Consider the following 72089-nt stretch of genomic DNA (forward strand, 5'->3'; position numbering starts at 1 on the left):
AGTCGCTGGAGCCCCGAACAACCCGAACGGAAGAGTAACAAATTGGTGTAATCCGAACGGCGTTGTGAAAGCTGTTTTTTCTTTGGTCATGGGAGACAAGGGGATCTGCCAATAACCCTTGGTTAAGTCCAGTGTCGAATAAAAACGAGCAGTACCTAGCCGATCAAGCAATTCGTCAACTCGGGGCATTGGATATGCGTCGAATTTCGACACAGCATTCACCTTCCTGTAATCCACACAGAACCGTACTGAGCCGTCCGTTTTAGGAACTAAAACTATCGGGCTCGCCCAGTCACTGTTGGATTCTTCTATTACTCCCATCTCTAGCATTGCTTCTAATTCGCTCTGAACCACTTTTTTCTTATGTTCAGGCAAGCGATACGGCCGACTGCGAATTACCACACCCGGCTCGGTCTCAACATGGTGCTGAATGAGATTCGTTCGACCAGGCAGGGGCGAGAACACATCAGCAAATTCTGCTTGTATTGTTTTTACATCAGTGAGCTGGGAGGGTGAGAGGTGGTCTCCCCCAGGGGCCAGAGCGAGAGATTGTGACTTTGAACTCACTTCTGGACCGAGATCCTCCTCTCCGCTCACTACCATCGCCAGCATCACTGATTCTGCCTCGGACCATTTTTTTAGTAGGTTGAGGTGATAAATTTGATGTGCTCCGCCCCTATCTGTTCGAGCTACCTCATAGTTGAGATCCCCAACTCGCCGTGTGACCTCAAAGGGTCCTTGCCACTTCGCTAGTAATTTTGAACTTGACGTAGGGAGTAATACAAGCACTTTATCTCCCGGTGCAAATTGACGCAGTCTAGCCCCCCTGTTGTACAGCCGACTCTGTTTATCCTGTGCCTGTAACAAATTCTCCATAGATAGCCGCCCCAACGTGTGGAGTTTTGTTCTCAGATCCAGGACATACTGAATTTCGTTTTTACTATTAGAAGGTCCGTCCTCCCAAGTCTCTCTAAGGACATCCAACACCCCACGGGGCTGACGTCCGTAGAGAAGCTCGAAGGGGGAAAACCCCGTGGAGGCTTGCGGGACCTCCCGTACAGCGAACAAGAGGGGTTCTAACCACTTATCCCAATTTTTGGCGTCTTCGTGTACGAACTTCCGAATCATGGTTTTTAACGTGCGGTTAAACCGTTCCACCAGCCCGTCCGTTTGTGGGTGATAGACACTGGTTCGGATCGATTTAATGCCCAATAATTCGTAAAGTTCGCGAATAGTACGTGACATAAACGCTGTGCCTTGATCGGTGAGAATTTCTTTCGGAATTCCCACCCGGGAGATTAGTTGAAACAGTGCGCCCGCCACGCTTTTCGCGGAAATACTGCGGAGCGGCACTGCTTCAGGATACCGTGTTGCATAATCCACCAGGACTAAAGCAAAGCGGTGTCCCCGCGCTGACCGTTCTAATGGCCCGATGAGGTCCATACCAATTCGTTCGAAGGGGACCTGCATTAATGGTAGTGGGCACAATGGTGCTTTTGGATTGGCCGGTGGATTCACCAACTGACATTCACGACAAGACGCGCACCACCTGCGCACGTTCTCGTGAATGCCCGGCCAGAAAAATCGGGCCATGAGACGGTTAAGTGTAGCCGTTTGTCCTAAATGCCCGGCCATTGGATTACAATGAGCCGCCTGGAAAAGCATTTCCCGACGGCTTTTAGGAATCAATAATTGAGTTGTATCTTGTTTTGTTTGGGCGTCTTGGGTCACCCGATACAACTTATCTTTCAAAATAGCAAAATATGGATAGGAGAGCGGTTGTTCAGGGTGAAGGCGCTGACCGTCGATAGAGCAAACCTGATCAAATGCATTTTTCAGCGTTTCATCCTGGGACTGTTCCAGGGGAAAGTCATCATGCTCTGTGAGGATTGTTTGCTCTGGAGCACTCTGTTCCCCCGAAACAGACCCCAGAGGTTCCGGATCAGCCTCCCCCAACTGGGCAACCGCTATTCCACTCTCATCTCTTTTCCCCCAAGAGGCATCCGCACATAAATACCCCAATAATTGATTAAACGCGGGCCAATTGGTACCCAAAATTATGGGATGCCTGAGGTGCGGATTAACTGCCACCTCCACACTATGCTTTTCTCCCCTAAATTGAATTTCCACAGGCAAAATAGGATAACTCACCACTTCCCCGTGCACACACCGCACCTTAACCACGCGGCTATTATCCAATGCCCTAGGTTGAATCAGGCTTTGATGTATGGAGGATTGGTTACATCCTGAATCCACCAAAGCCTGATAGATACCCCCCTTGATACTCACTGGTATTTGGTACAAGCCAGCCTGATCGAGGGCAGCCTGTGGCGCGTCGGGGAACCGGATCAGTGTCCCCACCTCCATCACTGGACACCGGTCGATGAAATGCCCCGGATCCCCGCAACGCCAACAGGCCGGCCCAGACTTTACCGCCACCCTGGCGGCAGGAAGCGGATCAAGTGATTGGCGTGGAGAGAGCGGTGGAGCACTTTGGGTGGAGAATGGCCCAGGGGTCGAGCTCCCTCCCCTGGGAGGTGCCCTGGGTGACACCGTAGGTTCCGTCGGGAAGCCCGTTCTCCACCTTGGCGCTGGTTTCGGCTGGAACCCTCCACGCGTCCGGGGAAGTGGCACCGGCCTAGAGGAGAGAGAAGGAGAGGGGGGAGAGAGAGAGAGAGAGAGAGAAGCAGATGGGAGGGGCTCGCTGACCCCTGGGCACGCCACCATCTGGTCCTCCGCCAGCTGGATGGCCTGGTTCAGCGACGTCGGGCGGTGGCACTGGACCCACTGAGCAGTTCTCCTCGGTAGCCTCGCTATGAACTGCTCCAGTACCACACGATCGATGAGACCCTCGACGTCGCTTTGGTCGGCCATCAGCCATTTGCGGCAGGAGTCCCGGAGCTGTTGTGCCATGACAAAGGGCCGGCCGGACTCTTCCAGGGTCAGCGATCTGAACCTTTGTCGATGTTGTTCTGGAGTCCGACCGACCCGCTGCAGGATGGCACGCTTGAGGTCTTGGTAGACCAGGAGGTTCTGGACTGGCAATTGGTGTGCGGCTAATTGTGCTTCTCCAGACAGCAACGGGATCAGCCGCATTGGCCAGTCCACTTTGGGCCATCCCCGATCCTCCGCTGACCTCTCGAACAGGTCCAGAAAAGCCTCTGGGTCATCTTGTGCACCCATTTTGTTGAGAGGCAGTTGCGATGATGCTTCTCTTGCTGGGGGGATGGCCCGAACCTCCCGGTCCACCCAGCTCCGGAACAGCTCGCGGTCTTCATGCTGGGACCGGAGGAGCGCTTCAAATCTCTTGTCTTGCTCCTCCTTGATCGCCAGCAGGTGTTGGTGTTGTTCCTGGTGAAGACCGGCGAGCGACTGGATGATATCCGCAAATGGCGTTGCTGGCGGGGTCTGCATGGCGGCGGCGTTCTCCTTCCCTCCCGGGTTCCGGCACCAGTGTGATGAGGTTCAGTTCTCGTGATGAGGGAAGGAAGAAGACAAGGGGTCGGCGATGACTGGGACACTCGTTTATTTACTCAAGTTGAAAACACAAACAGAAAGGTGCGCTCGTAGCGCGTTCACCGTGTAATAAACACAGCACAAAACTCAGTCCATAAATCAGCACATAAACAACGGCTTCTCTCAGTCCACGGCAGCACACGAGGTCCCAGTCCCTCTCTCTCTCTCACACTCTCTCCCGGTCGTGCTTATATCCGGTCTCTCCACGCCAATTACTGAAATCAGACACAGGTGTTCATCATCTGCACTTGACCCACTTACTCACCGCTCGCTTCCTTCCTCTCTCTCCCGCTACAGACTCCGCAGAACCACGCCCCCCTCGCCACAGCGCACGTGGGGGAACTTTGAGTGGAACGTAATTACAAGACCAGGTTGAATTAATCAAGTAAAAAGAATTGAGAAGTTTCTGGGTGATTGTGCTCTACTCGAAGTTTTACCACATTGAATTGAGTCAAGCGAATAAGCGCACGTGGGGGAACTTTGAGTGGAACGTAATTACAAGACCAGGTTGAATTAATCAAGTAAAAAGAATTGAGAAGTTTCTGGGTGATTGTGCTCTACTCGAAGTTTTACCACATTGAATTGTAGGGGTGTGAACCGACAGTGGTCTCACGGTTCGGTTCGATTACGATTATCATGTCATCGATTCAGTTCAATTCGATATCACGATGCATCGGGATGCACCGCATCCTCAATTTAAAATTTTACTTCAAAAGTGATGTGTGCGCGCATGTGTGTGCGTGTGCTCGCCTGTTCGGGAAGTCGCAGTGACAGAAACAGTGACATTCCAGTTCAAGTTTCAAGGGAGTAAAGCTTTTTTTACAGTCTATGGAGTAAAGCTTGTTTATGCCATTAAGAAAAGGAAATCTGTCAAATAAATATTGTTTTAAAGAAATGTTCATTTAAAAGCAGCGCTCATTAATCAGTGTATGTTACCATTAAAGATGCGCGCATCAACCGTCGCCGAATCCGCTGTTGAAGGTGACGATCATCCATTTATAATCACGCGTAACACAGAATAATTTTAATTTGACCATCGGGTGCGTATAGGCTACTTAAATAAGAGAAAATTATTGGGCGGGTGGATGATTTGTTTTTGGCTGCGGATTCGGGTGACGTTGGAGCTCATCCGCTTACTCTAAAGCAGTCAGACTCTGCCAGGCGTTAACAGCTCGGGGTGAAAACGGCTAACGTGGTTTATCAAGTTAGTGGTATTACCTCCTGCATATTCTATTTGTGCGTGACATGAGTGCACACAGCGCGTGTCTTCTGCAGGTCGTGCTTACCAGGTTGTTCATAAAAGCCGAAATGTGCCCAGATGTCGGCTTTAAAGTAGTTGGAGCATTTTTTATTTTCTCGCACTCGCGTCTCGCCTCCCTCTGCCATTGTATGCTACCGCGACAAAGCACGTACGCAACAAATGACGTCAGAAAAGCGTCAGTACATTATAATCGGTTATGGTCTATTACTGAACCGAAACCGAATCGTCCTCGTCTGCATCGCGATGCATCGTAGAAACGATTAATTTTGACACCCCTATTGAATTGAGTCAAGCGAATAAGCGCACGTGGAGGAACTTTGAGTGGAACGTAATTACAAGACCAGGTTGAATTAATCAAGTAAAAAGAATTGAGCAAGCGAATAAGCGCACGTGAGAAAACTTTGAGTGGAACGTAAACAAGCAGAGGTCCGTCCGATCTCGGAGTAAAAGATCGGGTCTGTCGAAGACGTTTGACAGATTCTGTAAGACACGTGTCGAATTGTGAAATCCAGAAAAGAGGAACTCAGCCAAAAATGGGGTCATCTAACAGTAAACCAGATAATTTTTTATACACCGGTTTACAGTCAAATGAATTATGCAAAAGTTGATTAAGTACCATGATTTTCCCTGGGAGGGAATGTTAAGTGTCACTTGGCTGACAGCAGTGAGAGACTCGAGGGAAGTGAAAAACAAAAGGTTGTTGTGTGAGAGACGTGTGGATTGTAAGCAAACAATCGTGTACTGGTTAGATGAGGTAGAGCGAAAAGAAGGGAAAATGATGCAGAAGGAACTGGCATGTAGGGAAAGATAAGGAATGTTTTATTAAGCAGAATGGGGAACAATTATATTTTACTGGTAAAATAGTGATGTCTAGAGAATTTTCATAACAAGAGTATTGAAGAATAGATTGACATATTTTGGTAACAAGAGTTGAAGGTGCAAGCATCTAGGATAGCTGCGTAATTTAGAGACTGAGAAGATTTAGGGAATCTTGTGTTTTCTGTGAAACAGTAGAGATAAGTAGGACTGAATAATTATAATACAATCTTGTGATTTATGTTGAATCTGCAAACTAACCATTTGATAGAAGAATAAGCTTTTAAAACCAGTGTTGATAAAATTAATGACACGTTAAAGTTTTAATACTGTATGAAGAGTAACTGAACAGTCCTGATAAATAGTGAGATAATAGAGAGCAAATGCTATAAGCAGTTCTGCTCATGCTCTGAAGAGATTTGCAGATGATGTTTTGTAAAAGTTTGATTGTGATTGGAAAGATAAACAATAACTTAATTGGCTCCAAACAAAGAAAGTGCCAAAATGACACAAATTTAGAGAAAAGTCTGTGTTAATATGGGTTAGAAAGTAGATCAATGTTAATATGATGAAGATTGTTTCAGCTATTGAAATTGAAATTTGCAACTGTAAAAGAAAAGACAGAGAACTGCTTATCAATGGCTCTGTTGCATTTCCTGAATACAACACAATGTTTCAGAAGTGCAAAATAGGGTGAAGCTGTTAGAAAGATAAAAGGCAGAATAACAGAGAGTGTTTTATTGCAGTCAGCTGGGTCATTCAGTGACTGTATGCGCACTGTATGACTGTAAAAGTAAATGAGGGAGAAATAAAGTTGATAGTTGGAACTTTTGAAAGTTGTAAGAAGATTGAAAGATTTAAGTGTAAGGAATTCCTTTTGAAAGGAAAGAACTATAAAAAGTACCGGTTGACATAAAATTACAGATAAGACTAAATGAGTTGCAAAATATTTTAAAAGTACCGGTCACTAAAAGGATGATTGTGTTTTGAATGAAATGCTTTGATAAGGTTTTAGATGATATGGAGAGACAAATCTAATGAATGATTTATAATGATAATCAAAAAAATGTATCACAAGCAGGGAGCGCAGCCTCAAAAGTTAGTATGAATCATAGAAGCAGATTGATAAAACTCCTAGAGAAAACATTGAAGTCAGGTATTAAATTATGGTAATTAAAAACCTGGCAACTAAAATTGAAATGAAATTTGAAAATGTTATCATTTCTTTAAGATAAAATAAGCAGAAGCAGTTACAGGATTAACAGTTGCTAAATGTAAAATACATGAGAAAGGCATTTGATTAAACAAAAGCTTGTTAATGTTGATTTCAAAAGATAAGAATGTGATTTGGCTGAAACAAGTTGCTTATCTAAATCTGGCATGTGCTGTGATTGAAACTGCCACAGCTTCAGTGCAACAGAGACTCATTCTGAGTGGAAATTTGTAATGTCTGAATTACAAATACATGTAATTTATGGAAAAGATGCCTTAAGATGGGCTAGAGTTAAAGTCTGAAGTTAAAAGTTTATGAGAAATGCAGTGTACCAGTCCTGAATGCTTCAAGAGTCTCTCTCTCATTCAATGTCAGCTGAAAGCTGTTGTCTGAGGCTGTGTAAAGCACAGTGTTTCAGTTGAACAGATTCATAGATGCGGAAAAGCTAAAACAAATCATGCTACAGGCAGTTCAGATTTGACAAATTTAGAGGACAATTTGTAAATGTTTTAGAAGTAAACCTGAATGACTTTAGAAGTCTTTACAATAACACTGTTTAGGACTTGCTTATTTTAGGACCAGAGACTTTTAGCTCTCATTTTAGCTTCCACCATAAAACAGGGTCGATGGCTCCGGCTACAGAAGTAACAGTACACTGAATGTACGATTGTGATCTAAATTCACTGACTATAATCTAAGCAGGTTGCTACCTTTAAGATGATTAATGAATTTAAGTGATTAAATACTGTTGTTATTAACCTGTCTCCCTGTGAACACTATTAGGTCCGAATGGCTCTGATGACTCTTGAATGCGCCTTTTCCTAAGCTCCAGAAAACAACAGATTATGTTGAAGAAAACGGTCACAGATTCTGTGATGGGAAAGAGCGGTTAACCAAGTGTGTACGAAGTGTTTACCCCAGAGACGGGTAAGATCTTTTTGGCCAAAAGGGCAACCTAAGACAGGGGAATTCACGCCACAAACACTGGCTATCTCCTGATGGAGGTGTTTTTATGTGAGAAAGGTATTAGAGTTGAGCGGTGACTGTGAGGCCAGCAGCATCAGCAAATCATTGAGAGGCGAGATGAGCTGTAAGAAGTTACGGCCGTCTGACCCAGAAAATGTGAGTTCCTCTATATACCACTCACCAGAAACCGCGTTGATTGATGGCTTGTTTTTCTGACAAGTGTCTGCAACTATGCCAGGGGACAACACCCTGAAGAAAAGACAATTATAGGTTAAGAGCTGATCTGAATGGGCATTCAGGAGCCAGCAGAGACCATTGAACTAGTGGTTATCTATTGTGGAGACAGTTTAAAAAAAAAAAAAAATAAATAAAATAATAATGTTAGTTGCCTGATGGGCAAGGAAAACACAGAGATTTGTGTTGATGCTGAACTAATGTGTCAGTTCTGACTCCTGTAGACATGACAAAGGACCACTATAAGACATGGTGGTGGCTAAAGATGACTCAAGAGAATTTTCTGGAAAAACAAAGGTTAGGTAAATTGAGTATTTAAACTAAAGATAACCTTAGAAAAGATCATAGAACGATTGAATATGACTATGATTATTTTAGTTACAGTCCTAGGAGGCTGTTGAAAAGATGATTTGCTTATAGTGAGAGAGAAAGAGACTGCTTGGGATGGTACTCTGTCTGTTCTTCTGTTATCGGTCAGCCAAAGAAAAGCTGAAGCAAAATAATGATAATGCACCAAACCAATCCAGCTGACTTTTCTAAAATCAGATGGATAATGAACAGACATGCTTTGAAACTGGTTAAGAGGCCATAAAAACATTAGATAAAAGATACAGGAAAATGTAAGGTTAAAATGTCATTTAAAATTTAAATCTTTTTAGAGAAAAGATATGAATAAGAAATATGAGCAGTTCATAGTCAGGGATGAGTGTGAGTGTTAATTCATGTTTTGTACAGTATGTGTTAGTTTAGGACAACTATTCTGTCTGAATAGTGTGTATAAATTTGTCATTAACCTCTGGAAAGAGTGTTTTAGCATTATAGATGGGTTAAGGCAAATGACAAATTTGAAAGTAAGCTGAGGATTGTGAGTCAATCTGATGAGAAAGCAACACAGAACATAGGACGAGCTTTAAGTTGATTGATCATCGAGCTCTGTCTGTTAATTATTATTTTGGTCATTCATGATGTGCAGTAGATTTGAATTACTTTCTGGACAGGTTTAAGTATTGATAAATTAGAATTGTGAAGTCGTAGATAGCCATCAGTCATGTGTTGAGAAAAAGTTATAAATTTGACAGCAACAAACACGTACAGTAGGCTAAGTAAATATCAGATTATCCAGAGAGCCCTTAACAGTTATGTATTGTAAAAAGGGGAAGATTGTTATTCGACTGACGTTGACGAAGTGTACTGACGTTGACAAAGTGTACACGACCTGACCTGACCAATTGATGACCTGGAGAATGTTCGTAGATGACAGTTGATTAAGAGACCAAACAATAGGCCTGAAAATCAAGAAACGCTGTGAGACTAGGGGCCGTTGCCTTAAAAAACAATTTGATAAGAAGATGAAATTGTGGCTTTAAGTAATATTTTTATTTCAGAGGCAGAGAAAGATGGGAAATTTGGCTGAAGGACAACGTTTGGGTTAGCAAACTTTATCCAAACAAATGTTACCAAATAAATATGAACAAATATTGCAGTTTTCTATAGCTCAAACAGTATAGCGTTAGCGCTTGTAACGCCAAAGTCATGGGTTCAATTTCCGAGGGAAAGCAAGAATTGATAAGAATGTAAATGTGTACCTTGAAATGTAAGTCGCTTTGGATAAAAGCGTCTGATAAAAGTAAGAGAATTTTATTATGTTAAATTTATGCACGAGATGGGTGTCGTGCATCAAGAGGAGGATGAATATGCTCATGGCGGGAACAAGAGAACGCACAGTAAAACAAGTGGTCAGATGAGTCTTTGAACTTTTTAGTATGAATAATTTGTATTCAGGCCACAAAGACATTTCGGCCTCACGGGTGGGAAAACAGTAAATCCAGGGGGGGAGGGCTAAACCCATTGTCTTCACAGCAGGCTGAGAGGTTATCTAGCTTTGACCTCATTGGTATATGAGGACAGTAAAAGTCCAGGAGGGGTTTATTAGAAGAACTTTATTTGTCTTAACCAGCTAGATCTGGTTTACTAAGGGGTTCACATTTGCTGAAAGCCATCGCACAGGTGGGAAGATAAATGTTGGGAGGACATTGGGTTTAATTGTGTGCATTGTTTGTATTTTAAGTGTGCTAATAACAAGAATTGTTTCGACAGGAAACGCCGGAGCAGATGTGGCAGCACAGCAGACAAAAAAAAAAAAAAATTGTGACAATAACCTCAACATTTGTTTTTCTTTACAGAAGATGCAGACTTTTGCGCATGGCATGAGCAAAGTGAAGAAACGTCTCAGGTTACGACTGTAACCCTAGTTGCCTGAGAAGGGAACGAGACGATGCGTCAATGACGCTTTGGGAACGCTCCTGCGTGATTGCGTCTGAAGCACCTATGTCAACTAGTCCAATGGCGAGAGTGGGCGTCACGGGCGGGTGACGTGACGACCAGGAAAGGATAAAGGACATCCGGTTTAGAACCGCGCTAGCTTCGAAAAGGGCCGAAGCAAGTCGATCACAGGGATGTAGTAAGTATGGCAAAGTGACGCATCGTCTCGTTCCCTTCTCAGGGAACTAGGGTTACAGTCGTAACCTGAGACGTTCCCTTTCGAGGGAACTCGCGATGCGTCAATGACGCTTTGGGAACGAGAATGCCCAACACGCCATACGAACCAGAACCTGTCTGTGTGAATACTGCACAACTAAGACAAGAGAACTGGAGAACCTGGGGAAGCACCCAGGTCGAAGTTGCAAAACCTTACGAATGTGAGCGGAGAGGACCAGCCTGCCGCATACCACACCCTACAGGGATATCTACATATATATATGTCCTGGTCCATACTCCTGTCCTGGTCTAAAATCACCACAGAGGAAACAACCAAAGGTCCCCCCCTTTCTCCCCCTCCTCAGGGAAATACCACCAAAAGGGACATGTAGGCACTAAGGCTGCCACGTACACCTTCAGTGTGGAAGGGGATAACCCTGCGGAAAAACAAGCAAGCAGTAACTCCAGCACTGTACCAATCGGGCAGTAACTGGGCCCGAGACCCGCAATATGAAGTGAAAACCCATCACTAAATACATAAAGTTTCCTCGTGGAGAGAGCTCTGGAGTGAAGTATGGTCTCCACAACCTCAGTTGAGAGACCAAGTCAATGAGTTTGGCCCCCTCAGAGGCCAAACCCACAGGTTCCATATATCTGGGCTGGGGTGAAGGGTCACCCCTCCCACTTAAAACCAAAGGTCCCTCCTGACTGGAATCTCCAAGGGAGAGCCATCGAGTAGAGACACCGGGTCTGAGAACCAATCAGACCGGCCAGTACGGTTCTACAAATAGTAGACTTATTCCGTCCCGGCGGACCTTCTCCAGAACTCCTTGGAGCAGAATAATCGGGGAGAGATGTACAGACGTAGCCTCGGCCATGTCCATACCACAACGTCCAGCCCCAAGGGAGCTGGGTGTGTGAGGGAGAACCAAAGTGGACCATGCGTCGTATCCTGAGACGTGAACAGATCCACTTGTGCCTGGCCATAAACCCCCCAAAATGTGCTCCACCACCTCGGTGTGGAGCCTCCATTCCCCGGGCCTCAGCCCCTGCCTCAACAGGATGTCTGCTCCTACATATTTATGTAAGAGACCACTGACGTGTTGTCTGTAAGGACAAGCACATGATGGTCCCTCAGGTCTGGGAGGAATGTCTCAACGCATTGAAGACTGCCATCATCTCCAGGTAATTTATGTGCCAAAAAGATGATGACTCCTCCACAGGCCCTGAGATGAGTGGCCTCCCAATACCGCTCCCCAGCCGGTGAGGGAAGCATCTGTCGAGATAGCAACTCGATGGCAAAGAGCTCCCAACACCGGAACCTGGGAAAGGAACCAGTATTTCCTCCATATAACCAAGGCGCGGAGACACTGCCACGTGATCTTGATCGTACGAAGTGGGTTTCCCCTCGGGGAGAACCCTCTGGTTCTGAGCCACCACTGCGAGAGTCTCATATACAGTAGGCCAAAGGGTAACACATTGGACGCTGCTGCCATGAGGCCCAACAGTTTCTTAAACTGTTTCACAATACGTGACTGCTCACGTGAGACAGGAACCAATAATTCCTCCATATAACAAAGGCGCGGAGAAACCGCCGCGTGATCTTGATCGTACGAAGTGGGTTTCCCCTCGGGGAGAACCCCCTGGTTCTGAGCCACCACTGCGAGAGTCTCATATACAGTAGGCCAAAGGGTATCACATTGGACGCTGCTGCTTGAGGCTCAACAGCTTCTCGAACTGTTTCACAATGCGTGACTGCTCATGTGAGATAGGAACCAGTATTCCTCCATATAACCAAGGCGCGGAGACACTGCCGCGTGATCTTGATCATACAAAGTGGGTTTGCCCTCGGGGAGAACCCTCTGGTTCTGAGCCACCACTGCGAGAGTCTCATGTACAGTAGGCCAAAGGGTATCACATTGGACGCTGCTGCCATGAGGCCCAACAGTTTCTCGAACTGTTTCACAGTGCGTGGCTGGCCTAGCTTCAACTCTTTTGTGGTTGCAAGGATAACAGCTACACGAACGGGCAAAGTATGGCTCGCATCGTGACTGAATCCCATACCACACCAAGGAAAGTGGTTCTCTGTAGTGGAGAAAGCACACTCTTCTTGGCATTGAGTCTCACCCCAATTTCTTCATCTGAGCGAGGACGACATCTCGATGCCGAACTGCTAACTGCTCCGATTCCGCCAGAATCAGTCAGTCATCGATGTAGTTCAGAATGCGTAGCCCTGCAGCCTGGCGGGGCCAGAGCTGCATCTACGCACTTCGTGAACGTGCAGGGTGATAGAGTTAGACCGAATGGAAGCACCCGATAATGGTATTCTTTGCCCCCAAAAGAAAACCTCAGGAATTTCCTTTGTTGAGGGAAGATGGAAGTAAGCGCCTTTTAAATCTATTGTGACTATCCAGTCCTCAGATCTGAAAAAAGTCACAATCTGTTTGAGTGTGAGCATAATGAACTTGAGTTTCATGACTGCACGATACAACAGACGAAGATCTAAAAATGGGAACGCAGCACCCCATCCTTTTATGGAACAATAAAGTAGCAGCTGTAAAACCCCGATTCTCTGTCGGGAGAGTACACCTGCTCTATAGCTCCCTTCGCTAATAGAGACTCTACTTCTTGCTCCATTACCAGAGCCTGCTCGGGATGTACTAACGCGAGTAGCACCCCGTTGTAACGAGGTGGAGAAAAAACTAAACTGTATTCTGTAACCTCTCTCTATTATCTGCAGGACCCATGGAGATATATTCGGCAGATTCTTCCACTCTGTCAGAAAATCTACTAAGGGTAACAGTCTCTCGAGACTGGCCTCTGGTGTTATTGTAACAGCCACTTCGGTGACCTGAAGCATTCTGGCAGGAAACAACCGAACTGACTCTTTTTGAACCCCCTCAGAGGGTGCGAGTTTGACACAGTGTCGTGGTGACACTGAGCCATGTGCTCGCTGGAAACCGCTGCGCCCCGAGACCAAGGGTGCGGGGTTGGCAGAACGGCCTCCTGAGGGCACCGAGGTGGGGCGGGCACCGTATAATGAGGTGTACACCGCTCCACCCTCAGAGGTCTGACACCAGTGGCATCAGGACCTTGGCTGAAAACCTTTTTCACAGAAAAACAGTCCTCAGATCCATCTTCTGCTTTAAAGGCTTCTGTTGAGAATGCCATTCTGGTCCCCAATCTTTCTGAGGGGGAGCACAGGAAATGACACTCTGTCTGTACAATGAGTTTGTTAATGGCTAGAGCTGCTCCGCCCAGCAGCCCCAATTGCAAAGTTATAAACTCTAAACTCATTGTCCACAGAAGATTGAGATGTAGAATCTTCAATTCCCTTAACTCGATGCTCAGCACATCCATCTCCTCGGAGGTGGACAACTGTAGCACCAAACTATACCATTTAATTCCTCAAAATTAAATATAGAAAAAGATCAACCAGACAAGTTAACACGGTCTGGATGAATTACTGAACATATACATGAATCTAACTAATGAAAGTCAGATAAGCACATTTTAAATGCAGCCCACTTATTTAATTCCTCAGAATTAAACAGCAAAAAAAAAAAAAATCAACCAGACAATTTAATATAGTCTAGATGAAAGGCTGAATATATATTTATATATAGGCTTATATATATAAAATAGTTTCAACATGCAATAAAAGAATCATAAATTCATAGCTTGCAATACACAATTTTATTTATTTATTTTTTAATAAATGCATTGCATTTGCATAACCACTGGACTCTTATTGCAGTCTTTTTTTAAATAAACAGTAGCATGGTGTCACATGCCTGTCCTGTCTTGTGCTGCACATGGGTGTTTTGTTATTTTGGGCCATGTGCTCGTGTCTATTGTCTAGCCCCTCCCATCTTGTTATCTGATCATTGGTTAATTTGTTCCACCTGTTCCCTCTTGATTTGTTCCCTTTATAAGTCCCCTCTTGTTTGCAGTCTGTGTTGGTTCGTTGTCTTATGTTTCCTGTTCCCTTTGATTCCCTAGTAAGTTCATGTTCTGTTTTCGGTTGTTATATTTGTTAGTTGTGTTTTCCCCCTCGTGGGTTTTGTTTTGTGTTTAGCCTTTCTGTTATTAATAAATTCATATTCTCTGCACTTGAGTCCTCGCACCTTTTGTATTTCCCCATTCCGTGACAGAACGAACCAACCAATTGAGGACTCAGCAGAGGAGCTCACTCATCCAGCAGCATGTCCGACAGTGTCTCTTCCCCAGCCACCGAGCGGGAGAGAGGACAGTCTTTTTTGGGAACCCGGTTGGTCATATTTCGCGGGACCCGTGGAGGCCGCAGTAGAGGAGGTGGTCGAGAGGAGTCCCGACACCACTCTCCACTCTGGCCCCTCTTCGACCCTGGGTTGGTGATGTCCAGCCCAGGGTCCCATTCGCCACTGGTTCCGTTCAGCCCAGAGCCCCATTCGCCGCTGATTCCGCCTAGCTCAGAACCTGCACATTGCCATCGGAGACAGAGGAGGAGAAGGAAGACCTCCTCCGTGTCTGTTCCGGTGGTCCCAGTGCCGGTGGTCCCAGTGCCGGTGGTCCCAGTGCCGGTGATCCAGAGTCCGGTAGCTCCAAAACACAGGAGGAGGAGAAAGGCTCCCTCCGTAACTGTTCACGTCACGTCTGCCCAGCCAGAGACTGTTCATGTCACGTCTGCACAGCCAGAGACTGTTCACGTCCAGCCAGAGACTGTTCACGTCACGTCTGCCCAGCCAGAGACTGTTCACGTCACATCTGCCCAGCCAGAGCCTGTTCACGTCACGTTTGCCGAGCCTGTGTCACCGGACAAGATGGCCGCCGCAGAGCCTGTGTTTTCGGACAGAATGGCCGCCGCCGAGCCTGTTCACGTCACGCCTGCCGAGCCTGTGTCTTCGGACAAGATGGCCGTCGCCGAGCCTGTTCACGTCACACCTGCCGAGCCTGTGTCTTCGGACAAGATGGCCACCACCGAGCCTGTTCACGTCACGCCTGCTGAGCCTGTGTCTTCGGACAAGAGGGCCGCCGCCGAGAGTGTTCAGGTCACGTTTGCCGAGCCTGTGTCCCCTGACAAGATGGCCGCTGTCGAGCCTGTGTCTGTTCCTGAGCCGGTGGTGTCTGTTCCTGAGCCGGTGGTGTCTGTTCCTGTTCCTGAGCCGGTGGGGTCGGTTCCTGTTCCTGAGCCGGTGGTGTCTGTTCCTGTTCCTGAGCCGGAGCCAGTGGTGTCTGTTCCTGTTTCTGAGCCGGAGCCAGTGGTGTCTGTTCCTGTTTCTGAGCCGGAGCCAGTGGTGTCTGTTCCTGTTTCTGAGCCGGAGCCAGTGGTGTCTGTTCCTGAGCCGGAGCCAGTGGTGTCTGTTCCTGAGCCGGAGCCAGTGTCTGTTCCTGAGCCGGAGCCAGTGTCTGTTCCTGAGCCGGAGCCAGTGTCTGTTCCTGAGCCGGAGCCAGTGTCTGTTCCTGAGCCGGAGCCAGTGTCTGTTCCTGAGCCGGAGCCAGTGTCTGTTCCTGAGCCGGAGCCAGTGTCTGTTCCTGAGCCGGAGCCAGTGTCTGTTCCTGAGCCGGAGCCAGTGTCTGTTCCTGAGCCGGAGCCAGTGTCTGTTCCTGAGCCGGAGCCAGTGTCTGTTCCTGAGCCGGAGCCAGTGTCTGTTCTTGAGCCGGAGCCAGTGTCTGTTCCTGAGCCTGTTCCTGAGCCGGAGCCTGTTCCTGAGCCGGAGCCAGTGATTGTTCCTGTGTCTGTTCCTGAGCCTGTGTCTGTTCCTGAGCCTGTGTCTGTTCCTGAGCCTGTGTCTGTTCCTGAGCCGGAGCTGGTGTCTGTTCCTGAGCCGGAGCCTGTTCCTGAGCCGGAGCCAGTGATTGTTCCTGTGTCTGTTCCTGAGCCTGTGTCTGTTCCTGAGCCTGTGTCTGTTCCTGAGCCGGAGCTGGTGTCTGTTCCTGAGCCGGAGCCAGTGTCTGTTCCTGAGCCTGTTCCTGAGCCGGAGCCTGTTCCTGAGCCGGAGCCAGTGATTGTTCCTGTGTCTGTTCCTGAGCCTGTGTCTGTTCCTGAGCCTGTGTCTGTTCCTGAGCCTGTGTCTGTTCCTGAGCCGGAGCTGGTGTCTGTTCCTGAGCCGGAGCCTGTTCCTGAGCCGGAGCCAGTGATTGTTCCTGTGTCTGTTCCTGAGCCTGTGTCTGTTCCTGAGCCTGTGTCTGTTCCTGAGCCGGAGCTGGTGTCTGTTCCTGAGCCGGAGCCAGTGTCTGTTCCTGAGCCGGAGCCAGTGTCTGTTCCTGAACCTGAGCCAGTGTCTGTTCCTGAACCTGAGCCGGTGGTGTCTGTTCCTGAGCCCGTGGTGTCTGTTCCTGAACCTGAGCCGGTGGTGTCTGTTCCTGAACCTGAGCCCGTGGTGTCTGTTCCTGAACCTGAGCCGGTGGTGTCTGTTCCTGTTCCTGAGCCGGTGGTGTCTGTTCCTGAGCTGGTGGGGTCTGTTCCAGTTCCTGAGCCGGTAGTGTCGGTTCCAGTTCCTGAGCTGGGGTCTGTTCCAGTTCCTGAGCCGGTGTCTGTTCCAGTGCCATGGCCGCCCGAGGGGTCGTCTCCACCGTGGCCGCCCGAGGGGTCGTCTCCGCCGTGGCCGCCCGAGGGAAAGTCTCCACCCTGGCCGCCCGATGAACTGCCCGCTCCGTCCTGGCCGCCTGAGGGAGAGTCTCTGCCCTGGCCGCCCGATAAACTGTCATCTCCGTTCTGGCCGCCAGATAGACTGTCTGCTCCGCCCTGGCCGCCCGTTGGACTGTCAGCTCCGCCCTGGCCGCCCGGTGGACTGTCTCCACCCTGGTCTGTCCCTCCCGTCCCTCCCTGGTCTGTCCCTCCCGTCCCGCCCTGGTCTGTCCCTCCCGTCCCGCCCTGGTCTGTCCCTCCCGTCCCGCCCTGGTCTGTCCCTCCCTTCCCGCCCTGGTCTGTCCCTCCCGTCCCGCCCTGGTCTGATGGAGCGTCTGGTAGCCGCTCCGTAGGGAGGGGGTAATGTCACATGCCTGTCCTGTCTTGTGCTGCACATGGGTGTTTTGTTATTTTGGGCCATGTGCTCGTGTCTATTGTCTAGCCCCTCCCATCTTGTTATCTGATCATTGGTTAATTTGTTCCACCTGTTCCCTCTTGATTTGTTCCCTTTTATAAGTCCCCTCTTGTTTGCAGTCTGTGTTGGTTCGTTGTCTTATGTTTCCTGTTCCCTTTGATTCCCTAGTAAGTTCATGTTCTGTTTTCGGTTGTTATATTTGTTAGTTGTGTTTTCCCCCTCGTGGGTTTTGTTTTGTGTTTAGCCTTTCTGTTATTAATAAATTCATATTCTCTGCACTTGAGTCCTCGCACCTTTTGTATTTCCCCATTCCGTGACACATGGGGAAACTCTTGATAGTGAACACACGTCGGAAATGTTCATGAATGAACGTAGCCAGTCCACTATTATTGTTATAGCAGACCCCGTAATCTACGCGCTGCCTCAGCACCCGCGAGATCCGAGCCAAAAAATCTTTATTGACTTTCTTCCCTCGAGAAAAAAGCCATCGGGAGCAGAGCTAAACTCTCGATAGTGCAAAAATTACACGTCGGGAATTTATGAATGAACACTGTCAGCCTCCTTATTTTACTAGAGCTGACCGTGCACGCTCCACTCCCAAACAAACAACACATGAATCGCGTGTGTCCCCACTCGTAATGAAGCGAGGGCGGGGAGGAACACACAATCCAAAGCTGTTTGCTCCCCATACTCCTGTCTAGATATATATATATAATATGCTTGTGGTTGTGGACATGTATCGATGCTCAGCACTCTACCTCCTCAGAGATAGACTGCTGAAACACCGGGCTCTCTGACCAGGACGGAAGAAGCCGCGGCGCGTGCTTCCGATCGCAGAGAGAGAGCGCTGGATCCCCCGGATAAAGCCAGAGAAAAGGCGGAGCCCGTCTCTAACCTCTCCGCGAGATCTATTTGCGAACCCACAATACCAACTTCCGTGCTGCCTCGGCAACACGGTGTCGGCATTGCGAGGAACGCGAGCCTGAACACCCTCCTCAAAGAGTGACAAGCGGGAACGGAGCGAGTACGATAGTAACTCGCAATGCTCGTAGTCAGCACCCTCGAGCGCTGACAGAACATGCTCCGTTTCAAACAAACAACACATACACCGTGTGTATCCCCACCCGTAAAGACAGAGGGCAAGGAGGAACACACGATCTAAGGTTGTTTTGTTCGCCATAATATTTATGCTTGTGACAGACAACAATAAATAAGACAGACAGTATAACACAGAGCGCTTGCTGAGGCACAGAAGCTAGCGCGGTTCTAAACCGGATGTCCTTTATCCTTTCCTGGTCGTCACGTCACCCGCCCGTGACGCCCACTCTCGCCATTGGACTAGTTGACATAGGTGCTTCAGACGCAATCACGCAGGAGCGTTCCCAAAGCGTCATTGACGCATCGCGAGTTCCCTCGAAAGGGAACAGTGCCTAACCCTGTGTAATGCCTAACTTAAAAATTTTCATTTTGCAGGATGTCAGGATGGATTGAACCAAACAGAACTGATTCTGTATTGTTTTGTTAACATGAGCAACATGGGTTGAATGTTTTTTTCAGGGGAACAAGGACCCTGAGTGCTATTCAATGAGCAAGAAATTATCCGGTGATATGTTTCAGGTTGAAAATTTCACAGGTCACACCAAAGGGACGACAAGACACTCGCTCACTAACAAAATCACTTAAGGCCTCCATTCGCAGGTGACAGTAGACAGTAAATGACTCATTCCAGTGGGGGTGCGATCGTGATCTAAGGGAAAATCTTGTAAGGATTTGAAAATGATTGAAGGGTGTTAGACCTGGGTCCAAGCATCTGACCTTAAACTATACCAACCAACATCAACAACCTCACACGCCAGCGCAAAGAATAAAGTAGGGGATCAATGATATGTGCTAGAAACATATCTCCCCTGCCAACGTTGGAAAAAAAATCCTCTCTACGGCATGCAAAGTGTCATATTGGTGAAGATGGAACGTCCATGAAGCAACGAGATGATCAACATATCTGGAGAAAATGTTGACCAATTAATGGTTGAAGAAAAGTTTTGCGATTTTATTTGATTGAATCAAATTAGGGCTTAGTATTGATATACATGAAGGGTATAACTGTTCTTGAATTAAGACTTGAATTAATTCTATTCTTAAAGATTTAATAGTATAATGGGTTTGATTAGAAAACAAGAGTGAATTTTTCTATGTTGTTTATCAGAGAATGATAAAGAGGAGGAATATTGTTGTGGAAAAATTCATCTTTTCTTTGTATTTTATTTTCAACGATTTAACAAACGAATGCCATGCGTTCTTTGGCTGTATTTTGAGTTTCTTTTATGATATTGATACAGCTGCAGGGTGTGTGTGTGTGAGATTTCAGAGGTAAGGAGATTCCCGTGCTGGGGAGGGGTCAAGGGGGGTCCCTTTTGTTCCTTGTGCTGTGAAGGGTGACAAGAGATAACACTATAAAAATGCTGGCCAACCTCTGCTCTGGGTCTCACTCCGCCTGCAGCTGGACTGTGGATGGACTGGGAACATTCTTGCAAGAATAAATATCTTTTAAGGACAATTTGAATCCTGATGTCTCTTATGCCTGAGACTATTTTGTTAGTTACTTGTTTTTGCCTCAACACAAGCGCGGATTGTCGATCTCGCAGCTCGGCCTGCCTCTCTAGTAGGTCGCGGATCTGTCTCTCCACCGACTCTAGCTCTAACTGCACAGCATGTAGCTCGAGGGTGTCCTCACCTGCACTCAAAGGTAACGTTAGACACACATCCGTTATATTCGCCATTATAGCAGATGTGCTACAATGGTGAATTATAGCTTTCAGTGATACGGGTGTAGATAGGCGCGACCACGCGTGCAATGCTAGCGGGCTAAGGCTAGTAGCGGAAGTTCGGAAGGTTGGATATAAGTAGTGATATCAAAGCGATCCGATTGTTTTTTAAAGAGAATAGTATTCCAGATATGTTCACACGCTATAAAAATGAAAAATGTTTGTTTGTAAAAGAGTGTAAAGAAGAAAATCAAGGTTTATGAATTAATTCGACGGAGCTCCAAACACAACAACGCACTCAGTCGCGACACATGATTTGCGATAGTTTGCACGTTGGCTTGATGAATATGCTCAGTTGCGGTGATGCGTGTTCCAGTAGCGTCGTCATATCATATCTGCAGAGCTATAACATATAGCCTATAACCAGTCCTATGAACTTATGTCCAGTTTCGTCTGGAATGCGGCACAGACCTCCTCCTGAAGTGGTTTGAGCGATCGGATTCAAATCCGTCTTGAATGCGTTCTGGAGGGCATTTACACCTGGTCTTTTCACGATCGGATAGCTATCCGATCTGAGAAAACGCATGAAGTGGCCAGGTATAAACAGCCCCCATGACAAAAACATACGCATGAAAGAAAAAAAACGCTGGTTGGCCTCTCACGTCCAAATTTGAGGAAGTGGTGGGGGAAGTGACGCATGCCGTAAAACAGTCGAATTTTGTAGTTCTTTTTGTGCTCGGGCTACTACCCAAACCCCGAAGTTACATAGTGCCAGTAAAAGCGATGCAGACCCCGTCAGGCTATGGCAGACGTGTCATTCAACCTATTGTAAGTGGGTCACAAGGGTCTTGGAAATATATTATGAAGGTTGAAAAGCTACACAGTGTGCCTTTAAATTTATTTACAAATTACTGTAATAAAATCTACTAAGTTTTGTTGTTCAGGACTTAGCTATTCTTTTTGATTAATTCCAAATAGAGAGAATATTGAAATCATCCAACGTGATGCAAATAAGCTGTTTTCAATTTACAAGCATTTCCTGTTCAAACAGGCGCTTGAAGCAGCTCACGGGCACACACATCATGCACCGGAGTTTCCTTGCTGCAGACAAGTCATATTTTGCTCAAGTTTTTTGATATTTGCTCGTAATATCAATAAAGGACACAGATTAACGTAAAAAGGGCAGCTGTAAAACTATTGTTGTGCTTTCTCATGTTGGTTTCTCAGTGTCCGTGGAGGCGTGAAGAGAAGCACACAACAAAGAGAGTACGTTCAGGAACTTTACTTTTCATATTAAGACACAACTTTACATCAATGGGGGTTTTATGCTCTTGCCCAGCGATGATGGGTTTATATACAACCATCCGCACTGGAGCCTACGAGCATTCTGATGCTAAACGTAAACAAGCAGTGAAGTAATCCCTACGTAATGACGTAGCCACATCTGATTGGCTAATAAGAACACATTATGTATACAAGTAAATAATAATATAACTGTAACAAACATATTGGAATGATTTCAGAAGGATTATGTTACACTATTCACCTCTGAAGTTGAATAGTTAATGCTCACGAGGCCTGTCTTGGAGTTTCCCGCTGACAACCTGGAGGCAAAGCTATTCGACGCTCTTTTTTCAATTAATTCCTGACAAAGGTATATGAAAAAAAAAATAGTTTGTGTTGTCTACTTGATGTAACATGCAAGTCATTTAAAAATAACTAGAAAACTAGTGCTCTAGAAATATAAGGCAACTAAGTTAACTAGGCCTAATCTATTCATGTAGCCAGTATGTTTAAAGTTACTATTTTAACTGTAGGCTAATGGGAAACGAGCAACATTATATTTAATGATGTCCGTAGTGTCGCATTTTGAACTTGGGTGTTGCTCATACAAAATGGGAAATTGCGTTTTTCACCGATTAATGGCTGAAGTTGATAACTGTAAAGCTGTAAAAATATTTAGTGCTGCCGTTGAACCGTGTGCACGCCGTGTCCAGCAATCGCATGTAAAATTAGCTGAATATTAACTGGTTTTAAGCCCATCTGATCAAGCCAAAGGGTGACAGTAGCGAGGAACAAAACATTGAGGAGACAAAAAAATAAACCTTGGGAGAAACCAAGCTTAGTCATGTTGTTCACCTATTGCCATTCGTTCATTTTAGGATGAGCAGTTTTCAGTTGATATGACGATAGAGGTGGTCATCCGCTGCATGATAGAATTCCTAATGAGGGAACATGCAGGAGATCTCATCAAAGAATTCAATGTATGCAATCTTAATTTCAATATAATGAGTGAATTTAAATCAAAATTATTGTTTGCTACTTCTCCAAGAGGCCATAATATCATTGATTGGATTTATTTGTATCTTACAACACTGATCAAACAAATTTATCAAAAGTCTCACTGCTGTTTAATGTTGCAGGACAATGAAGAACAGACAGGACTTGAACGGCTTGTGATGGCAGTAATTGTGACCAGGACAGGAGCTTCAAGTGACAGTCCAAAGGACACTGGAATCGTTATCGAGGGCGTGAAAGTTCTTACAGGCCTTGAAGGTGTTCTCAGGGCTTGCTGTGTCCTCCTTGGTTTGACCTATGCACTGAATCTCCATTATTCCAGGCATCTGAAGTATACCTTTGAGGTTTTTCAGAAACTTCTCTTGGAGCTGGATGCTTCAATGCTTCAATTTAAACAATGTAGCCTACTTTGCAGTGGCGTGCGTAATTTTGTTTTAATCCGCACTCGTATAGGTTTTTTTCTCATCAAAACTGATTATGTTTATCAGTGGTTATATATCAGGCAGGGACACGTTTGTGTGCATTTTGTTCTGTAATTTCACCGGAAGGAATAGAGGATCTCCACAACGGATGGAAGCGCGCGTCCGAGTGAAGACTCGGGTTCTCACAAGAGAACACAGTATCCACGCCACTGATCGCAGCGGCAACAAGCACTATGATCACTTGATTTCAAAAACAACACATTTCAGCGCTAAATCGCCTCTTATTTAACAAACAAACAAAATTAATGCTCTGCTAGTTAACAGGATATGTTTTATTTATTTGTATTGGCACATTTGTGCCGTGAGATGCATCAATAGTGGTGGGGACAGGATATGTTTTATTTATTTGTATTGGCACATTTGTGCCATGAGATGCATCAATAGTGGTGGGGACAACATCGACCTTGGCAAAAAGTGGCAAAAACATGTCCCACCTGTCCCGCCCGGCGCCCGCAAATTACACCTACTTTGCATATTTACATATTCCGATATTCTCTATGGATCGTGGGAAAGGGGTGCGGCCAGACCTTGGGCGCGGGTTACTTTTGGTAAGGTTAATGTAGCTACAAATATTAAATTCGAAAACACATTGGCTACAGCTCCATATGTGTACACGATTTATCATTAAATAATGGCGATCTTGATTCAAGCACAATATTATTCCTAAATGACAACGACGACTCTGTCTATTAAACCTCTGTCTATTAAAATTATTATCAAAATAAGTAAATGCCCTTTAAACAAAAGTTTTGCTTCAAATAAAGATTGTAGATCTATTACACTGTTAAGCTATTCTAGTAGTGACTGTTAAAATGTTTTCAATGAGATTCGTTCAAAACCTCTGGACAAAAGTCTTCATTAATTAACTTCTAACTTGTATAATGGCAATTAATTAATTTAACCAAATTAGATGCAAGAGGCTGTAAGATATTCATTTTATTTTAAAATATAAAGGTACATTTCTTTCTAATTTTGTGTTTCAATACAATGTATTTTCAATGTAATGTATTTTTCGCAAAAATCTGAACAATAACAAGTGATGTTGCAAGTAAATGCAGATTTGCTGGGTTTTTTTTTTAAGGATACTCATGGGAACGAAGAGGAACACATTGAGGATTATCGTGAAAGGTGGCTCAACAGATGATCTTTTACAGACTGGGGTAATGCTGGAAGGCAAAGAGGTGATGACAGGGTTGGCAGGTGTTGCGAAGGCTTGTGTTTTTCTGGCTTAATTTATGCAATTAATCTGAGTTACCCCAAAGAGCTCAGATTCTCATTTGAATTTTTTTCAGAAGATTCTGCTGGAACTAGACAGTGGCAAAATTTCTCCAAAGGTTTACTCTCTGAAGAACAGACTTTTTTGTTGAAATAATAGATATTGATGGTGTTCTGACCCTTACGACTCAAAATATGTTTGAGTCACATGACCTGTTTAGCCAAATGCATCTGTTTTTAGTAGTGTTAGTTTGCAAAGGTTTGATTGTAGTCTTGTTTTATTCTCTGGTTGTTTGTTGCATGTTCCAAAGTAAATGTTGGAAAAATGTAAATCTTTTAAGAAGTGTTGCAAAGGGTGAAAAAGTGACCTGTTGGAAGTGAACTTCCATTTGTTGATTTGCCCCATTTTGTTGTACATTTCATGATGTGTGGTTTCAGGCTTTGCAGCCTGTGGCAAAAAATAAAGTGAAATGCTTTATTGTTTGTGATTTGCATGTTTAATTTATTTTAAGACATTGAAAGCAGTGCAGTAAGCAGATCAAAAGCTGAAGATCTAAAAATAAGTTAAAAATGTTAAGTAAAAATGTTAACTAATTTAATTGTCTTATTTCTATATGTAAATGAGCTTAAATGTTAAGTTAACACAAATAAGATTTATTTTGATCTCACATGGCCTACAAAATATATGTAACTTGATATAATCTACAAAGTAATGTTAAGTTAAAACAACTTGCAATTACTTAGTAGATTCTATCACGTTACATATATTTTTAAGTAAAGAATGTTGCGTGAACTCAAATATTTAAGTACATATAACAAAGGTTTTCTTGTTAATTTTAAGTAAAATTATTCCAAGTTGGGATTACTTAAAAAGTGTGATGCAAAAATGGTGCATATATATTTTAAGTAAATTCAACACATCATTTTTTAGATGAGAAATGATCCTTCGATGATCTTTTTCACCCATTCATCTTTGGGATTGAGGCAGGTCTGTCCTTGTGTCAGAGTGGCACTGTGTAAAACAAAGAAGTTTTAATGAACACTGATTAAAAAACAGATTAATGCATCCCATCTACCATGCATCCAGATTGCACTGATCTTTGGTGTATATCACACTCACATGATCTGCATGTTTTTGCATTTTGCTCCTGCAGGAATCGTCTCTATGTTCTGAATTAGTTTTGGATTAATTGGTATTCCTGAATACGTTTGAATACACGGGCAGCGCAGCTGTGGAGCCAACAGTCTAGCAGCGAAGACTTGATGAAAAGAGAGAAATAAGAGTGAGCAATAATTCAACATCTTTAGAGCTGATTTACAGCAGATCTGAATTCTGTTTGCATCACTGATTATTATTTGTAACAATCTGTATTGTATGAAGTGCTTTATAAATAAAGGTGACTTGACACATGACAATTTACAATCCTTTAAAAAAATAAAGACTTAATATTATCGAGTACAATTGATATTGCCAATGACATGCAGAAAATGCCTCTGCTTACCTTCTTTTGTGGACAGCAGTGCCATGCTGGTCAGAAAAAGAAAGGCTGCAACGGTGAACTTCATTGTTGTGAAATTTCCCACCGAGCAAACAACGTGTAAGTATAGGCTATATAAGCCGTAAAGCTGCTGTAATTCACTTTACCGTCTGTTGATAGTGTTTGTGGATTATCTGGCAGGACTTTCCCTTTTAAAGTACCGCACTACTGACATCATGCTTGTTTAAAGTGATTGTGCAACGGTCTTTCTTCAGTGAACCCAAATTCTGCAGAAGGCACCCAGGAGATTTAGCTTTAGACTCATTTAAGCCTTTGGCATTTTTCACAGATGACAAGCATTTTCAACAGAAGGAAGAAAAAGATCAAATGGGGATTGTGAATTGATGAAAAGCCAATGAAATCTATCATAATAATGTACTATACACCTAAAGTGTGGATTTCGACAGAAGATATTTGGAAATGTCTGCAAACATGGCATGACATTTATTCACAGCTAAGAGATGGACTGATGTTTTGTAAAGTCAAGCACAATTAGCACAATTTATTTGTATGTAAAAGTTTACATTATATAATATATTGAATTGCATATTATAATGCAATGTACACATCTTTTGAAATATGTAATAATGACAATGGATAATAATAATAATAATAATAATAATAATTCGTTACATTGACTATGCACTTTACATTTACAATTGCTATCAAATGTTTCTCAAGTGAACATGCAAATGTGTTGTTAAATTGTAATAATTTAAATCAAAGGGGTTCAGATGACAAAAAAAGTTTGGAAATCCCCTAAGTAAGGTGTAGTAGATTGAGTTCATTTTAGCAATTCCAGTTTTACCTGTTGCTGTGTTCGGTTCTGTGGGATATCCAGGTCGTGCTGATGTAATCCTGTAAAATAAGAGCAGTTATTAGTAAACCTACCCTCCTGCATTCCTCTCTCTTGTGTGGTCTTTTCATACCAAGTTACCACATAAGGAATGATGGAAAATCACAGGGACAATGTACACACTGCACATGGACACTTAGTACGTACATAAATAGACATGAAGTCTTGATTTGAGCTGAAAAGATGTGAGAGATGTGAAATGATAAAACACAAAAATACACATTTATCTAAAAAATCTCATTCTGATTCTTATTTAGCAGATGCTTCTTTCCAAAGCGACTTAGCATTTCTAAGTCGCTTTGGAAAGAAGCATCTGCTAAATAAGAATCAGAATGAGATTTTTTAGATAAATGTGTATTTTTGTGTTTTATCATTTCACATCTCTCACATCTTTTCAGCTCAAATCAAGACTTCATGTCTATTTATGTACGTACTAAGTGTCCATGTGCAGTGTGTACATTGTCCCTGTGATTTTCCATCATTCCTTATGTGGTAACTTGGTATGAAAAGACCACACAAGAGAGAGGAATGCAGGAGGCATTCTGTGTTTCCATGTTCAACCCTTTAAGAAAGCAACTTAGAATTTTATATAATTTAAATATTTAAAAAGCGCACTTTGGAGGTTGGCAAGATCGAGTCACTTTTCGTTTAAGGTGCTTAATAGCAAGCCGCCTAAACTGGATATTCATGAGATAAACTGTAGAGTATCAGTGAAAAATAAGTAGGCTAAATATTAGTTTTGGATGGACAGAAATTCTGATCACAATTTAAAAAATGTAATGTCGCTATAGGGCATGTAAAAAATCAAACTGGGATCAGGAGTGTGATCCTGAAAAATAATTATACTTTTACAGGCTACATCATTTCTCTCAGACTCTTTCAAATAAAGGTTCTTTATTGGAATCTGCGGTTCCATTAAGAACATTTATGACATATTTATGATGCTTTTGAAAGCTTGAAAGATTCAGTCTCTGTTTATTGTAACTGCATGCAACATTTTTCCAGATTGTAAGACTTGATTTTCCTGCTAAGACAAAAGCTGAGATAAAACGCACTCTGCAATGAAGCAATAAAACGCACCCTGGAGAGAAGATCTTAAAGAAAGAGAACAGTACATCACCATGTCCAAACTTTTCTCCCTCCTTATCTGTGCATCCCTCTCTCTCTCTCCCTCCTTCTTTCCCTTTCCCCTGGTTCAAGTCACTAAAAGTTCACTGAGAATGTCTATATATCACATATTATGCATCTCGTGAATTTATTGTTCCCTTTTGTTCAGTCACTACGAGCTACGTCAGTGAATGACGAAATGGGAGTTTCGCTTAGAAGCCTATCACCTTCGAGTTCTAGAAAACGAGCCAATGGCAATGGAAATGCCATGGGTCTGCGGAATTTGCATAGCATAAATCCGCCCGACCGCGTGGGTATAAAAGGAGGACGCCGGCAATCTCGCATCATGTTTTTGCTTCGGAGCCAAGAGTACCTCTTCACTCCCTACAAGCCTGTTCTGAGTTCTTCGTGGTTCTACGAGATGAGCAGCTCTCCAGTGTATTGGTGTAACGGCGCGTTCCAGCGAGATCACATTGCCTGCTGCTGATCTGTGCAGTGATCTGCCATCAGTGTGTGCGTTTCTCCCTGGGCGCTTCAACACTCTGCAGAGTATTTCCACTCATTTACAAAAGAGCTTGCACGTGGCACAAAGCCCCGACGATGCTTTCTCGGGCCACACCCCCCTCTTGCGCATCGCAACCCGCGAGCGTTCAGAGTGAGATTGCGGGTCCGTCTTCGGACGCTCCCCGCGTCTCATTCGGTGCTCCAGATGATGAGACCATGTCCATCACCATATCACAAGTCGGGCTGGAGTCTTCTGGAGATGAAGACTCGGCTGTGCTGCCTCCTTCGGGTGTGCCTGCACTGCTCGAGTCTGATCCAGAATTGACAGCCATGCTCTCCCGGGAAGCCGCGAGCATCGGGCTGGAGTGGAACCCTCCGCCCTGTCTCGAGCACTTGCGGCTGGATGATGCCCACAATACCTTTCTTCCCGGAGGTGCATGAGGAGGTCACGAGGTCCTGGAAGTCACCATTGTCTTCCCACGTTCGCTCTGCGGCCTCCTATGCCTTCTCTTCCCTTGATGGGGCCGCTACTAAAGGGTACACTGGGGTCCCCCCGGTGGAGCGCTCTGTTACGATGTAGCTGTGTCCTCAGAGCGCTTCAACCTGGCGTGGTGATCCTAAGCACCCCTCCAAAGCCAGTAGATTTTCGTCTACCCTGGTGGCAAAGTCTTACAGAGCTGCGGGGCAAGCAGCTTTTCTACGGGCCGGAGTCCCCTTAGAACGAGTTTCCAGGCATGTTGTTGTCTCAACAGATGCCTCCACCACGGGCTGGGGTGCCATGTGCAATGGACATACTGCCGGGGGCTCCTGGACAGGACCCCAGCGCCTTTGGCATGTCAATTGCCTCGAGTTGCTGGCAGTACGCTTGGCTGTGCACTGCTTCCGGGTGTTGCCCAAGGACCAACACGTATTAGTCTGTTCAGACAACACGGCCACAGTAGTGTACATCAACCGACAAGGTGGCCTACGTTCCCGCCGTATGTCGCAACTCGCCCGCCATCTCCTCCTATGGAGTCAGAAGCATCCGAGGTCGCTTCGAGCCATTCACATCCCGGGAGAGCTGAACCGTGCAGCCGACGAGCTCTCACGGTGTCAGCCACTTCCTGGGGAATGGGGACTTCATCCCCAGACGGTTCAGCTGATTTGGGAACAGTGCAGCGACGCACTGGTAGATTTGTTTGCCTCCCTAGACTCTTCCTACTGCCGCTTGTTTTGTTCCCTGACTGAGAGGACCCTCGGCATGGATGCACTAGCGCACAGCTGGCCGTGGGGCCCAAGAGCCTTCTTGCACAAGTCCTGTGCAAGATCAGAGAGGATGAGGAGCAGGTCCTTTTGATTGCGCCTCATTGGTCCAACTGGACTTGGTTCTCCGAACTGGTGCTCCTCGCGACAGCCTCTCCCTGACCAATTCCTCTGAAGAAGGACCTCCTTTCTCAGAGACGGGGCACCCTCTGGCACCCACATCCCGATCTATGGAACCTCCATGTATGGGTCCTGGACGGGATGCAGCAGGTTTGAGTACCCGACTACCTCAGGTGGTGGTTACCATCACTTTCGCTAGGGCCCTGTCTACTAGACACACCTATGCGTTAAAGTGGAACCTCTTCATTACCTGGTGTTCTTCTCGCTGAGAAGACCCCAGAAAATGCCCAATTGGGTCCATGCTCTCCTTCCTCCAAGAAGGGTTGGAACGAACGCTATCTCCTTCCACCCTGAAGGTTTACGTGGCTTCCATCTCTGCTCACCATGACCTTGTGGAGTCAAAAATGGTGGGACAGCATGACCTGGTCGTCAGGTTCCTGAGGGGGGCGAGGAGACTTAATCCTCCTAGCTCTCCTCTTATACCCCCTTGGGACCTCGCAGTGGTCCTATCTGCCCTGCTGAGAGCTCTCTTTGAGCCATTGCAATCAGTGGCGCTTAAGTTCCTGTCAATGAAGACAGCGCTCCTGGTCGCTTTGGCCTCCATCAAGATGGTAGGGAACCTGCAGGCATTTCCGGTTGACAAAGCGTGCTTGGAATTCGGGCCGGCTAACTCTCACGTGATCCTGAGACCCCGCCCTGGATATGTGCCCAAAGTTCCCACCACTCCTTTCAGGGATCAGGTGGTGAACCTTTAAGCGCTGCCCTTGGAGGAGGCAGACCCAGCCTTGGCACTGCTCTGTCCAGTACGCGCCCTCCGTGCTTAAGTAGACAGAACCCAGTGTTTCAGGACCTCAGATCAGCTCTTTGTCTATTATGGTGGGAAGCTGAAGGGAAAGGCTCTCTCCAAACAAAGGTTGTCTCAATGGATAGTGGATGCCATTGTCTTGGTTTACCAATTGCAAGGTCGACCATGCCCCCTAGGGGTGAAGGCACACTCCACTAGGAGTGTGGCTTCCTCCTTGGCTCTAGCGCATGGTGCCTCGCTAAAAGACATCTGCAGAGCAGCAGGCTGGGTGACACCCAACACTTTCGCGAGATTCTATAATCTCCGCGTTGAGCCAGTGTTCTCTCATGTACTCGCTTCCACTAGCCGGTAAGCAGGACCTGCTCGGTGTCATCGCTTGCTATTGTGCCATTCAACTCCACGGACTGGATACGTGCGCTAATTCACTCAGATGAGTTCCCCTTAGACCCTGAGTTCCTCCTACACTGTTGATGCCGTCACCAGAGTGCATGCCCGGTTGGTCAGCCCTCATGATTGGCTAGGTGTTCCATGTGCATGGTTCCCCCGTTGGGCGACCCCCACATGTGTATTTGCATGGTATGCCTCCTCCGAGCACGTGTTTTCCCTCGGCAAGTTCCCTCTTGCCATTCAGAGGACACCTCTGAGCTGGGACGCTGTAAAGGGGGGGTAAACGATGACGATTCTCGGAGCCCAGATTAAGAGGGGGCCCAGAGAAGCCCCCAATAAAACTGTGGTGCTAAAAAAAATATTTGATAGTAAAAATTATTAACTTTAAATTATTCTATTTGCTGTTTCCTGGTGTCAAAAAAATGTATTTGTTTAGGGAACACAAACGTCCGTGGGCCCCTCTCCCCCTCTCGATTATCATAAAATGGTTCAGTCCGCCCAAATTGTATCCAGGCAACACAAACAGCTTGACTTCACTTATAGCGCCGGCAGAATATCAACTTGACGGAAGAGGAGGTGAAAATGCCTCAAAAATCTGGAATTCAAAAATGGAAAGAGAAAAAAATAAGAGAAGTGAAAAGAGGCAAAGGGTCGACAGTATGTTACCCAATATTTCACAAGAAAAGGTGGGTTTGTAAGTAGGCCTAAATTGTTAGTGGACCGCCTGTGACAATGATCGCAGCCTACGGCACTTTTCTGTGCGTAGGCACGCTTTGTACATGAGGCCCCAGGTCTCTATGCTAGCATTTTTCGACAAGTTAGCATTTTTCGACAAGTTAGCACGTTTCGATAGAGCAGGGTGCAGCTGGTGCACGGCTTTGCCTCACATACATACAAATATAAATATATGTGAATACACTATATGACACGTATAGCTATGCACAGTATATACATTATACAGTACTGAAGTAGTGCAGTATTACAGAGGACAAATTACGGGTGTGGACATGGGATGGAGTTCAATTGTCTGATTGACTTAAATATATGAGAATGATAGTCAAAATACCATAAACCATGATTTTATGTAAATTAATATGAAAAAAGTCTCAGCTGTGTTGGGGGCCCTGTCAAGATTCTTTTCATGGGGCCCAAAATCCTTAGCAGCGCCCCTGCCTCTGAGTTTTCCATATGCATCCCATTCTCAGGTTATATGTGTATTCTAAGTCCTCCCCTCGGGTAGGCACTGTGCTACATATTCCACCTGGGATATGCCACCCAGTGTACCTCGGTATTCTTTCGTTAAGCCTAGCCCTTCATCCGTGCTAGTCTCACGACAGGGAGCTCAGTCTTGCGCAGGGCACTGGAAGACAGCCGCTGTGGCGTGAATGAATTGGGACCCCCATTTCGTCATTCACTGACGTAACTTGTAGTGACTGAACGAAAGGGAATGTCTTGTTTACGTATGTAACCCTTGTTCCCTGAGGAGGGAACGGAGACGTTATATCCCTCTGCCACAACCGCTGTACCGCTGGAACGGCCTGGAGCTCAGTCATAGCTTCTCAGCAGAAAACATGATGCAAGATTGCTGGCGTCCTCCTTTTTAGACCCACGCGGTCGAGCGTAGTTATGCTATGCAAATTCCGCAAACCAATGGCATTTCCATTGCCATTGGCTCATTTTCTAGAACTCGAAGGTGATAGGCTTTTAAGTGAAACCCCCATTTCGTCATTCACTGACGTGACGTCTTGGAACGAGTTGGAACAAACTTGTAACTCCTCAGGGAACGAGGGTTACATGTGTGACCAAGACTTTTTTTCCTTTTTATGTTTGGTATCATTTAAAATGGTCTTAATTTCATTGCAGTCATTGGTATTATGAGAAAGATTGAAAACGAGAATTCTGTTCTCATTTTTGGGGTGTGTCTCTTCAAGATATCTGATAATTCTCTCCTCTCCCCCGAAGCCAGGTGTACATGGGGTACATGAATAGACCCAAAACTACTCTAAAAAATATTTGTACAAGCCTTTTGTTCTGGTCTGCATACATAAGGGTCAGTGGCAGAGCAGTCTTTGGGAACCTGTAACCAGAAAACCCCCATGCAGTGCCGTGTCAGTGTCTTCTTAAGTCGTACACTGTCAGGTGCATTTCTTACTCTTAGAGTCATCTTTGAGCAATTGATGTCATGTATTTATTATTTCTGAATTGGCTTTTAATTGTTTACTTGTGTAATTGTCATGATAAACTTTTACCTGACAAATTTAGCGTTAAGCATTATTCTGAAATTGTTATTTCTAGTACAGATCAATGTGGAGTCTGGTGTTACCTTAAATCTCCATCCAGGATAGATCAAACTGAAGGCACTAATGAAAGGAGCATGGAGCAAATCATTAAGGAGACCTTCTGATTTCTGTCTATCACTGACTTACTGTAGCAAGTTGCAGCCCACGACTATTAAAAATGACACTTTTTGTTATGAGTCAGCAGAGAGCGACCACTTAAAGGTAAAATAGTTTACACTGCATCCTCTGACTATTTGAGAACTTGCTATTTTATGTCTGTGAGCTTGTGATATCTGGCCGATGTACAGTCTCAAAGCGATACTGGGTCCCTTAATGAACGAATAATTGAAAGTATGAGATACCCAGAATAATCAAAGATCTAAATGAAATCATAATCAATATTTTCTAATAAGAAACACAATCTAAATTTGATAATCATTTGAAATTGGAGTCAGATTAAGTGCAGAGCTAAAGTAAGATTCAAAAACTAAATTCTACAAATTGAGTGAACTTTACAGAAAACTGAAAAGACATGCGCATTATACCTTCGCCCACAATGTTGGATTCCGTCGTTGGGCCAATGGATGGCCTTTACAAGACTTCTCATTTTGTGTTCTGTAGAAGAACGTCATACGGGTTTGGAATGACATGATGGTGAATAGCTCAGAGAATAATACTGAATTCATGTTGTAATCTACAGTAACCTGGTAATGTTTTGCAAGATGACAAAATGGCACAATAAAAACCAATTGTTAGAATATTCTTCACACTAAGAGAAAATGTTTTCTTTTAAAGGGGTCATATAATGCTTAAGTTAATCATAAGATAATATGATTCTTTAGGGTCTAAATGAAAAGTTTGTAATATACTTTAATTAAAAATTCTCATTAGTATTGTAAGAAAACACTAATTTTACCTGGTCAAAAACAGCTCTGTTTTCAGCACGCCGTTTAAGTGCATGTGTCTTTAAATGATAATGAGCTTTGCTCACCCCGCCCCTCTGTTCTGTTGGCCGTTTTGACCGGTTTTGACACAACACAGGTGGAGTGTTGCCTTGACAACAGTTGAGGGTATATTTTGGAGAAAGAATGGCAGCCGGAGTCTCTGAGGACACATTTGTGCAACTGTATCAGTTTGAACCGGAGTCGGACCCGGAACAAGATGACGGCCCCGAAGAAGTTAAACAATTAAGGCTCGAACAGGACGTTTCTGAATGGTTGGTTAACGTAATGTCACTTTGATCTATCTTTCTATGTACTGGCAGGGTAGAGTAGTGAGATATGAACGCTATGTGTTTACTGATGTATACGTTAGTTCATTGACAGATTGATGTTACAGCTAATGGTCATGAAAAACTTTTTTTCGTTAAATGTAGGCTTGTCAGTGATGTATAACGTTATCTATGCAGTGTTAGGTACAACTGTCAGGGCTGAAGCACAAAAGTTTTACTGATCTGTTTAAAAAATAACCACTCTGTGAGACTATGACAGTCATTAGGCACATAAACAACACATACTCAGACAGGAGCTAATAATTTTTCAATGTACTCGTTTATAAAGCAGTCTGGTGAGAAATGATTTGCGCAAACATGAAAGCATTGACGTTGATCGTAGGGAATATTCCCTTCAAAACAAAACTCAGCCACTGAGTCTTCAGCAGTTCGGATGTAGGACCATCAAAATGACTGCTGTGTTCCTTATTACACCCAAGAACAGAACACCACAATCGCTTAGACGCCATTCTGCTCCAGCGTATCAACAATGGCGGACTATGATGACAGCTCACTCAGGGCGGGTCTGTGTTGAAACGCTGCTGTCAATTACCAATCGTGGGAGGGGCGTCTGACTGTGTGACGTCACATGGTCAGACAGCTCGAGTTGAGACGGGAAAACATATAAGAAGATTTAAAAAAAACACTGGATGGATTTTTATCATTATATGATGGTTGTGTACAGGCACTGCCAACACACATTTCAGTACAATCAACTTGTAAAAGTGCATGTACCATTATATGACCCCTTTAAGAACTGTTCACTGAAAGGTTCTTTGGGGAGCCAAAAACGGTTCTTCTATGGAATCGCTGTGAAAACCCTTTGGAACCTTTATTTTAAAGAGTGCATTAACATGTAAATGAGAGCAGATGTCATGAGATTCAATAACTTGAATGGCTTAAGATGTATGCATGTGTTACATGGTCCATTTTTATGACATATTTATGATGCTTTTGAAAGCTTTAAAGTGTCAGTCTCAGTTCATTGTAACTGCATGCAAACAATTTTCAGATTTTCTTATTTTGGGTTCTGCAGAAGAATGTCATACTGGTTTGGAATGACATGATGGGAATAATACTGAATACATGTTGTAATCTACAGTAACCTAGTAATATTATGAAAGATGACAAATAAACAATAAAAAACGTTAAAATAATTGTTAAAAAACAATGCAAAACTATGATCAACATATAAAACTATAATTCAGTGAGACAATAATAAATATGATTAAAAGGTCAGAAAAAGTTACATAAAAAAACCATCAATTCACAGTTTATTAAACAAAAGCATGTTTTCACATTTAATACTTCACTTATCACCAAGAGATGATACATTAAATAGAAAATTCTATATTACAGTAGTAATAGTTGAATTAATCATTTCCTTTAGTTGCTCTTTGTGACGTTCCTCTGGTTAATCCTGCAAACATGAAGAGACATACAGTACATTACACAATCTGAAGGATGAAAGGTGCTGCAATGTCCAAGTTTAAAAGTATGAATTAAAATGATTCATTAGCATGATTTGATTTCACTTATAAAAAGCAGATAATAAAAGCAAAACATCATCATGACAAACTTACTCTTTCTTGAGAGAAATCACCCAGTCTTCACTAGGATTGAGACACGTCGTTCCTTTCTTCAATGTAGCACTGTAAGAAACAAATGTATGATTATTAAAAATCTATTATTATTTTGAAAGACCACTGTAAGGAAAAAATACGTGACATTCTGGTAAATCATGATTTTATCGTTAAATTATGTTCAACCCCCAAAAAACTGACATTCTCTCATTATTTTCTATTTACTTTTCTAAATTTGTATGACTTTTTATAGCAGAATCTCCAAGCTGCTCTTTTCCATATAAAGCAAGACCTTTTATTTTATTTTACAGAAGAACAGCTCAGGCATTCTGCTAAACATCTGGTGAAAATAAAAGCCATACAGGTTTGAAACAACATGAAGGAGAGTAAATTAAGCCTCAGATTCATTCATTCAGACGAGACATCCATGTATTATCATCAGTTATGAATTTTCACACGCTACCAGCCACTCTAATGATCTTAAAGACCTTTTAATATGAAGGCTTAAATCATTCAAATTAGTTAAAAAAGCATCAACAAGTGTCCACCACACATGTGAACTCCTGAGATGATGAAGAGAAGAAGAAGAGGAGTGTGGAACCTTGACAGATGGAAACAAGAAGCAATAATGTGTCTGTATTTGAAGTGTTGTTTTAGTAAGTTTCACACTCACATGATCTCCTCATTTTTGCAGTGTGGTCCAGCAGGAATCACCTTCAACGAGAGTATTCTTCCAGTATGAATTGGTGGGTTTGAATGTGTTTGAATGCACTGGCAGCGCCTGCTGATGAGAGGTATTCCTGCAGTGACAGAGAGAGAGAGTTGGTGTAAATATCTGCAAATGAATTGATTTAAAACATCATTATGAATGTTATATTCTGCTTACCTTCTGTTGTGGACAGCAGTGCAGCGGTGGAGATCAGAAACACGAAGGCTGTTACGGTGAACTTCATCATTCTGAATCAGTGTTGTGCAGAGAAATGCCAGTAAACGTGTGTGAAGTGAGCGTCTGCTGTAGTCTAACACAGGCCGGCACTCTCCCTTTTATAGAGAGAGACTCCCACACACGAGAGTCTGTTGCGCAATTACGATTCCGACTAATCTTCTCTTCCAAGGAACTCTCACTTTCTCGCTCTCGCTCTCAGTGGCTATTATTCTATTGTAATTTAATTTACAAGCGAGTATAAAAATACTTCTTAACCCTATGAAACATACTGTGTCATATTTGATATGCTAATTTCTGAGGCCTCTAAATAATCAACATGATCAAAACTTCGCTGAAACTTGCAGTTGCACACAATCTACTACAGTCCTTCTATAGTTATACTTTTTTTGGCAAGTTAAATGCCTTTTAGTTTAATTGTAAAAATGTGCTTCAGCTTGTGGTTCTTTTTTTGCTGTGAAATGTTTACTGATTTTTATAAAGTAAACATAAGAATTACTTAACTTATATTTCAGGATGAACATTTAATAGACTGAAGCAACTTAGCTTTACTTGAACTACAAACATAGCTTTGATCACAAAACTAAGCATTTAAATATCATCATATTATAAGACATGTTGGGAGATATCAAGTGAAAACTGATATTTATATGCATTTTATGTAAGTCTGCGATACTGTTATAAATATATAATTCATTTACATTACAAGCTTTCAGAATTTTGAAATAATGTGAATGTTGCCCTCACATGCACTTTCCTAGTTGAAAATTGGACGTGAATAGGCTACCCTCTCAAGTAGTACTACTGGGAAACTGGGATCATTTTGATACCTGAGTCATAAACTCTCCTATTGCATTTGAGTCTTTTGACCCAGAAAAGGTACATACTTTTATTTTTAATCCATAGTTTTTAGTATGAAGATGAAATCTGTGATGAAAGTGTGTTAAGACTGTCAAAATAAACATCACTTATTTTTTTCCAGATTTATAAACAACCTTTTAAACTAAATTGTTCAGGTCCGGTTTGACCTGAAAGTGAACTGTGGCTTTACACATGAAATTATATTGATTATTTTTTTAATCTATTAGTTAGATTTGTCTGAAATTACTTCTGTAAAATACATCTAGCCTCTTTCCTAAGCTCATACACACATTTGTTCCTTCCCTCTGGCTCTGCGTTTTGTTTAGAAACATACTGTATTCGTGATTACACACAATAATTCTGAAATTAAAATAAAATGACAGAAACAAATGAATGTCTTAATGTGTTTCTAGAGCAAAAGTGCATAGACCAACATTTAAGAGTAATACTGATGTTGTTAGAAAAAAGAATATGTAGGTTTCATAAGATCTGGATCCAAACTTGGAAATGAACGATCAGACGGATACAGACTGGACAGGATTAGACTGACTCTGTTGAAAACCACGGACATTAGCAGCTCGGCCAGGAACGTGTTGCAGTGAGTCATTCACACTATTAGGGGGTTCAGTATACTGAGATGTTGACCGGCCTGAATGTAATTGGCTACCACTCAGTCCACCTAGTCTATTTAGATGATTAGTAAGATCTTCAATAAGATCTAGATGACCATCAAGACATGTGTGCAGGGGCTCATCCCTAGGGGGCACCGATGGCACTGGACATACTCAGATTGACCTGGATTACGATCATCCTGATGTGAGGCCAACATACTTATAGCCATCGGTGTAGAAGATACCCCAACTTCCGCACTAAGAGATTGCTGTGAAGGTGATTAAACATGTAGTGGAGCTAACACAGGAGAACTAGCGATTATATCCGAGATACGTTTCACATCTTGCCGCTGCTGCTTGCTCTCCTCTCATTTCACGAATACACACGAGAACATCAGCATTCATTACCGTATTAACCTGCTCATCTGCAAATGTGAGGTGCCTCTGAGGATGACTAACCTCATAGTCCTGAGGATACAACGGCTGTCGAGTAATTCTGTGTGGGCGAACCACCTCATCCTCTACCGTTCCCTCTCTGGGTCTGGATGATCTATGTGATGTTTTCTGTGGAAAATGTTTTCTGTGGAAAAATCCTTTCCAAATAATGGTCTAGTCCTCCTTTCTGCTTCACGCTGAGAGACTGAACAGAGCAGTGGTCATACAGAGGACATGAGAGAAGTTCATTTTCATCATTTTATCTGGAAGGATACTAAAAAAGGAACTAAAAAAACAAAACGGTCAGCATTAGTTTAGTGGCGTAATGCATGAAGAAAGATTTGTTAATAAATACAAATTCAAGACAAGTTTCAGCACATGAGTGTTTAATGGACGCCACTATGACTTTCATGCAGGAGGAAAGTAATTTGATAACAGTCAATGAATCTTCTGGTTTAGTATTACATTAATCATTTATGCACTTCAGAAAGAAGTTCAGTGGAAGATATGCAAGTAATAAAAGGATGATTCTTGCATGATTAATTATGTATTGTAAAATCACAATTTTCCCAGGCATCAAAATATAAATAATCTCAGCTCTTTCTTATGTTTTACTTACTTGCTGCTATAAATATCACAAATCACAGTGGTGGCTCAAACTGTATATATATATATATATATATATATATATATATATATATATATATATATATATATTCCAAACAGAGTTGTATTGACATTTTTTGCAACGGGAGACAACATATGTTTGCATTAAACATGCATTTTTCACAAGTCTCTAAGAATAGAATCTTTAATGTCCACCAGGGTGGAAATTTTTCTTTGGCTCACCAAACATACTGTAAGGATGGATTTCTACTAAGACTGAACTCAAGAATTCGAACCTGCAATAAAACAATAAAACTCACTAATCTGAAGAAGAGATCTATGGGACAGAGAGCACAACACAACTGGCCCAATCTCATCTCTTCCCCTTCATGTAGAGTTTCTGCCTCTGCACACCATCTTCTCCCCTACAGTTCTCATTCAGTCATGCAAATCTCACAAACCTACTGTCTCCAGCTGTTTTATGAGAGGTCAAAATAAATACTACTGGTGTGAATGGTAAAGGGGTTTCATTCACGCAGCAGCAGAACAGTCAGACAGTCTTTATCCCCAAAACTCAGGCGTGACCACTTGGGGCACGAGAAAGAGTCCAACGAAAGCTGAATAAATATTTGGGAGATAGATGTTCATTGTTCTTTTGTTCCACTTGGGTATTTAAAGGGAATTGGCAAACCACTCAAGGAAGCATCTGTGAACAGAACTTCCCACACTGTTGCTGTGTGTCTCTATTGCCAGATATGCTGACTCTTTTAAACTATTTTTGATACTGCATTTTGAATTATGTTTGTATTTTATGCTTATCAGTTATGTATTGTGTATTCTTTTTAATCATTTTAATTGATGTTTAACTCTGCCTGGCAAAATAAATGTTACATCTTGATTTATTCTGAAATCATTATTTTAGTAGATTATAAGGAGGCTGGTGCTACCGCAAATCTTAGTTAGGGTAGGTCAAACTAAAGGCGCATGTATGAATGGAGCAGGAGGCACGTCATCTGAAGACCTTTTGATTTCTGTCTATCACTGATTTAGCAAGTTGTATGGAAATGGCTAAAATAAACTACACTTTTTTGCACGAGTGAGCAGTAGGCAACCGACTTAAGAGGTATTAGCAAACCCTGCATCCACTGACTAAAGTCAGAACTGACAAGTTTGTGTCCGGGAAAAACACGATCCGGCCGACGTGATCTCTATGCGGTATTGGGTCCATAATGAAAGTATGAAATGCCCAGAATAATCAAAGATCTAGATTAAATCACAATTAATCTTTTGACCAGCTGTTAAGATAGTAAATCAGTAAAAATTAAAGAGTCATTTAAATTTGAAATCAGATTAAATTATTTATGGAGTCAGAATTAAAATTAGAAATCAACTGTTTAATAAATTAAAGTTATTTTTCCAGAAGCGGCCGAAAAGACATACACGCTGAATTCCCTTTGACCACAACACCAGATACAATAGTTTACAATACAAGACAGACAAACATACAGACAACATCTCAAACATAGTAAAGGAAATATATAAAAAGATAAAAGAATACAATGGAAAAAAATCATAATGAAAATAAATATATTTAAATACATTAAGACCACTCATTTGTTGTTGTCACTTGGTTTGGTTAAAGGGGCATTCCACCCATTTGAACAATGTTTTTTTATTTAAAGTGGGTCATATATGTAGTCAAAATGTAAAATAAATTTTGAATTTGGTGCCTTCGTGACCGAGGAAAGACAAAAAATTACTTCAGGACGCATTTGTATGAAAGACAACAACTCCCACAATGCACCACATTGCACAGCTCCGCAAGCCACTCCCACTAATCCAGAAAGCGCATATCTGCCTATAAGAGAAATCACTCTTCCGTCTACAAGGCTAGCTACCACCAGAGCTTGAAATTAATTTCCCACAAAATGTCTATTTAGTTGGTGAACTCATTAGTGCATTACTCCTCGTTTGTATTTCTTTCGAAAAGGTGAATTATTGCATGGTACCTGGATGTTCAGTCAGAACATATGCGGTGCGAAACTAGGATAGTTCACAACACAAACGTCCGTGTCCTCGTCTGATTCAGAGATTTCATCCAGGAGAAATTGTCATCGTTGAAATTCTTTGCCGCAGACGGACTCTATCTCTGTGTTCGTAGTTGCATCCTACAGTCTATGAGTTGCATAGTGAGATCACCGGTACCACCAGTCCGCCCTAACTCGAGCCAGTCCGGGCTCCTCGTCCGCGGCAGGCAGGTCTTCTGCCTCGGCTGCTCTTCGCTATAATGCGGCTTGTAAAGGTAGCCACAAACACCTGATTCAAGCATCAGACTTCCGAAATCCTCTTCTTCTATATCATATTGAGCACTCTCCTCCGCTATTGTCATAACTTTACATCTGTCTCCACAGCGCCTGTTAGCTTAGCTTCAAGCAAGATGGAGGATATTGCTTTCAGTTTCAGAGAGTAAAGTCCCACCCACTGATCTGTAATAGGTCTGTAGCGTGAGCGGGTCCCGCCCCCTGGGAAAGATGAGGAACTAGTGCTTGTAGTCTCAACAGAAATCCCCCCCTCTTACACTTCCTCCTACAATGACGCAAAATGACGATTTTTGCGTCATTGTAGGAGGAAGTGTAAGAGGTAAATAACGGATTTCTCCCGTCTCAGGGGAAAATGAGTGAGTGTTGCATGACCATTCAATAGTATGACTGGGTTTCTAACAATGCAAAGCTTAATGCAAATGGGTGGAGTGTCCCTTTAAGGATACTAATGGCATTTGGGATAAAAGATTTTTTAAAATACTTTTAGCCAGAGGCACTCTAATAAACACCATAAGCTTTTGCATATAAACATAGGTGAGAAATTATCCTTCGATGATCTTTTTCACCCATTCATCTTTGGGACTGAGGCAGGTCTGTCCTTGTTTCAGAGTGGCAATGTGTAAGACAAAGAAGGTTTAATGAAGGCAGATTGAAAAACAGATTAAATCATAAGAGACTATATTCATTTGAATCTATCATGCATCCAGATTGCACTGATCTTTGGTGTATATCACCCTCACATGATCTGCATGTTTGCTGAAAGTGATTGTGCAACAGGAGCTTCTTCAGTGAACCCGTACATACTGTATGTATGTACGGCATGTACATACCATACCGTACATACATCCACTTCGCGTCGGGGTCCCGATCAGCCTGTCGGAGTTGTATTCGCTATAACAACCGCCTCGATCTACATTATCCCTTACTTATTTGGGGATTAAAACCTGCCTTGCATTTTGAAAGCTGTATATTTTTGCTTAGCTGTATATTCAACTAACTATATATTTTATCATGTTTCTTCTGAATTTCCAATATCATTAATATGTAATATTTACGGCGAGTGAATAAAATGAATATCATATATATTATTAGGACGTTTTGTGTGAGTCATTTGTAGTATAGTTTGTTTTTCTTCTTTTTTTTTATGGGAAGTATCTCAACAATAAGAGGTAAATGTTGTTTGGTGTCATATTAAAGAGGGGTTTTTGTGCTCTTTATAACAAAGTAGCCTATACTCGCAATTGTAAACTGTAGTTTTTCTGCTGTCTGGTTCATTGAAAAAAAAAACATTACTTTTTTGAATTAGCAGTTCTACATCCACATTCTATTGGGTTCTAAAGGGTTAACTAGCTTTTATAACTGGGAGCAAATTTACCATCTAGAAATCCTCTTCAAGAATACAGGACTACAGTATATAACCAAAATGGATCATTACTAAGTGTACTTTTACTAACTCTTCCAAATAATTGTAATCATCTCTCTCTCTGTCCTTATGTATAGTCAAGCCAGGTTGAGTTAGCAGTGGAGGAGAGAGACAGGGAGGAACAGGCTGTAGACTACTTTGCCCGACCTGAGCCTGCTATGATGCAGGTGTTTTTAAATCATTACCCCAAACAGGATGCTAAAAACCCTGTGGTGAAGAGGGTGTTCAAAAAAGAGATGGCAAAAGCAGAAAGTGGCTGACATATTGTCATGAACGTCATGCTTTATTTTGGTTTTAAGTCTGGCCTTCAGCAAGCCAACTGACTCCAACATTTTCATAAATGGAATGTCAGACTGGAGACATGTGCACCAGAGAGCGGAAGAGCATGACAAAAGCATGGCACACAGAAATTGTGCCGAAGCTTATTTTTTAAACTGCTCAAAATCTGACATCAAAAACCTACTGGGGGGTAGACAGCTGACAGAGCACAGAAATCAGGTCAAGAAGAGGCGTCAGGTTGTGGAACGGGTAGTGGAGGTCGTAAAAGTGATAGGAAAGAGGGGCCTAAGCTACAGACATGTGGAGAATGAGGCTGCGTATACCCTGGACAACGATAGCATCGACCATGCGAAATTTTTGGAGCTGATCATTTTATCAGGAAAATATGATTTAATGAGCATCTAAGTAATGTGATTGAGAAGAGCAAAAAATTGCATGTGTCACCAGGATCAAGAGGCAGAGGTTCCCTCATGTCCCTACTGTCTAAAACGACCGTCAACTCTGTGATTGATACCATCCGGAACTTAATTCAGCAAAACATCTCCACTGAGATCCGGAAAGCTGGAATGTTTTCTGTCCGGCTGGATACAGCGCAGGACATAACAGCGCAAGACCAATGCTCAGTCGTTTTGAGGATGTTCAGAGGACCATGGAGCCATTTCCACTAAGTAAGTATAAAATATGTGCAACCATTTCTCTACATTGTTATATATTAAAGATACTTGTATGGTGATCATTTTACTCAATCAGTTTTATTCTTGTCTCTCTCTCTCTCTCTCTCTCTCTCTCTCTCTCTCTCTCTCTCTCTCTCTCTCTCTCTCTCTCTCTCTCTCTCTCTCTCTCTCTCTCTCTCTCTCTCTCTCTCTCTCTCTCAGGATGCCCTCACTTTGTGTAGGCCCTACTCCACTGCCACCTTTGATCACCAGGGAGTCAGTCAAGAGAGAGTGAGTACACTGGTCCACTTGCACTGGTACACTGGTCCATGGCACTTAGTGCTTTGTAGGGGGTTTTGGGAATGGAACAGTAGATATGCATATCTACAGGGACCGCAAGGATGGTGTACTGGTTGGTTGTGTCCGACCGATTGTGGTGGGCCAGGCTGAGCAAAAATGCCAGGGCCCTTTTTTTGTCTCAGTCCAGCCCTGCCTCCACCAGTTCAGCAAACAGTGCCTGTAAAGAGCAAGCTGGTGGGCTTTTGTCTATTGACCTGCTTGAACCAGGCACCTCCACGCTGCTTGTACTTGGCAGTTCAGTGCGGCAATGGGCTGTAACAACATCCTGAAACAGATCATGCACAGTTGATTTGAGTGCCTCTGGAAAGTATCTGTCTTTGTATGGGTTTTGTATGGGTTTTGTATGTCTTTGTATAGCCCCATTCACACAAAGATTCCGGAAAATACACGGATAAAGTGACCCGGGATTTGACCCGGGTTTGTTTGATTTTGGTTCATTCACACTGCCAGTGATTTTCCGGAATCAGAGAGTGCGTTCACACACAACCCGTAAAAATCCTGTAAAGACACGTGACATCGATGTGACATGTAATGTCTCAGCAGCGTCTTAAGTTTGCTTATGAGCTGCGATTTCTCTCTCGAGAAACCACGCTTGTGCATTTTTTTCTCTGATTCGTTCATAAACTTGCGCATTATGTACCGTTTCACAGCTGGCGATCCCGGCTTCATCATCACTATGACACGGCATTATTACGTAATTTCGCTTTTGTTCACACAGCGCGCGTTCCCGAGACTGAACACGGCAATGTTACTAGGTCCCCAACCCGGCATCGATGCCGGCATCAATCCCGGGTCGTGTTTGTGTTCACACAGAGGGCGTTCTGGCAATTTCCCGGTAATTTACCGGGATTATTCGATAGAAGGATTAGACTGTAATAGGTGATGATTTATTATTTCTAGCTTTCCTCAATGGGGTGTCGATCAGAACACACTGGATTCGATCAGTTCCGTGCAAAGTTGGTTTATTGTTGACAGTTTTGGTTATGCACTAAACAGCAGTACACAGGTTGCTTAAAGTATTTAGATGTGTGTGTTTGTGGTCTACAAAGGGAAAGAAATAAAGATATATATATTAACAAATGTCTCTAGTATTATTATACAAACATTACTTCCAAATCTACATTTCTCAAATAAAGAATTATCAGGTTCGATTCTATATTAAATAAAGAAATCAATATACAAGCAACGAAAATATGCAACACCACCACCCGGTGGTCAGAAATGGCATAACATTCAAAACCGAAACTAAATCTGAGGTAATTTAAATGAACGGCACATAATCATAAAGATCGCGTCCTTAAACTCGAAATAACAAGAGTTTCAAATACTAATATAACGATCACACATACATATGCACAAATCAAACACTGAGTGCAATATAAATATTATAAATTGCAAGTAATATCGCACATAAACGGCACATTCACGAGCCCTCAACCTCACACGATTAACAGATTCATCTCTCTTAAACATGCATCACTTTATGAAAGTATGACATCAAGGCTTTACAGCTCCTTAACAAGTATTGATCACCAAACTAGGTAAACAGTCAACTTACATATATTTATTGACGCACACACAGCTTGTACAGTCCCGCTCGTCTGCTGATGATGACTGACAGTAAGAAGCGCATGCGCACATGACTCGGCCTTTCCAACAGGGATCATCACGCTGTGTGAAAGGGGCTTATCTGAAATAGATGTAAAAATGAAAAACTATGTGAAATCAGTTATAGTGACATGTAGGGCTGGTCTGAGTACCATTTTTTGAGCTTCGAAGCTTCCGTATGAACATCGAAAATTCGAAGCTTCGGAGAGAGGGGGGCTGAACATATTCTTCTCTCTAATAAAGACAGGAAAGACAGGAACAATAGGTTACTGTCGTAACCCCGGTTCTCTGAAACATCGAGTGGAGAGATCCACCTATGGGAAGGGCATCCGTACCTGACCTCTGCAGAAGCATCCAATTGCACCAAGTCTGGCTAGACAGACAGAAGCGCGCAGCCAATGCCAGGTAAGGCCACACCCCTTACCTAGGCATATAACTTCTCCGCGCGCTGCTATTCCTCAGTAAGTATATTCGCTTCTCATGCGGCAAGCGGGGCAACACTGGTGGATCTCTCCACTCAATGTTTCAGAGAACCAGGGGTTACTACAGTAACCTATTGTTCTCTTTCATCATCTCGTTTCGAGATCCACCTATGGGAGAGACATGGACAGCTCCCCGATTGCCCAATACACTCACAGTGAGGTTCTGAAGGCCAGAGAAGGACGGTCACCTCAGAGAGGCGGTGCCTGACAGGTCCCACAAACATGACCCTGCAAGGGTGATGCCACGCTAAACTGCTGTGGACAAGCAGGGCATGAAACATGCATGAGACACATACATGATAATGGCCCCCACACCACCAATGCACATGGCTAAACCCAAGAAGGAATGCGATTGCTTGGTGACAGGAATGAACATGGCCAGCCGGCCTATTCACTCCTTGTTGGTTAACCCAACAGGGCTGTGGGAAAGGGCTAAGAGGACCCTACCCCTAGGACCGAGTGTGCCACCGAGGTTCTGGTGACATCCAACCGGTAGTAATGCTCAAAGGTATGAGGAGAGGCCCAACTGGCCGCGGAGCAGATGTCCTGCAGTGGCACTCCCCTGAACAAAGCCCAAGAGGTGGCTAAGCCCCTTGTGGAATGAGCTCTGATGCCCCCTAGGGGCTGCACTCCCTTTGCTTCATAAGCCATAGTATAGAGTCCACAAGCCAATGTTAGAGGCATTGCTTTGAAATGGGACTCCCCTTTGTGCGGGGGGAGCCCTTGAAACAAAGAGCTCTTGTGGAAAGCACTGGTCCTGGTCATATGCTTGCAGAGCACGGACGAGACACAGAGCATTCAGCCCCTGATCCTCCGGGGAGGCAAAAAGGCGGAGGGTGAAAAGCGGATAGCTCCAAATCCTCAGCATGACGGCCGGGTTAGGCTTAAGGAAACCCTATCTCCACTTAGGGAGAATTCGGCCAGCGGTGAAGAACTCGGAAAAATCTGTGGCGGGCAGCCATGTAAGGAGGAGCAGGTGAAGGACAGCGAGAGCGCGGGCGGCTCCGGATGCAAAAAACACAGCGGATAGGCTGAAGAAACGACTGTCACTCACGTCTGGCGGAGGCTGATCTGGCGATATGTCCCCCTGAAGACTCGAAAGTGAGCAGCGTAACGTTAATCCAACCGAACTGTGTCAGTGCAGAGATCGCGAGAAGCGAATGTCAATTGAGGAATAGCAACGCGCGGAGAAGTTATATGCCTAGGTAAGGGGTGTGGCCTTACCTGGCATTGGCTGCGCGCTTCTGTCTGTCTAGCCAGACTTGGTGCAATTGGATGCTTCTGCAGAGGTCAGGCAAAGAGTATAGAAGCCCAAGAGGCGAAACTCTGTTGTGTTATGGGTAACAGTCTGTAGATGGCGCTGCGGAGGCGCGTCCGCCATTATGGACTGAAAGCTGCTGAAATCGTTAGCGCCAGTCAATGGCAAAATCCATTTTAGTAGGTGTTTATAGTTCATGTGTGCACTTGCTAGATTGCACATCTTTTTTGTACCTTTCCGCCTGTAATAGGACATTCATAGATTCATTTTTTTCTTGCCATATGCCATTGAAACGTTCACTGTGTGCACTTTCACTGAAGATGTTGAAAAAACAAGTTGCTAATATTTTTGTGATATTCTATGTAAAAGAAAAATCTTTAGAAATGTTCATTTATAATGTTATTTATTTATTTATTTATTTATTTTTCCAAATCCTATATATGGTGATGTTCACTAATTTCAAAATCAACATTTGAATAAATATCTTATTACTGTGTGTCTGCCTATATATTATTTCAGGAATTTCTGTTATTCATATAACAAGGAAAATGCATAATAGAACATAAATATTGATAGATTAAAGGTTTGCAGTAATTTTATAATTGTATCTTTGCAAACCGTAAGTGGTAGGCTAATGAAGCCGATTCGGTGGGGGACATACTAAAAAGTACTATAGGAATCTTATAGTATTTTGGGACAAAATATTATAGTAATCTTATAGGAATACAATTTGGGACATACTACAGAGGTACGATAAGACTACTATATAAATACTATAGCAGCTTAAAAATATTATAGAGGTATTACAGAACATCACAGAAGTATGTTATGTTCTGTCATGAAGTTCTTCACTGAGAAAATAGAAAACATCAGAACCACAATTGTAAACGTTCAATCCTCAATCGCGCCTTATAATTCAGCCTCAATTATCACGCCGCAAGAACAATTACAGTGCTTTTCAACTATAGAACAAAAAGAGTTAAATAAATTTATCATTTCCTCTAAAACAACAACATGTTTATTAGATCCCATACCAACTAAACTATTGAAAGAAGTGTTACCTGTAGTGGAAGAGCCTCTCCTCAATATTATTAACTCGTCTTTATCTTTAGGTCATGTTCCAAGAACATTTAAATTGGCAGTTATAAAACCTCTCATTAAGAAACCACAATTAGATCCGAATAATCTAGTAAATTATAGACCCATTTCAAATCTACCTTTTATGTCTAAAATACTAGAAAAAGTTGTGTCCGCTCAACTGGGCTCTTTCTTACAAGAAAATGACACCTATGAAAAGTTTCAGTCTGGATTCAGGCCGCATCATAGCACTGAAACTGCGCTCGTTAAAATCACAAATGATTTACTTTTAGCTTCTGACCAAGGCTGTATCTCAATATTAGTTTTACTTGATCTTAGTGCTGCGTTCGATACTATAGATCATACAATACTCTTAGATCGACTACAAAATTATACTGGTGTTCAAGGACAAGCATTAAGCTGGTTTAGATCGTATTTATCTGACCGCTACCATTTTGTTTATTTAAATGGAGAAAAATCTATCATAACTCCAGTAAACTATGGAGTGCCGCAGGGATCTGTGTTAGGCCCTCTATTATTCTCAATATATATGCTGCCACTTGGAAATATTATAAGGAAACATGGAATTAGTTTCCATTGTTATGCTGATGACACTCAAATCTATATTTCATCACGGCCAGATGAAAACGCTAAATTATCCAAATTGACAGAGTGTGTTAAAGATATAAAAGATTGGATGACGCATAATTTTCTTTTATTAAATCCAGACAAGACAGAGGTACTACTTATCGGTTCAAAAAACCACCCACAAAACCTCTCACAATACAACTTTAACATAGTAGGATGTCCTGTTACTTCATCCTCTACAGTAAAAGACCTGGGTGTTATATTAGACTGCAACCTGTCTTTTGAAAATCATATTTCATATGTTACAAGAACAGCCTTTTTCCACCTTAGAAACATTGCTAAGCTACGTAATATGCTATCAGTTTCTGACGCAGAAAAGTTAGTTCATGCATTCATGACCTCGAGACTAGATTACTGTAATGCGTTATTAGCCGGTTGTCCTGCATCCTTAATAAACAAGCTACAGTTAGTCCAAAATGCCGCCGCTAGAGTTCTAACTAGATCAAGAAAATATGATCATATAACACCGATTTTATCATCCCTACATTGGTTACCTATAAAGTCCCGTATTAATTACAAGGTATTGCTACTGACTTATAAAGCCCTAAACGGCTTAGCTCCAGTCTATTTAACCGATCTTCTATCGCCCTATAATCCATCGCGCTCTTTAAGATCACTAAATTCGAGGCTTTTGGTCATACCTAGGATATCCAGATCCACCAAAGGAGGGAGAGCATTTTCACATTTAGCACCAAAACTCTGGAATAGTCTTCCGGATACTGTTCGTTGCTCAGACTCACTCTCCCAGTTTAAAACTAGATTAAAGACGCATCTCTTCAGCCAGGCATTCATATAATACTTTTAATCCTACAGTTAAATCCGACCTCTAGTTCATAAACGCCAGAGGAGAACTGGCCCCCGACTGAGCCCGGGTTCTCCCAAGGTTTTTTTTTCTCCATTAGGTCACCTGATGGAGTTTTTCGGTTCCTTGCCACTGTTGCCTTTGGCTTGCTCAGTTGGGGATATTTGGGGATATTTAATTGAATTAATCAATCAACGATACTATTGATCAGCATTACCGAACGTAGACGTTCCACTAGAAACAAACATTGATGTATTGTTCTAATTTATTACTGTGAAGCTGCTTTGATACAACCTGTGTTGTGAAAAGCGCTATATAAATAAACTTGACTTGACTTGACTTAATACCTCTATAATATCCAAGAGCCGCTATAGTATTTCTATAGTAGCCTTATAGTACTTCTATAGTAATATTTTGTCCCAAAATACTATTTTCCTAGGGTAATTAGGCCATGCATAACCAACACAGTATATTTTCTGTCATTTAACGTAATTTAACGTCGGTCATCCTCATTAATGTATTTTGAATTGTTTTCATATTTAGATATGACGGCCAGAAAAAAATAAGTTATGTTAAGTTTTTGTTGTGTTAAGTTCTCTTACGAGAGTCCTCTCGTACTGCGTTTTATCAAAACGCTACGGGAAAAGTCTCTTTTCACGAAACACTGAAGCAAAAATTATCCTTTAATTTTCATATATGTAAAACGCGTTGCGGCAGCAGCAGACAGCTATGGCGAGACGGCTTGTTCGCTCATTGGCTGCTCTGCGGCAACTGCTTAAGCCTATCGAGCGAGGCCTGAGATGACATCAGGCCAATGAGGGCGCTTCGCGCCCTCCTCGCCACTTCCCGCCGAAACGGGCGTGGCTTACCTCTATAAAAGGAGCTCGAGAAGGCTGACTCACTTGATTTTAATCTCTTCAGCGAAGCGCACGCATCGCTGGATCACGGAAGCAGCGTCGTTGAAGCAAGCACATCAGCGGGACGAGCCCTCGAAGCTGCTGGCCAACGCCGCCTTCTACAGCCGTACCTGCTGCGCTTTCCGGCGCCTATATCCTTTCATTGCCTTTGTGTGTGTGTGTGTGTGTTTCCTGCATCACTCACCCCTAAAAGAGCTGCGTCTTTTTTAAGATGCCTTCTTGCGGCTCGTGCCGAGCCCCACTCACCGAGGGAGACAAGCACGTCATCTGTGTTTCCTGCCTGGGTGAGGACCATGCAGCGCTCGCGCTCGCTGACGGCGGATGCCCTCACTGCGAGCTTTTGCCGATGGTGACTCTGAGGACTCGCCTGGCATCCTTTTCCAAGCCTGCATTCACCGCCGCGATGCCGCGCCGTAAAAAGCGCCGCTCGCAGCGGGTCCCGGAACCCGCTCCAGCCCGACCAAGCTCGCCGGTTCGCCCGCCAGCTTCACCGGCCTCTCTCGAATCACTTCCTGATGCTCAGCGCCCGCAGTCTGCCGCCGCTTCATCAGAGGAAGTCGGTTCAGAGGCCGCGTCGGGGGAAAAGGATTCCTGCTCTCTGGTAGCTTCAGGCAGCGAGGATTGGGCGAGCTTTGAGGACCTCGCGCCTCCTGCCCGCAAGCCCTCAACGAGAGCCAACATTGAGAAGGAGCTCATGCGAGTACTCGCGCTGGCCGCGGCGAGCCTCGGCCTCGAGTGGTCTGCACCGGAGCCCCCCTCTCGAACCCGGCTGGATGGTAGCTTCCTCCCTGGTGAGCGCACTTCTCCGGAATCTAAGCCCGCTCCTTTTCTTCCTGAGTTACATGAAGAAGTTGCGAAGGCTTGGAACGCGCCCTTCTCTGCGCGGACGCGCTCATCTGTCTCACCCGCTTTTTCCTCCCTGGATAAGGCCGGAGACCGAGGCTACCTCTCTCTTCCGCCGGTGGAACAGGCGATAGCGACCCACCTTTGCCCGCCCTCTGCTGGACGGCGGGCTAAACCGGTGTTGCCTTCTAAAGCCTGCCGCATGACGTCGACGCTGCTCGCGCGAATCTTCTCCGCCGCTGGGCAGGCCGCGTCATCGCTACACACCATGGCTACGCTGCAGATCTACCAGGGTGATCTCCTCCGTAAACTGGACGAGATGGGACCTGACGCTATCTGCATCGCGGATTTAAGGAGCGCTTCAGATCTCACGCTCCGAGCTACTAAGGCCGCCGCACAAGCCATGGGACGCTGTATGGCTTCCGCCACTGTCGCTGAGAGACACTTATGGCTGACGCTCACGGAGATGGCCGATTCCGAGCGCACTGCGTTTCTCGATGCCCCGCTGTCTTCCACCGGCCTTTTTGGTTCTTCTCTCTCCGAGTTCGTGGAGAGATTTACCGAGGCCCAAAAAGCGTCTCAAGCCTTCAAGCACTTCCTGCCGAAGCGCTCCGGTTCTGCAGCGGGTCGTGACAAACGGACCCCGCGGAGCTCTCAGCCTCAGCCCCCGCCTTCGGCCGCCTCATCGCAGCAGCCACAGCAGCGCAGCTCGAGGCCCCGCTCTCGGTCCAGCGCCCGGCGCCCCTCCTCGCGCGGGCCGCGATCGAAGGTCGTGGTAAAGCCTGAAGTGCCGAAGAAGTCCTAGCAAGCCTAGGAAAGCGCAGGTGTGTGAGTCCCGTTGCGGCCGGCCTCCCACCCAAGCGCCCCACTGTTTCAGTCCCAAGATTTGCGACTGTTCCAGTGTTTTCTGCAGAGAGCAAGCCCGCACTGCTGCCCGCTTGCCTGCACACAAAAGCCGTTTTCACGGCTACCCAGATAAATCTCAGAAAGAGTGTATTTTCTGGTGTCCCGGCCACGGCCGATGGTGCTATAAATGTAGTCTCGATGCCCACTCCTCAGTGCCCATCACTACACATAAGCACAGCCCTACACTTAGGGCCCGCGCACATAAAATCGACTCAGGTCGATTGCGCTTCCAGCATAGTGAGAGTGCCCACTTCCCAGTGCCCACGAACACTATGTCTAACACATCACAGGCTCTCTGTAAAAACGAGAACTGTGAGCGCGCGCTCTGCTCAGGCAGACGCCGCGCCCAAAGCAGTAAATGTGCCCGCTCCCAGCCCACATCTACTCGCTCACATGGGTCCTATGAGACTTTCTCAGTCCTCCCTCACTCAGCTAAGCACTGTAGCGAGGTCGAGGATGAGCGTCTCGCCCGCTGTATTAAGCGCGCGCCCCGCCTCAAATGCCACAGGCATAACGCCTATGTTTGTATCCCCCGAAGCGCCTCTGTCGCACGGCGATCAGAGCGCGCTCCGTATCCAGCCCCTAGCCAGCCATGCAGATGCATGGGCAGCGCTCCCAGGGGTTTCGGACTGGGTGCTAGGCATTATAAAGAGAGGCTTCTCGCTACAGTTTTGCCGACGCCCTCCCCGCTTCACAGCGCGCGTCGAGACTACGGTTTCGTTGGAAGTAGCTCACTTACTTCGAGCCGAAATATCAAAACTGATAAGCAAAGGGGCGATAGAGCGCGTTTCCCCAGCTCTAAGCGAAGGGGGACTATACAGCAGATACTTTCTAGTCCCCAAAAAGGACGGCGGTATCAGACCCATACTGGATCTAAGACGGCTGAACAGAGTATTAGTGAAACGCAGTTTCAAAATGCTCACAACCAGCAAAATTCTCGCGCACGTTCGCCGAGAAGACTGGTTCATGTCGATAGATCTGAAGGACGCGTATTTTCAAATACAGATAGCGTCACACCACAGGCGATACTTGAGATTCGCCTTCGAGGGTCAGACATACCAGTATACAGTCCTGCCATTCGGCTTGTCCCTAGCACCTCGTACATTTACGAAATGCATGGACGCAGCGCTCGCTCCTCTCAGACTCAGAGGCATGCGAGTGCTGAACTATTTGGACGACTGGCTGATCCTAGCTCAATCACGATCACAGCTCGTGGAGCACAGAACCATTTTACTCGATCACCTCGAGAATCTTGGTATCACAGTCAACTGGACGAAAAGTTCATTGAACCCCAGTCAAACGATTTCGTTTCTGGGTGTCGTTCTGGACTCACAGTCTATGACAGCGCGGCTGTCACCACAGCGCGCGCTGGCCATTCAGCGCGCGGCGAGGGCTTTTCGCCGCGGCGCTGTCACCCCGCTCAGGAAGTTTCAAAGGATGCTGGGTCTCATGGCCTCAGCATCGTCAGTTCTCCGGCTGGGCTTGCTCCGCATGCGCCCGCTGCAGTTCTGGTTGAAAGCGCGGGTACCGCGCAGAGCGTGGGCGACCGGTCGATTACGCCTCAAGGTCGATCACAGCTGTGTTTCAGCCCTGACGCCTTGGACGGCGGACGACTGGTACCAATCAGGTGTAAGCCTGGGGACTTCCTCGAGAGTGAGGATGGTGTCTACAGACGCATCCACCTCGGGATGGGGAGCTCTGCTCGAGGGCAGACCGTTCTTCGGCCTGTGGTCGGAACGAGAAAAGCTCCAACACATAAACTGCCTAGAAATGCTGGCAGTGCACAACGCGATGACGCGTTTTTGTCCCCGCATCAAGGACGAACACGTCATAGTCCGCTCGGACAACATGGCTGTGGTGTCCTACATAAATCGCCAGGGCGGTCTGAAATCCTTATCCCTGTACAGGCTGGCGAAACGCCTCCTATTATGGGCTCAGCACAACTTACGCTCGCTGAGAGCAGTGCATGTACCTGGGCTTCAGAATGTGGGCCCAGACAGACTGTCCAGGAACAATGTTCCCCCGGGCGAATGGTCTCTACACCCACAAACAGTCCGGCTGTTGTGGGAGAGATTCGGCAGAGCGGAGGTGGACCTCTTCGCGTCCCGCGAAAACGCGCACTGCCCCGCATTCTTTTCAAAAACCGACAGCGCGCTGTCCCGAAGGTGGCCGCGCTGTCCGTTATACGCTTTTCCCCCCGTCTCCCTCCTGCCACAGGTGCTGGAACGGGTCAGGGAAACGAAATGCCCAGTCCTGCTTGTAGCTCCGTTCTGGGAGAACCAGATATGGTTCCCAGTGCTTATGCAGTTGACAGATATCGATCCATGGCCACTGCCGCTGAGGAGAGATCTCCTCTCGCAGGCCGGAGGCTCGATTTGGCACCCACACCCGGAACTATGGTCCCTTCATGTGTGGGTGCTCAACGGATACCCGTTGGTCTCACAGAGGGAGTCGTGAATACCATCACTCAGGCTAGAGCGCCGTCGACACGGCGGCTTTATGCTTCGAAGTGGTCGGTTTTCTCCGGCTGGTGTACAGCTCGGAGCATTTCACCCCTCGAGTGTGAGGTAACGGAGGTTCTCTCCTTCCTACAAGAGCTGTTGGATAAGGGCAGATCCCCTTCCACGCTCAAAGTGTATGTGGCGGCTATTTCAGCGTTCTCTGGTTCAACGCTGGGTCAGTCGCTGGGAAGGAATGATTTAGTCATCCGCTTCCTCAGGGGAGCTAGGAGACTGAATCCACCTAGACCTCCTTCAGTTCCTTTGTGGGACCTTTCTACGGTCCTAGCGGCCATGAAAGATGCCCCTTTCGAGCCTATCCAGTCTATTAGCCTCAAACACTTGTCTTTCAAAACAGTGTTTTTGATGGCTCTCGCTTCAGTGAAGCGCATAGGCGACCTGCACGCGCTCTCTGTGAGCCCGGCGTGCTTGGAGTTTGGCCCTAATGACTCTAAAGTCATACTCAAACCTAAGCACGGCTATGTGCCGAAATCCCTCAACACGCCTTTTCGGGCTCAGGTCATTTCCTGGCTGCCCTGCCGGCATCAAGTGAGGAAGGGGACTCGAGTTTTCTTTGCCCTGTTAGGGCTTTAAGAGCTTATATGTCCCGCTCTGCTGTCTTCAGACAGACAGAGCAGCTCTTTGTCTCGTTCAGTGGACGTTCCAAAGGAATGGCTGTTTCGAAACAAAGTCTATCCAGATGGATAGTTGACGCCATAGCGCTGGCTTATACTGCCAAAGGCATTCCATGCCCGTTGGGAGTCAGAGCGCACTCCACGAGAAGCGTGGCTTCTTCGTGGGCTTGGTCCAGCGGGATTTCCCTACAGGATATATGTACGGCGGCGGGCTGGGCCTCGCCGTCTACATTTATGAGGTTTTATAACCTAGAGGTTCCCGCCTTGCAGGCTAAGCTTTTGTCGGTGTAATCCGTTCAGCCGTCCAGTCAGACCGCTGAAACTCACGCGCTATGCGCTACCGACTATCTTGGGCAGAACTGTGTAAGACCCACATTTCCACATTAGTTCAGGCTCCCTACCCTGTCTATGTGATGTTATACTTGCGTCTGTGGATATGTCTATTCTACGACGCTACAATTTAGGGAATCAAGGCTCCCACCCTTATTCCCTGACTCTGTGTGAGTCAATCTGGTGATTATGCACTGTATGCCTGAAATAGCTTCCGGTGATCAGTGTTTTTATCCCAGCACGCACGGCGTTTTGCAAGGGGTTCCCGTAGCGTTTTGATAAAACGCAGTACGAGAGGACTCTCGTAAGAGAACGTACTCGGTTACTAACGTAACCTCGGTTCTCTCTAGAAGAGGGAACGAGTACTGCGTTCTCTGCCGTGCGTACGGTTCACTCTGGTTCGCTTCGGCGATCAAAATCAAGTGAGTCAGCCTTCTCGAGCTCCTTTTATAGAGGTAAGCCACGCCCGTTTCGGCGGGAAGTGGCGAGGAGGGCGCGAAGCGCCCTCATTGGCCTGATGTCATCTCAGGCCTCGCTCGATAGGCTTAAGCAGTTGCCGCAGAGCAGCCAATGAGCGAACAAGCCGTCTCGCCATAGCTGTCTGCTGCTGCCGCAACGCGTTTTACATATATGAAAATTAAAGGATAATTTTTGCTTCAGTGTTTCGTGAAAAGAGACTTTTCCCGTAGCGTTTTGATAAAACGCAGTACTCGTTCCCTCTTCTAGAGAGAACCGAGGTTACGTTAGTAACCGAGTACGTTTTTCAGTGCCATTGACTCCCATTATTTTTCGGCGTTTTCCTTCAGTTTTCAGTCCATAATGGCGGCCGCGCCGTCACGTCATGGGGGCAACTGTTGCTATGGAGCGTTCTATTGAGTTTCGCCTCTTGGGCTTCTATTCTCTTTGGGTCAGGTACGGATGCCCTTCCCATAGGTGGATCTCGAAACGAGATGATGAAAGAGAACACAGGACTCTGTGTCTGTCTGTCTGTTTGCATTTTGATTATTTCGAGAACCATTCATCCAATCGACTTCACATCACAAGGGATTTGTGCAATTTGTGCACATTTGGTGCAGTATAGATAGACACGGGAGACGCGACACACGACACATTCAGAATTAATCAACTTTTAATACAACAGAACAGCGCGAGCGGGAAGCGGCGCGCCTCAAGCGGCAGGGCTTATATGCTCTGAGAACGGACACTGCACTAGTGATATAACACACACACACACACACACACACGGCTGCGTTTCCCAAAAGCATCGTAGATCGTAAAAACGATCGTAGCCTACGACTGATCTTAATATTACGGTCTGTTTCCCAAAAGCATCGTAACTTAAGTAGCACTTAAAAATCATCGTAGATCTACGAGTGCTCTGGAGCAATCGTAAATCAAGTGCATCGTAAGAAGACAGAGTTATGCAGACAATCGGCAGATTACACCTTCAAATGCAATGTGATTATAATATAAGGTTTTGATTGTACTTTATTGTACACTTTATTATTTTATTTTTTTGGTTAAATTAATGTATAATAAAATAAAAAGGTCAGAAAAAAAATGTAAATAATTTAATCTAATAATTTTAATAAAAATAAAGGAATGAACAAAAAATAAAATAAAAGATGTAATTTGCTTCAAAGACTGTTCAAAGACTGGGAAAAATAGGGATGAAAAAAAAAAATCTGACAATAACTTGCTGGCATGCACGAAAACCAGCATGTATTGGGCATTTCACGAGTTCACACTTACATATAATTTGAATGGGTAAGTTTAATGCGTATATGGCGTGCTGTCCGGAGGGAGGGCTCCGAGCTTGGAGTTCGGCCCGAACCCAGAGTACTCCCCCCGTATGTAAGTGTTTAGGACTAGAAGTGTGGAGAGGGGTGGTGGAGGGATGCTGCAAAAACTGTTAATGGAATGAGGTGAGACTGCTGAGTATATATACCTCTTACCATTGATTGCTGAGTGGTCTCCACTTGTGTTAATTATCTGAACGTGCTCCTCCCGAACCTTGTTAATAAAACATAATTTCTTGGTTGGCCATCATTGGTCCCACCACCTGTTTTATTAACCCTTGTGTTATGTAGGAATTCTGTGCACTCCCCTTATGGTCCGGGTCAAATTGACCCGCATTGGATTCAATACAATTCCTCAAAAATCACACTATGAAAAACAACAAAGATTCAGGTACAAACTGTAAACTTTTAATATCAACATTTGTCAAATATTCCCAAAAATATATATCTGAAGATAAGATTTAATGAAAATGTTTTTTAACCCGCGAACATCACGAAAGGAACAGTAATTTTGTTTGTATATGTTAAAAAACACCAGCATGTTGAAACTTTGCATGCATGTTCATGAAGATAAATGCAAAAAAGTCACAAAATATCAAGAAAAAAAAAAGATTTAATATTATTTCAGGTAGCTTGAAAAAATAAATGATAGGTAATTTTTACCATCTGTGGCTGACAAAATATTTTTCTGTATTGAAATTTTTGTTTGTATATGTTAAAAAACAACAGCATGTTGAAACTTTGCATGCATGTTCATGATGATAAATGAGAAAAAGTCACAAAATATCAAGAAAAAAAAACATAAGTTAACCAGTATTTCCAGCAACTATAAAATCTAAACGGGTCAAATTGACCCGCAACATAAAACAAGGGTTAAATGTTGTCCTTTGCAGAGCCCTTTTCCTTTTAGCAAGGCTGGCAAAGTCCTGCCACTTCTTCCTGGCCTCCTTCCCTGATCTTTTAATGCCCCTAGTTACAGTCAGTTTTCTACCTCCCAGATTTTTTGTTTTTGCTTATTTGTATGACTTCCCTTAAAACTGCTGAAAATAATATGTTTGTATAGCTCCACCTCCTCTAAAATTACCTTAATCTCTTATTTTTTTAAAAAAAGGTTTTTTTTTTTTTTTTGGTTCAGCCATTTTGCTGGTGTCTCCACTCGTAGGTTTGTGCTTTTATAGATTATTGGCCTCGTGGAAAATGCACATCAGGTGAAAACAGTTACGTTAAACATTTAAAATTGCAAGCGTCCTGCAATTACAAGCTATTCTACAAGGTGACATTTCAGCACTTGACAATCGGACAGCGACTTTTAAGTAGCACTAAGCACAGCTGCGAACGATCGTGCTAAGTGCATTTTTGTAAAAAACGCACGTGAAATGAACACGAACGTTTGTAAAGTCGCTCGCAGAAAATCCTCGTAAGTGCTAACATTCATCGTTATGGAAACGCAGCCCTGCAGGTCTGTTAACTTAAGCAATACTTTTAATAAGGTAGTCTAATATTTTTCTGACCAACAAATTACTGACACAGTAAAGGGTAGATTTAAATAAAGAAAACGAAATTTAAATAAAGAAAAACGAAATTTAAATAAAGAAAAACAAAACTTAAATAAAGAAAAACGAAAAATAAATGAACGAACTGTAATAAATAAAGAACACGGTATAATACTTTCATAATACAAGCTCAGGCATGCACTTCTGTACACAAACTCCGTTGTTCTGCGCTCTAGCCAGAGAATACTCCAGTTGCAGGAACACTTTAGTAGGCCAAGAAGAAGCAAATATATTTATTAAATATAACGAGGTTGGGTTCCTTCAACTGTCCATCCTATTAAAAATGCCTAGGCTATATAAGATAATTGTAAAAAAAAAAAAAAAAAAAGAGTATTGCATTAATGTATTTCGCCAGATTTTATAGTGTAAAACATATTCAAGCGCGAATGAGAACCGTTTCGAGAGGGATGCCAGGTGTGCAAAAAACAAACGAATATTCGAATGTCAAATTTTCAAATCGAATACCAACCCACCGAACAAATATTCGAATATTCGGGTCCAGATGCAGGCCACACACATCCATTAGTGTCAGGTTACATCCCAGCAAACATTTGGACGTTTAATGCCCGTTGAAAAGACGTCCGTCCTATACGTCCCGTCATGGTTGAAAAATAGTACCAAAATTAAAGTTGAATGGACGTCTTCTACGTCATTTGACCGTGAATTCCACGTCTCTTCTGCGCGTCCCAGGACGTCTAAATGCGTCGTCATCTGTGTGTTTAAATGTGTCCCAGATAGCAAACTGACATTGAATCAACGTGGAAACGACGTTTCTCGTGACATCGAAACAACTTTGATCTCCGACGTTGATCCGGCATCACTTTGCTCATCGAATTAACGTTGAATCAACGTCAGACACGCCATTCAAAACTAACGGAAAATCAACGCAATTGGTTTGCTTTCCTAACGTTGAAACGATGTTGATTTCAAGTTGTTGAAATTACGTTATAGAATCAACATAAAATCGATCTAATTGGTTTGCTTACCTAACGTTAAAAGGATGTTGATTTCAATTGTGTAAATTGCGTTATTATAAACACATTTTCTACTTGTTTTAAAAATCTATCACTTATTTGATAAATTAGTCTGTATAGGTAATCATTTATTAAACACACGTCACATTCAGTTAACATTGCTTTATTATTTATACAAAATATACATTTACAAATACATTTTTAAATCTTCTGTATACAAACCCTAAGAGTAATATAGAAAAAAGCATTTACACTCAAAATACACAGACATTCCACATTCAGGCATTCTTTCTAAGCCTCAACCAAATGCAATTCAATGTACAAAATGTCCTTGACATTTATAATTACATACAGTATTATAGCCTATGATGTATTATTATAGCAAAACCGTTGACAGTGGAGTTTGTAGACATATGTGTTAAATAACAAATAATAATTAAATACCGTGTACAGCAATCGATTACGATTAGTACATTGGGTTTAATTTGTCGTTTAAAATGATCTCATATGTTAGTACCGAGAAATTTCACGTGAATAAATACTTAGTACGTGGGTGGCGTACTTCAATGTCCAGTACGTGGTATAACATTTGCTCCAATATGGTGAGAAATCCTGTAATGTTTTCCTCAAAAACCTTGAAAGAAAGACATGGACATCTTGGATGACATGGGGGTGAGTAAATTGTCAGGAATTTTTTATTTGAAACTGAACTAATCCTTTAATATATTACTAATATGTCTGTTTCGCAAAATCATCGTAAATCATCGTAGATCTACGAGTGCTCTGGAGTAATAGTAAATCATGTAGTGCTTTATATACACTTGTCTTGATTGCTAATACACATCTGATGACGATTATTAGGTTAAACGTTCACGGATACGATTATATCATTTTCAGGACTTCGCAAATGGACAGCGACTCTTAAGTAGCACGTAGTGTTCTCGCGCGTTAATGTTAAGTGCATTTTTGGGATTTCCGTAATCTTGCACGTAGAGAGCTAAGGCCAGAGCAGTCAGACTCAGAAGATTTTGAGAAATGCGATTCGAGTAGGAACCACAAACGGATTTGTAAAATTCGTATTTAATGTATTTTTGTTTTTGTTTTTTTTGCAGTTCACACTTGCTAAATCTTTTCGCATTTCAATCGGACATGCAATATTGTTTGTATTCCAAGCAATCTATATATGCAAAATTTGTCCAAAAAGGTGTAACTTGTGTTGTTGTAGACAAAAAGAGAAAAAAGTTTGCAATTCCAAAAAAAAAAAAAAAAAAAAAAACTGTCACAGGTGCTCAGTTTTGCTATTATAATACCTTAACATGATAGTAATAAGCCATCTGCAAAAGCAGAGAGGTTGGTGTGGTGTACAGTAGTAGGCTACATCTGTAGTTCCAGGTCAGCATCTGGAGATCTGCATTCAGCTGGAGAATATCAAATAAAATAAAAATAGATAAGCGTCATTGGTTCATTCAGCCCGCGCTCATTTAAGAACGACCAATCAGCGTGTATGTTTTGTCTAGAATAGCCTACCTCAAGTTCGAGTTCCTATGCTTCCTATGACGCTTCCTACGAACTCTCAGTTGTCTTCCACCATCTCGTCTATTCCTACGACCTGCACGGCTGAAATCCAAATCCACTGGACAAGTGAGTGATGAGCTTTCGAGATATAATCAACCTATAAATCCTGCAAAGTACAAAGACACAGTTTTTCCTCACAAAGAAAAAACGGTCAGGTAAACCACAACGGTTGAAAAGTTGTTGTTTTTTCACACAAAGTAGGCTATTGCTTTTGTCGTTATTTATATTTGCTGCTATGCATGTATAATAGGTAGTGGGTTAAAATGAGATTTTTGTTTAAAAAAAACTTGCATGCCTAAAGTTGTTGAGCCCCTGAACCATTTAGCATTAATAAGTAAACAAGTATAGATATACATGCATGCATAAATACCTTTAAGTGGAACGAATAACTCTGCTGTATGGTGTCAGTCTCATTGCTGGCAAATACCTCAAAATAGACCTAGAGAAATAAAATGAATAAATAAAATATATTGTTGACCACAATATCTGTTAGCATAATAGTTCAAACAATTATAACTACAAGCAATGTAACATTATATTTGTAGCCTACCTCATTTAGTTGATTATTTACCCTATAGAACTTTTCTCACTGAAACAGCCTGGGGTAATTTAAAAATGTTTAAACCTTAAATATTTCAGTAAAAAGCCAAGAGTGTTATACTGTAATATTACATATAATATTTTTAATATAATTTCAATAAACATATAATATACTTATAATTAATTTAACAACTCAAAGTATACACAATTTATCAGTATTTTAACAATTGAGAAACATGTTGGCCTATACAGATTAGTTATTACATACGGTGACGCATTGCTGCCACATACATATTATTTTTTTCCCCCAATTATGTCGTAATAACGAGATCTTATGTCGTTAAAACGACATCTTTTTCTCGTAATAACGAGATCTTATGTCGTTAAAACGACATCTTTTCTCGTAATAACGAGATCTTATGTCGTTAAAACGATATAAGATCTCGTTATTACGAGAAAAGATGTCGTTAAAACGACATAAGATCTCGTTATTACGACATAATTGAGGGGAAAAAATAATATTATGTAAGTGGCAGCAATGCGTCACCGTAATTACAGATATTAGATACACAAATTATTACCTAAACTATATAACAATACTATATACTATATAATAATAACTGTAATTAAGTTAGATTGACACAAAAAAATTAACAATTAAATAACAGATGATCTTCTGCCACTGCCACCATCTCTGTCTGGAGCGTAACGCAACCATTTTTTGACTGCCTCAGAAAAGTCTGCCTTGGAAGCCTCTTTACCTTGTGCTGTACTTCTCAATGCACCTGAAACATTATGGAACAAAATTAAACTCGCATTGCAGCATAGGGCTTTGACTTTTGCCTTTTCTTTTTGGTGATCAAAGATGAGTTTTAAGAGATACAATTATTGACTGCAGGGGAGTTTCCTAAATGATTTGGCAAAACTGTTAAACAAAGATAGTGTGAAAAGCTCTTTTAGTAGTTAGTCTATTACTTACGGAACATTATCTTCGAGAGATTTGAGGTCTCGAAGCTCCTCTTTTGTCCACGTCCTGCCCAGTTAAATGATGAAGCCAGATTGTTTGTCAAAATGTGGCTCAACATTTTCCTTACTGTGTCTTCCAGTTTATGACCACCCAGAAGTGACAGCTGGAAAAACTAATAAAAAAGAGATCAGTGTTCACATTAATTCCCATTTCCCAATTGTTTTTGCCATTCTCTGTGAATCTCTCATCAAAGTATTTCCATCCACAGACTCTAGACTGTGTTTGTGTGTGTGTGTGTGTGTGTGTGTGTGTGTGTGTGCGTGCGTGCGTGCGTGCGTGCGTGCGTGTGTGTGTTTGTGTGTGTGTGTTTTGTTTTTTTGCAAACATAAATGATTGCTTCCGGTGTCAAATGCTAGTTTGAGTATTTCTATTTCTGTGGATTTCCTGGGATTTTTACAGACAAGTGTCTCTAGCATTTACTCAGATTGGTGCCAAAAAATTAAAACATCCAGTGAAGTTCTATAGGTGAGAGATCAACAGAGAATGGCCTGACTCGTTCAAACTGACAAAGTCTACAGTAACCATATCAGTGTAAATGTTTCTACAGCATTATTTTCAGCATTATGTTTGGTATAGTACAGTCATCTCTAATGGTTTCTGTTTTAATGAAAACTGAATATGGGCAATCGTCTGGAAACAATAATCTTTGTTTTCTTTTTTCCATACTTATCAAGACCTGGATATTAAATCAAATTCCATATTTCCCAAACAGCGTAGGTTAAGTGTAATTGCATTACAAGATTTACCAATCTGTTTTTTTCTGTCTCGTCCAACCTCTCCAAAGCATCAAAATCTTCTAGAGACTGTAAAGGTAAACCTAAGCTGCATCCTATTTCTGGTTGAGGTAGAGGGACTCCCTGTAATTTTTGGATCATTGCCCTCTGCTCTTTCAGCTCTGCCTTAATTTCCAGGAGAGCTTTTAACACATTCCTCTTGAAAGGAGACAACTCTACAAATAAAGTAAATAAATATATTAATACTTTATTTGTATTAAGAGAGAGAAACTCTACTAGTTCATTAATAATCACCATCAGCAGAACAGGTTTACTGTTTAAATTGGAATGGAATTTTTGTTTTTGATTTATTACAGTTGGTATGTTCATTCTGTGTTTGTTGTGCTCTACTTGGATTTTCTGAAGAAAACAACACAACAGTTTTTTTCATACACTTAAAACTCACCTGTAAAACAATTAGTCTTAAAGAGGTTAGCAGTTTGAAGAATCACCTGAAAAGATGTCTGAGACAGTCGGACTGGAGTTGTGGTTCATGTATCTCTCTTTAAAAAAAAAGTGACATTGCAGGAAAAGTTAGGATGGATGTCAACATTTATAGTGAATAAGTAGCCTACATTTAGCCTGTAAGTCCCACCTAAAAGAATAATGTCTTCCAAAATTAAGAAAGAACATAAAATCAACATAAATCTCCCCCCTAGGAAACTTAATGGTCTAATAAAAAGTTTCAAATAACTGTTTTCAAAATAGAAAAAATAGCTTTGATCATTACCATTGACCAGTTCAGTCAGTGTGCCCCGGTGTGCTCCGTGGTTTGCGTCTTGGTGTCCGCCGTAGTGTGTGCCCAGGTGTCCTCCGTTGTTCGTGTTTTGGTGTGATCCCTGGTGTCCGCCGTAGTGTGTGCCCAGGTGTCCTCCGTTGTTCGTGTTTTGGTGTGATCCCTGGTGTCCGCCGTAGTGTGTGCCCAGGTGTCCTCCGTTGTTCGTGTTTTGGTGTGATCCCTGGTGTCCGCCGTAGTGTGTGCCCAGGTGTCCTCCGTTGTTCGTGTTTTGGTGTGATCCCTGGTGTCCGCCGTAGTGTGTGCCCAGGTGTCCTCCGTTGTTCGTGTTTTGGTGTGATCCCTGGTGTCTGTCGTAGTGTGTGCCCAGGTGTCCTCCGTTGTTCGTGTTTTGGTGTGATCCCTGGTGTCTGTCGTAGTGTGTGCCCAGGAGTCCTACGTTGTGTGTGTTTTGGTGTGATCCCTGGTGTCCGCCGTAGTGTGTGTCCAGGTGTGCTTCGGTGTTCGTGTTTTGGTGTGATCCCTGGTGTCCGCCGTAGTGTGTGTCCAGGTGTGCTTCGGTGTTCGTGTTTTGGTGTGATCCCTGGTGTCCGCCCTGGTGTACCCTGTGTGGATTTTCTGAGAAAAATGTGCAGTTTATTTATAGACTAAATACATTTCTAAAAGGATATTACAGGATTTGTGGATCTGGAAGTGCAATTATAACAGCTGTGATACAATGTAAAAGAGGCAAAACATTTTTTTTAAAGAATAACATTGCAACACATACCTAGTGAATAGAGGCTTGAGACAGCTGGACTGGTCTCAAAGATCATGTGACTTTCTGAAATAATTATGATCAAGTTAAATTAACAGCAGGGTTTTGCGTAATACAATTGTGTGCTTTGAATTCATTCAGTCATGTTTGATAATCAATAAAGGCGGATTTTTGTGAACTTTCTCAATTAGTGGATTTCAATGATGTTGCTGTTAAGGACACTTCGAAACGGGTTAAATTAACCGTTCGTTCAAGGATGCCTGAGAAAAGAATACAGTTTTCTCTGGCCCAATATATAGACTATGCTGAGCTGCTCATCATTTACTGTGAGTTTTTTACAGGGGCTCCAGCCCCTGACCAGCATCCAGTGTCGGCTACAGCCCCTGACCAGCATCCAGTGTCGGCTACAGCCCCTGACCAGCATCCAGTGTCGGCTACAGCCCCTGACCAGCATCCAGTGTCGGCTACAGCCCCTGACCAGCATCCAGTGTCGGCTACAGCCCCTGACCAGCATCCAGTGTCGGCTACAGCCCCTGACCAGCATCCAGTGTCGGCTACAGCCCCTGACCAGCATCCAGTGTCGGCTACAGCCCCTGACCAGCATCCAGTGTCGGCTACAGCCCCTGACCAGCATCCAGTGTCGGCTACAGCCCCTGACCAGCATCCAGTGTCGGCTACAGCCCCTGACCAGCATCCAGTGTCGGCTACAACCCCTGACCAGCATCCAGTGACCGCTACAGCCCCTGACCAGCATCCAGTGACCGCTACAGCCCCTGACCAGCATCCAGTGTCGGCTACAGCCCCTGACCAGCATCCAGTGTCGGCTACAGCCCCTGACCAGCATCCAGTGTCGGCTACAGCCCCTGACCAGCATCCAGTGTCGGCTACAGCCCCTGACCAGCATCCAGTGTCGGCTACAGCCCCTGACCAGCATCCAGTGTCGGCTACAGCCCCTGACCAGCATCCAGTGACCGCTACAGCCCCTGACCAGCATCCAGTGTCGGCTACAGCCCCTGACCAGCATCCAGTGTCGGCTACAGCCCCTGACCAGCATCCAGTGACCGCTACAGCCCCTGACCAGCATCCAGTGTCGGCTACAGCCCCTGACCAGCATCCAGTGACCGCTACAGCCCCTGACCAGCATCCAGTGTCGGCTACAGCCCCTGACCAGCATCCAGTGTCGGCTACAGCCCCTGACCAGCATCCCGTAAGGCCGCTCCATTTCACAAACCCATATATACTGTATATGTCCATCCAATTTTATGACAGGTTCAGTGCATTTCAAATTAAATTCAATGGGAATTTACTTTTAAAGTTTTTTTTTTTTTTTTTTTTAAGATTTGAATCGCCTTGAAATTCAGGGACATATGATCATGAAGAGTTTTTTCTTAAAATTAACTACAAAAACAGTTTAATTAGACTTCCATAATACCTGGAATGTCAATTACGGGGGCAGCTGGGAGCCGTGATTTTTTTGGTGCATTATCATCCTGGTCAGAATCATTCTCTGTGAAGTTTAGGAAGCGTGGATTAGGCCTGTAAAGGGAAACAGTAAAATTATTTCTCAATAAGACAACACGGTAACGCTTTAGATTACAGCCCGGAAAGTACTGCGTAATTAAAGCGATTTTACAATGTAACTTTCGGTAATTATAGTGGACCTACAAAGTAAGTATATACGCTGTAAATTTGTCTTAATTCCGCAGTACTTTCCGGGCTGTAATCTAAAGCGTTACCGACAACACCTATAAAAGTCTTTGATATTTATTATCATTAAACCTTAAATTACCTTTTCTTTCTTTTTATTCTTTCATTATGGCCCTCTTCGTCAGAGGTTATTTCCGACGTGTGGATATCACAGTCCACATACTTTTTAAGCATCTTCTGTGCTTTTTCTAGTGTTTCTAGTAATATAGATATAAATAATATATACGATTGAGCAAAGCATGTATAGTTATCAGTGCATTGAGATAATAAAATAAATAATATAAAAAAAAAGAAAAACATTCTTACCACACTTTTTAAGCAATCGCACAGGCTCAAATAGTTTCCATCCAGCTTGTACAGGCTCTTGTCTCTTTACTGCCACCTTTAATTTTTCTTGAGTGTATTTTGGCCAGTAGCACTTTTGTCCAAAAAGCCAATTGTCTGGGACAACATCTGTGCTTTTGTCAGGAAATTCTATTAATGTATACTGATTCACTTTATCCATTATTGTCTGGGAAAGATAAGAAATTTGAGAAATGTTGATCCCAGCTGTGATTAGTTCTGGGTTGCTGCGTGTTCAGCTCCCTTACCCATACCAATCACAGTGGAGTAAGTCAGGCATGAATTAATTTATTTGTATGTAATGCAATGTACTTATTTGTATGCAGTGAAAATAACAGAAAGAGTGGGTGTGTTAAATTAAAGTATCTTTTTATTTTAATGAGCAGGAAGAAAATGAGTGATATTCCCTTCTCTCACAATGTCACCTCACCTCAACAAACTTTCAAAGGGTTTACCCGAAAATCTTGTCATGATTTACTCACTTTCATCTTAGAAACACATATTTAGATATTTTTTAATGAAATTTGAGAGATTTGGGTCACTCCAATGACAGTACAGATAACCAAAACTTTCTAGATCAAAAAATGTCATCGTACTATTAAAAACGAATCAGTATGAATCAAGAGGTTTAATCTAAGTCTTCTGAAAAGACTTAAATGCTATATATGATGGACAGATTTAATTTAGCCATAATAGACATTGATTAAAACAGATGTACAGTGCATTGCATACACCCAAGTGCTTGTATTTGTGCGTAACCCACCAATGAGGATTGTTCCAGTGTGTTTGAAGTTACTTTTACAAACACAAATTGAATTGAGAGGTGTAATCTATGTTATGACATTTTTGGATCTAGAAAGATTTGGTTATCTGGACTGTCAATGGAGTGACCCAAATCTCTCAGATTTCGTTAAAAAAATATCTTAATATGTGTTATGAAGATGAACAAAAGTCGTATGGGTTTGGAGCATGAGAGTGAGTAAATGATGATAGAATCCTATAACCCTATAGGATTTATTTAAACTTTTTCAATATTTTATGTTTCTTTAAATTTAAAATAATTTCCAAAAGCCTGACACTACATCTGTGCTCACTCTGCTGAACAAACACTATCTGCAATGGAGAAGGGGTATTGCAAAAAACCCATTATCATTTTCAGGAAGAAGTACGTACTTGTGTTTTACACTGGACAAAGGTACTATTTCAGTCTTTTCTTGCAAGACAGAGACTCTATAACATCCAAGTGCAGAGGAGTCGCATGGATAAGTGTAAAATGATTCTGTTTTTTGGAACCTCTGACACACTATATGAACGCTTTCATTCTGTTTGATTATATCCTTAATTATGGCTATGTCTGTGTCGATTTTGATACAGTTGTCTCCTTGTTTGGGTGACAAAACAAAATCTGAGAAATGCACCTTTTTTAGCTCTTTTGAACTTGATGACAGATTAGATTGTTGAGATTCTTTTGGAAGCATTTCTGAAAGTCTTTTGACAACCTGCTGTAAAGGACAATCTGGTTTTCTAACCAATCGTTTCAGTTCACCCAGGTAATTTTCATATGGAAATGCCGCTATATTATCAAGAGGGCCGAATGCTTTATACTCGTCTGCAAGATGGATAACCTGGTGGACATTGAAAACTACTTCGTCTGTGCCATACAATCTGATGTAATGTGTTACAAATGACAACAGAGCCTTTTTAGCAAATTCAATCATTGAATCAGAGAGGCCGGGACTAAGCAGCAGAAACATGCCAATAGAAAAGAGAAGAAAGTTGTCATAAATTGCGGATTCAACACATCCTTTTAACACAACGGGACCAGTGTATATCATGAACTGGCGGAACTCTGTGGCCTTCCATCTATCCACATCTGTCAAAGAACGAGGTTTCCTGGCAAACTCTTGAGGCATAAAAGAACGGAGAGCAACAAGTCTGTCAGAAATCTCTGCTATACGCTGTGATGACAACCTTGTTCTAAGCTTTTTCCCTTTCATCCACATTTGAATTAACCTCCTCATTACTCCAGGACAGCAGGTGTGCATGTAGTCTAACGGGAATTGGGTTTTATTACACCATACTCCAGTCTGGGAACATTTGTCACAACCAAAATAGCCATTGTGAGACTTGACATTTTTGATGAATGCTCGTGCAGGGGCATCGCAAATAAAGGAGGAGACAACAACTTTAAAATGAGTACCATTCTTTACAATGCCTTCTTGCAAAACAAATTTTAATTCGGCAATAAAATCTTTCAAATACTCCCTGAGTGAGCTCGGTTTACTACTGCCACAGAACAAACCAACTACAAATGGAGATCGTGTTTCATCACAGTCAACTGTTGCAAGAATTGGCCAAAATTGTGTTCTGGAGCTTTTAAACAGGGGGATGCCATCAATGTTAAACTGCAAAGCAAGAGTTTTTAAATTTTCAGCAATATTGGAGATCCTACCTAATATGTTTTGCAAGCCATTTACCAGTCCAAAATGGTAATATTCACCATTGCAAATCTTTACTACGGGTACCTTTGTCTGTGTACCAAGAAGAGTCCTTGCATCCTTGGGCAAATCAGGAAATTCTGATCTTAGGATTGCCAATAGTGCTGTTAGAGCTACTAGAGGGATGAAAAAAGATGCTGCCCATGTTTGCAGTTTAGTTTGCAACTGATTAAGTGAATTGTTGCTACTGCTATCAGATTCATTTGATTGGATACTACCAGGATCAGAGAGATTGTCAGAATCACAGAAGAAATCAGCATCTGTGTTTTTTTCCAGATCACATGAGTTCTCATGTGGGGACAAAAGAGAGGAAACTATATTACAAGAAGATGTGAGATCTATACTTTCAGAGTCTTGACATTTGTGACCATGAACAGATTCCTCAGTGTTTTCAGTTTGTGTTTTGTATTCATCTAAAATATCTCTTTCTATCTCTTGTACACTGGCCATAGTCTTTCTCCTTTTAGTCCAGTAAGACATTGTGGTATGTGTGTGTTATTGTCAGTATTATATATTATGTATTTGGTTATATAAAGATTTATATGTACAGGTATATTGTTATTGTTTGATCAAAATGATGATTTTGGAAAATGCTCCTGAAAAACAAAAATAAGAGATAGATAAAAATAATTGTTAATATTGTGTAGTTCAGTGCAATTAATGTCAAACCTTTTTCCTTTGTCTTTTTTTTAGAGAAAAAACACGCATGTACTGTACCTGATATATATCCAAAAGATTAGATTAAAAATGCTGCCAATCATTTTTTATTAAATTTTTATATTTAATATCTTTATTTATCTCAACTTGTTTTGTTCTGTTTGGGCTAACAGCAATATTATAATAATTATAATTACAAACTATTAGCCGTATTAAGTCTATAGTACTCATTTTGTCCATTAGATGGAGCAAAAGTATAAGAAATCACTTGTAAAACTTTTTTTTTAAAGGTCTCCATTATTTTTAATGACAAACAAAAGCCTGAATTAATTTTTAATGTAGGGTACTGACAATACAGTTTAATAAAACATGTTTACGGATAAAGTTGTGTGACGATTATAATTAAATATGTAACTTTTTTATATCCCAATATTGAAGACATAGGTCAAGTTTCCAGACGTTTAGACATAAAATGAAGGGACAAGTGTATTTCCCACAATATACATTATTTTAATTGTATAAAGACACTTATTTAGATTAAATAATATAAACAAACATAAGCTCGGAAGTGCCCGCAAACTTATTGGTACTGTGACTTGACTTGATCCTTAGCAGGAACTGCATTTTTTGTACACTGGGACTTGAGACTTGATAGTAAGGACTTTTGTTTTGACTTTAACATGCGTTACTTGCTC

The 72089-nt window shown here is 43.1% G+C and overlaps 2 protein-coding genes across 2 annotated transcripts; both read right to left on the reverse strand.

Moving 5' to 3' along the window:
* Window positions 1–25157: 25157 nt before the first annotated feature.
* Window positions 25158–25872, reverse strand: LOC308706189 (interleukin-8-like). The gene is made up of 3 exons (XM_081391608.1): window positions 25772–25872; window positions 25390–25528; window positions 25158–25281 (listed from the first exon to the last, which is right to left on the reverse strand). The coding sequence occupies exons 1-3, from the start codon at window positions 25833–25835 to the stop codon at window positions 25197–25199; spliced, it is 288 nt and encodes a 95-aa protein (XP_081247734.1). The 5' UTR covers window positions 25836–25872; the 3' UTR covers window positions 25158–25196.
* Window positions 25873–35189: 9317 nt separating this feature from the next.
* LOC308685032 (permeability factor 2-like) lies at window positions 35190–39111 on the reverse strand. The gene is made up of 4 exons (XM_081356463.1): window positions 36847–39111; window positions 36634–36760; window positions 35961–36029; window positions 35190–35797 (listed from the first exon to the last, which is right to left on the reverse strand). Exons 1-4 carry the CDS (start codon window positions 36914–36916, stop codon window positions 35764–35766), a joined length of 300 nt encoding a protein of 99 aa, XP_081212589.1. The 5' UTR covers window positions 36917–39111; the 3' UTR covers window positions 35190–35763.
* Window positions 39112–72089: the final 32978 nt, after the last annotated feature.

The sequence above is a fragment of the Scardinius erythrophthalmus genome (assembly GCF_964197995.2).
Source record: "Scardinius erythrophthalmus genome assembly, chromosome: 2".
NCBI classification, from domain to species: domain Eukaryota; kingdom Metazoa; phylum Chordata; class Actinopteri; order Cypriniformes; family Leuciscidae; genus Scardinius; species Scardinius erythrophthalmus.

Coding starts and splice junctions, on each gene's coding strand:
- LOC308685032 (XM_081356463.1), bottom strand. CDS start 36,916: ATGATGAAGTTCACCGTAACAGCCTTCGTGTTTCTGATCTCCACCGCT. Junction 36,030..36,633: donor TGCAAAAATGAGGAGATCAT/GTGAGTGTGAAA, acceptor TGTTTCTTACAG/TGCTACATTGAAGAAAGGAA. Junction 35,798..35,960: donor GTGATTTCTCTCAAGAAAGA/GTAAGTTTGTCA, acceptor TCATGTTTGCAG/GATTAACCAGAGGAACGTCA.
- LOC308706189 (XM_081391608.1), bottom strand. CDS start 25,835: ATGAAGTTCACCGTTGCAGCCTTTCTTTTTCTGACCAGCATGGCACTG. Junction 25,529..25,771: donor ACTGCTGTCCACAAAAGAAG/GTAAGCAGAGGC, acceptor CTTTTCATCAAG/TCTTCGCTGCTAGACTGTTG. Junction 25,282..25,389: donor TGCAAAAACATGCAGATCAT/GTGAGTGTGATA, acceptor TGTTTTACACAG/TGCCACTCTGACACAAGGAC.